This window comes from Miscanthus floridulus, chromosome 8 (genome assembly GCF_019320115.1).
Source record: "Miscanthus floridulus cultivar M001 chromosome 8, ASM1932011v1, whole genome shotgun sequence".
In the NCBI taxonomy this organism is placed as follows: domain Eukaryota; kingdom Viridiplantae; phylum Streptophyta; class Magnoliopsida; order Poales; family Poaceae; genus Miscanthus; species Miscanthus floridulus.
In genome coordinates, this window is record NC_089587.1 from 47837742 (window position 1) to 47909830 (window position 72089).

The following is a 72089-nucleotide window of genomic DNA, read 5'->3' on the forward strand; positions in this document are numbered from 1 at the left end:
TGCATGATTTTGTCTCATGCCCCACTGATATTAGTAATGAGTTAGGGTCATCGAGTCTATTGTTATTTCTATGGCCTGCATGATTCTGCCTCATGCCCCACTGGTCATGGCGATAGATGAGATCTAACATGTTCATTAGATTTATCTTTATTAAATGATTAAGTGATGTTGAATTGTTTCTTTATATAAAATAAGTTTGGTTACTCGTAATCATTGGCTCAGTATGGACCGATCATCATTGATATCTTATTACCATTGATTAATATTTGTTTAAATAATGTTTATCCTGAATGATAACCGATTCTCCTCACACGACCCCATGAGCTCTAACTGACTTATTCTCATGAATATACTGGAATCAGCTATTTAGCCGATTTCCTTTCATATCGGCTCTCACAGCCGTACATTCGGGACTGTCTGGCAACACCAGCAAGTTCTCCCTTAATTACTGATGAACTTTCTCTCCTTGTCAATTACAGGGTCAAATTGACTGACACGCCTCAGGAGGATTGCGCAGGATCGACCACACCTGCGCTGAAGCTAGGCGGATCTGCTCCATCGAGCGGACCCTTTCGGCTTGCTACGTGTGACCTCGACACAGAGACAAAAATTTTGTGTCGACAGTAAGCTATGCTTTGTTTTTCAAAACCATAAAATGTTTCTTCAATTGACTTGACTGAAGGAAGATGGTGATCTGTTTTACGTTGTTCCATTCTTTAATAGCCCAAAGTTCCATGGTAGACGTTGTGAATCCTATAGAGCATGTATGACTAGGAATGGTTTTATGATGATGTCTTGTCCCAAGGTTATGTCTAAAGTAATCCATTGTTTTATCAAGAATGAGTAAAAGCCTAAGTGTGGGGGAGTTTGTTGATGGAAGTTAATGTCAATCATAAACCATCAATATACCTTGCATAAAAGCCTAACATGGATCACCAACATAGACTTAGGGGTTTAAACTAACAATTTCCACGAGTTTTGGTGAACCTGTGTTTTCAACAGGATTTAATTAGAAAACCACCAAGGGGAGCCAATTCATTAAAGGAAATCACGTTTATCCATAGTGGAACTGACATGGGAAGACTCTAAAAGACTCTAGGAGGCTCTCCAATGAAGCAGGTCCTGATCCACTGCCATGTGGGCCCGGTGGGCCCCACCTATAGGTTGGTCGACCTGTGGGCCTCACCTGATAGCCTCTCCTCGTTACATCGGTTCTCCACCACCTCAAGGATCACATCTATGCCTTTTTAAGTTGGTTTGATCCGAGGGTCTAGGATGCTTGAAGGCCCCTATATATACCTACCTGCACCCCCTCCTCTAGGCAGATCCTAAAACCCTAGAAACCAGAGCTACAATTCATATCCTCTCTATCAGGATCAGAGCTAGCAATCAAGAGAAGATTAGTCCTTCATGTATGGATCTAGTCTTGTATTAGAAACAGAGAGAGAGTGTGAGGGAAAATTTGGAGTTTCGGTCTATCGGTGCACTCTCTATGGCTTATACCCTAACGAAATTAAGTTCTTGAGCTTGCTTCTGAGATTTCTCTAGTAATCAACTTCTAATTCAGGTAAGCATCTTGTTCATATTGTTCTTCAGGTTTGCGACTCTTTTGAGTACTTTAATCCTTGTCGCTCCTAGCGTAAAGTAGTATTTGTAGTGTAAGCGTGGTGCTTAGACTCGGTTACTCATGGGTGTACCCTATATTCTGGATCATGGTAGCTCGCGAGGGTGACTCTTATAGCATCGTTAAATCCTTTGTAGTCCACCTCCCGCCTGTAGGCCGAGCAGGACCTTGTTACTATTGGAAACATACTTTGCATATGTTTTCCTTAGTAATATCCCTAGAATTGAACAATAGAAGACATAGCTTACCGAAGTTAGAACTAGAAGACCTTAGCAATCTCCCCTATGCTCCTGTTATCTCAAGTCTTGTTGCTACTCTGGGTTAAGTTAGACTTAGTTATTCTCACACACATTTCCTTATTAGATATTCTAGAATACTTTTCGGTGAAGTGCTACATTGGTATCCGTGCACTTGTGGATTATTCTATGTGCGTTTAAATATACCAACACCTGTAGTAGGTGGGAGCAACCACCTAGGTTGGTGTTCCCTAAAGTACGACGGTAGGCAATGCAGAGCTAACGATATGTCCGTGCTAGGATCGTGCTGCCCCAGCTGTACGCTGCTATGTTCTCCTATGGCTGGCCTAGTATCCTTAGGGAGACCTAGCTGATGGTGTTACCCGACGTGTCAGGGAACAGGAAGGCACCTAAGAAGTGCCATAGCCACACTCTAGCGCACCTCTCGATATCATGCTCCACAGTATTTAGGTGCAGTGGTGACCCAAAGTTTTTTGTTATCCACACTGAACTGACACCTGAGGTTTTCCTAAAATTTTTAGTAGACAATGAGACAGATGGATTGTCAAAATGAACTGGCAATGAGACAGATGGATTGTCCAAATGAACTGACACTAGGTACTTACTTTGCTTTTTTAGCAACGTCATCGTCAGGTGGCCTTCTGCCACAGAACTGCTCGAGACCAAGTCCATCCAGTTATCGTTATCAATGATTCTAGTCACTCGAAGACCCTCCAACCATAGACACAAAATAAGCTTCACGTATGCAATGTGATAGTCATCTCGCCGCAAGGAAGGTGGAAGGTGTGGGTCTTTGGCCTCCGCCTATCCATTTATAATTCAAAAAGAAACATTTTAGTTAAAACAATGAGACAAATTAGTCCAGCAAAGGTCAACAAAATTAAATGAAATGTTACCTATCCACAGCTATAGTGAGAAGTGCAGGATCGAGGATCGGTAGCCCAGTGTTGAAGACCTAGACGAGCTCAAGGAAGCCGGCACACCCTATGTATGGCGTGAATCGCTCATCCCAGCGGTGCGGCTGGTGTGTGCATAGTCTGAGAGGTAACAAGGGCTCCTAAAGGTTCAACAAGTGCCTGGCTCGATAGTCCTTGTTGCAGTGCTGCTCAAGAAGGGGGTACTACGGATGATGATCCCCCATCTTGGTTCATAATGGAAATGGCCGTGTTAGAACAAACATTAGGATGAATACAATATGATGGAACATTAGTGCATAGAAGCAAAGTAAATGTAAAAGGAACCTGATTACAGTATTATGCAAAATGAGAGAACAGATGAATATCAAAATTGGTACTAACATAGCAAAATTAAAAAGCATAGCAAACAAAAACATTAATAGAATATAATGTGTGCTATATGCACCTGCTATCCTTGTCTTCTGTGCCTGCTAGCCTTGTGACCCGGTTCTTTACAAACAGAGCATAGATTCCTACCATGAGTCTCGTTGAAGTCCCCCTCGTACTTGTCTTCGCCATATCCTCTCATAGCGTCCATGTCTCCCTTGAGTCGCTTCTTCTTCCTCCTACCCTTCCCTACCTTCATTAGATCTAGAAGCAGCACGTAGTCGAAACCATGATAAGGGGGCCACCGTGTCTAGTCAAGGTACATCTTGAAGCTCCTCTCCCAAATACTAAAAGTGTTTGAATGGAGATACAAGGGTGACATATATGGCAGACCCTCGAAGTCATATCCGTGGACCCTGTAGGCCATGATCATGTGAGAGCAAGGGGCATGCATGATCTGAGGGATGTTGCAACAGCACTCTACTTTGTCAAGATCACCATAACGTTCACCGTCGAAACTTGTGCCACCCTTCCCTTGCACACTAAAGACATGCCAGGCAGGTCCATACGGCTCTATAGTATGATGCTTGGCCAATTCCTCGGCCTCCTTCAAATGTTCTATTCTTGCCTTTCCAAATCACCCAAGCTTAGCTAGATTCCTCTGCGCAATTTCCCACCTCTTGATAAAATATTCTTTGGACATGTGAAACAAGAACTCAACAATTCCAGACACTGACAATGATCGAACTCCGGTGAATACACGGTTGAAAGACTAACGAGTTGGTGGTCATGATAACATACCTAAAACCACCCTCGTCATATGCTAACGCCCACTTAGCCTTCTGTTCCATCTGCCCCTCTAACCTAGCCTTGCCCACTTGGTTTAGCATCTTATCTAGTTCTCTCTTTATCTCTTTGAACTGGTGCTCTGTACGTACATAACATAGAGCCTTTACCTTGTCATAAACCTCCTTCTTCATCTGACGCCGCCAGAAATTAGCGGCAAAATGTCGCATTCACCATCTGTGCACTAGAGGCGGGAACCCATCGATATGTTCATCTGTAGCATTTAGAAGCCCTGCATGATGATCTGAGATCAAACATATAGTGTGAGATGAACCAAGCACATGTACACATAGATGTCGCATGAACCATGACCATGATTCATTGTTCTCTCCCTCTGCTAAAGCAAAAACCATGGGTACTATCTGGTCCTCTAGATCAATAGCAGCAGCCATCATTAAGGTGCCCCTGTACTTTTTGGTCAGGAAAGTGCCATCAGGAAGTATGACTGGATGATAATACTGGAATGCATATTCCGTCTGCGTGAATGACCAGAACACATGATACAGGACATGCGTCAATGGGTTCTGCAAATACATCCCTCCGGTGTCTATAAACCATTTCAAGCTAGGGTTGTAGTAAGTCACTACACACAATATTCGGGGAACCCTATTGTACGCTTCCTCCTAGCTACCCCAACGAATCGCCAGGGTAATTTACTTAGCACGCCAAGACTTTCCATACTTGACATCATACTTAACAAATCCGAATATGGACTGTTGTAAGGAAGACACCAAAATGTCATTATTGTCATCAACGAGTCCCAATATGCGACGAACAAGGTAACATATAGTGAGCTGCTGCTAATTTTCTTTCCCCTTATTTGATAGGCAAGTGTGGGGTTGGACCACTTTACTTATCCTCCACTTACCATCACTCTGTCTCTTTCATGCATTTAACCTCCACATACCACCATTTTTGTAGATCACGTGATACCTCAACTCCTGGTCCAAATGAGTGACAGTGTACGTCCTATGGTGATGGACAGCATAGTCCTGAAGGAACAGCTTCATCTCTGACATTGTATTGAATATCACCCCCTTGTTAAGGATTACATTCTCATGGTCATACAATGATTTCCTACATATCTATAGACCGGTGTCACAAATTGCCATATCCGTCATGCTGACATCCTTATAGTTCGAAACACCACTGAAAGGTACGTTCATCGACCTCAGTTGCATAAGCTCTATCGCTGTGTAAGGATCTGGTGGAATATATTGCTGTGCTACGCTAATTCTAGCCCATGAATCATAGGGGGTATCATCCTCTGGTGTTGACACAAAATGTGACGCACTGTGCCTCACACACAGCAAGCCGAAAAGCGTGGCTTCAATCGGGTTCCCGGGTGCTTCGTGATCCGGAAGCGTGCCAGTCAGTTTGACCTAAAAACTAACAAGGGATAAAACAATTAAATATCAAACCGGAACATGTCGGGTGAGACCAGACAGTTCCACATATACAGCCCTGAAGCCACTTACAACGACATACGGCTATAGAGAGCCGTCTGCCAACAAGTTCATAAACCATTCAGCTAATCGTAAGATGAATGCACGTAAAGACCTGATTGCCGAATGCACGTGCATGGGAAGACATGTTTGAACAAGTGAAATTAATTATGAGTTAACGCATAACCAAGCTCGGCAGTCCAGCCGAATTGGGGTCCATGAAGAAGGAACGTGCAAATAAACACGATTAAACTAATCTAAAACCTGCATCTGCCGCATGACACCTGGTTTCGTTAAAGCTTAAACGTGATTAACATGCATGAACCCGCGACATGTGACAATCTAGATTGAAATAATTCAGCCATCATGAGCGCATTATCTATTTGCAAAGGTAATATGAAAAGCAATGATCGTTGAAGCATGAATAAAACCATAAGAGAGGGCCGAACATATCAATCTAGATTGGGCAAAAGTGTGTTACAAATATATAAAATATTTAAAACATGCAACACTGGATAACTTAATGAATCTACTTAGATTTGCCGTATCTAATAGAGCCGATAACTATCTTGCTTTCACTAAGCATATTGAGCAAACGCCTGCCGCACGGTGTCTACTCATAAACAAAGCGTAAGCAAAGACTTCTTGATTGTCAAGCAAAGATCCACCGCACGATCATTGAAAACAAACAAGACTACTTGCATCACGTCTAAATCCACCACATGATACTAAACATGATAACAAGGTTGTCGGAACTTACGGAGGTCGACGGATCGATGACTCCTCTCGAAGAACTCGACGACACGACAAAAGGACTCAAAAGTTGGCACGGGGCCGGTTGTATTGATTTGATTGTGTACCCCTATTACAATGGTCGAGGGTCAATATTTATACCCTAGACAAAACACGAGTCCTAGAAGACTACGACTTACAAAGAAACTTTTAAACAAACTTGGAAACTTACGATTCCTTACCCTAAACTCTCAAGTCCTTTATTATTACAACTTTCATCTTTTCGATCAGCTTCGCCTACCATCTTCTGTTTTCCCGAATGGAGTCACCCCCTTCTGGAGTAACCGACCGCACAAGCATTTAGCCAACCGCTTGTTTTGTTTGCCGAATACCCTTCTTCCCGCATGCGGGTCCACCTATCATCCTCTAGAATCGACCAAAATCCAGTGTTAACACATGCCCCTGAATTTCGGGACAAAAGTTGTTTTATTCTGAAATTGACCACAAGCTCCTTCTTCCTCCTAGGTCAGCACCGTTCAACACCGCCTCCGCTGCCCAAAAATTCAAGCTTTCAGCACAACCTCGGACCTACTTCGAATCTTCAATGGCGACCCAGGATGAAATCCCAGAGGTAAACTTTACTTATATTCGGCAATTTTCATTTGATCCTCCCGTTCCTCCTTTGGCTTATTCCTCTTTGATTTCAATCACCTTCTAAAGGAATACAAGAATCAGATTTTGATCCCCTACGCTGCCAACCTCGATTCCTATTTCCTCAGCCCAATGGGAAATCCTGATCCTGCCGAAATTATCGAGAAGGAAACCCAAAGAATCCCTTTCAAATCTGGGATCACCTCGCCAAACCGATGGCCAAACACGTTCAAGAATTGGCCATTTCCCCCAATCGCTGGATGGCGGAACTGGTACAGGAGAATGCTGGAGAAAAGCAGCAGCCACTGGGAAAGCCAAGACATCAGTCATTGTCTGGAATTATCCTTAGCAGAAACACCCAGAAACGACTCCCTTTTGATAGCAGCTTCCCATTTTTGGTCTGACACCATTAATGCCTTCATCTTCGGTCATGGTATGATGATCATTACTCTAGCCGACGTGTTCATGATGACTGGCTTGAACGTGTCACTACCAGTATACCCCTATAAGTACAAGAGCAAAAGCAACCAAAGAGCTGTCAGCTCTGGAGGTGGATGGGTCAAGCACATCCAGAACTACATGAATGCATCTGGCACCATCTCTGACAAAGAGTTAAAAGCCTTCATGAATATGTGGCTATGCAGATTCATCTTCTGTGGAAAATCCAATGAACCAACCCTGAATCATATGGTGATGGCTGAAGACTTAGCTGCAGGCACTCAGATCCCACTAGGCAAATATCTCTTAGGGTCTATTTATCATATGATGCATCAGGTTACTCTTCAGATGTGCCAAGGTGGAGAAATCTCTTGTGTGAATGGTCCCTGGTGGCTAATTCAAATGCGGCTCCAGCTATACATGCATCAGATAACCTCTGTGAGCCTTTTCAATCTGAGTTTTCCTTCGGTCAACTATGCTGAAGGTAGCACAGCAAAGGTTAAGGCTTGTCAGACTTATGGGGAAGCAGCATCATCTATCAGCATTGACATAGATATCGGTTATTTCTTCAAGCTATTTTTTAAAGGATTCGGCAACGTGCTCTGGTTCCCTTACAGAGAAAATGAAAATTTAACTCTACCCTACAAGTTTAGCTATGAAATTGGTTGTTCAGGTCAAGAATCTACGAATATCTTCAACTCCTTTATCAAACCTTGCACTCTACCAGCCAAATTTCATCATGGGAGATTAGTGCAGTCCACCTATGAATTCTACTATCCAAATACCCGCCAGACAATTAGGATGTGGCCAGCTGCCTCCAAGATTCCTCTTCTCAACAATCATAAAGTCAAGGGAAGTAATAACAGAAAGAATGGAAGCCAAGAAAATCTTTGAATTAGGATGGGAATTGCCAACATACGAACCATCTCCATTTGGGCTAATAGATGTTGCTCATCCCTTCTTTGTTTCTTGGTGGCAATATAGTTTTCCAAACCAAATCTCCTTCTGCGAATTGCTTCAGCCTAACCCTTTTGTTATAATATTTGGCAACGCGTATTTTATTTTTCTCAATATTTTCCAACGCTTTGAGACGAATCAAATGTAAATCTTCCAATTCATCCATCATCAGATCCTTATAATCTTCTTCTACCAATTCTTTCTGTAACACAACTCGCCTTGAACCTGACCGTAATTCCCATGGTAATACAGCATGATGCCCATAAACCAGTTCATAGGGAGACGTTCGAGTGGACCCATGACAAGCCATTCGGTAAGCCCACAATGCTTCATTAAGAACCAAGTGCCATCTCCTTGGTCTTTCATCAATCTTCTTATGGATGATTTTAATCATAATTTTATTTGATGCTTCTGCCTGACCATTAGCTTGTGCATAATAAGGAGAAGAATTATACAACCTAATCCCCATATCTTTGACAAAATCACAGAATTCTGAAGAAGTAAACTGAGTTCCTTGATCAGTTGTTATAGTTTGAGGAATCCCGAATCTGTGAATTATATGTTCCTTAACAAAACTGATTATATTTTCTTATGTTACTTTCTTCAAAGGGATAGCTTCAACCCACTTGGTGAAATAATCCATGGCCAAGAGTACAAATTTATGTCCCTTACTAGAAGGAGGATTGATCTGACCAATTAAATCTATACCCCATCCTTTGAACGGCCAAGGTTTGATTATGGGATTCATAGCAGATGCTGGAACTTTTTGAATATTGCCGAATTTTTGACAATTGTGACACCCTTTGTAATATTCAAAACAATCCTCCAACATAGTCGGCCAAAAATAACCAGTTCTCCTAATTATCCACTTCATCCGATAAGCTGACTGGTGTGCACCACACAATCCTTCGTGAACCTCATACATCACTTTCTTGGCCTCTTCTTGACTTAAACATTTTAGCAATACTCCATCGATGGACTTGTAATATAATTGATCATCAAGAAACACAAATTTGAGAGCTTTGTACCTGAGTTTTTGGGAAACTTTTTGAGATAGACCTTTCAGATAATTGGCAATTTCGTGTCTCCAATCACCATCTACTTGATCAATATTTAAAACACCTTCTTCTATAGCAAAAACTTCCCGACTCTCTCGATATCCAGAAGCAGCTTGAGCTAACTTATTTGCTTCTTCATTGCACTCTCTAGGGATATAATGCAAGGTTACTACCAGAAAATTCTTCAAAAGTTCTCTACACTCCTCATAATATTCTCTTAACACATTGTTCTTGCATTCATACTGACCATTCAATTGATTAATCACCAACTCAGAATCCCCAAAGATTTCAATAGCAGCGGCCTTCACTTCTATAAGAAGCCGAAGCCCTCTAAGCAACGCTTCATACTCTGCCTGATTATTAGTAACATGAAATTCAATAGGAACCGCATACTCAAAAGTTTTCCCTTGTGGGGAAATCAAGAGAATACCAGCACCACCACCTTTGTTACAAGATGATCCATCGAAGAACAAGGCCCAAGGCACAATGCTTATCGCCTCAACAGAAAGATCCCAATGTTGGGTAATAAAATCGGCAATAATTTGACCCTTTACCGCCTTTGCCGATTCGTACCTTAAATTAAATTCTAACAATGCTAAAATCCATTTGCCAATTCTTCCATTCAAAATTGGCATCGATAGCATATGTTTGATTACATCAAAACTAGAAACTACCACGCATTCGGCATTCAACAAATAGTGCCGAGATTTGGTACATGAGTAATACACACACAAGCAAAGTTTTTCTGTAGCCGACTACCTTGTTTCCGAGTCTAGCAGCTTTCGGCTAAGATAAGCTATGACTCTTTCTTTTCCTTCAAATTCTTGCATAAGGGCCGACCCTATCGTTAGGCTATCGGCTGCCACATACAACTTAAAAGGCTTGTCAAGTTGTGGAGGTACCAGCACAGGTGGTGCCTTCATATATTGCTTGATCTCATCAAAAGCCCTTTGTTGTATGTCACCCCATACAAATTTTTGATCCTTCTTGAGCTTTAATAAAGGAGAAAAGGGTAAAACTCTCTCTGATAGATTAGATATGAATCTTCTTACAAAGTTGATTTTACCTAACAATGATTGTAATTCTGTGAGATTAGTTGGTGGCACAACTTTGTCTATTGCTTCCATGCTCTTTTTCCCAACTTCAATTCCTCCTTTATGAACTAAAAATCCCAAAAACTCACCAACCGAAACTCCAAAGGCACATTTGTTTGGATTCATCTTCAAGCCATGCTTTCTTGTGCACTCTAGAGTCTTTCTCAAATCGGCTAAATGTCCTTCATGATTTCTAGACTTGACTACTACATCATCGATGTAGATTTCTACAATCTTGCCGATCAGCTCATGAAAAATATAGTTCATAGCTCTTTGATAAGTTGCACCGGCATTCTTTAACCCAAACGTCATGGCTATCCATTCAAACAAACCAATATGACCAGGACATCTGAAAGCTGTTTTTGAAATATCTTCCATTGCCATAAAAATTTGATTATAGCCAGCATTACCATCCATAAAACTAATGACTTCATAACCTGCTGCTGCATCTACTAGTAAATCGGCAATTGGCATTGGGTAACCATCCATGGGAGTTGCCTTATTAAGATTTCTGAAATCTATGCAAACTCTCATTTTTCTATTTTTCTTGTATACCGGTACTATATTTGAAATCCACTCTGCATACTTGCATGGCCGAATGAAGTTTGCTTCTAATAATCTTTCAACCTCCTTCTTCACATCGGCCAATACCTCCTCTTTGTATATCTTCCGTGGAGGTTGTTTGTAAGGACGAAATCCAGGTTTAATGGGTAATCGATGCTCAACAACGGAACGATCCAATCCAGGCATTTCCGTGTAATCCCAAGCAAAACAATCTTTAAACTCTTTCAACAGATTTATCAACTTTGATTTATATTCTGGGTCTAACTTCGCACTAATATACATCGGCCTTGGCTTAGAACCATCACCAACATCAATTTCTTCCAACTTATCAGCCGACATAAAACCACGTCCCAACTTTCCTTTGTTGCCATCGACAGGATTTCCCATTAAAAATTACTATGAGAGCCGACTGCTTGGAACGGCTGTTGGCCCTCGCTGAAAACATTTACAGGACCTTCTTTCCACACTTTTCCGGAGAAACAATCAACGCCTTCATATTCCCAGTAGGTAGACTCTGTGGCAGCAACACTTACCGAATCATCAGCATGTACAATTTCAACATCATCTCCAATCCATTGAATGAGAATTTGATGCATGGTTGAAGGAATGCAGCAATTAGCATGGATCCAATCTCTGCTCAAGAGTAGACTATATGCCCCCTTGCCATCAATGACAAAAAAAGGTAGTAATCAAAGTTTTCGACCCAATAGTCAGCTCGACATGGATAGCACCTCGGGTATTGGAAGGATTGCCAGCAAAGTCCCTAAGCACCATGTCAGTTTTCAACAATTCTTCATTAGCCATCCCAAGCTTTTTGAAGGTAGTATAAGGCATGATATTGATAGCAGCCCCTCCATCAACAAACATCTTGGTTAAAGGCTTGCCATTGACATATCCTTTTAAATAGAGTGGTCTCAAGTGACGATTCTTGATTGGTTTGTCAAAAACAGCCTGCTGCGTTAATACAAGCTGAGCCATCAAATCCTGACATTCACTTTCATCAAAATTAGAGTACACCTCTTCTTGGACATCTTGGCTTTCGGGAGCTATAAACTCTGATGGGAGGAAGAAAGCCATGTAAGCATCAGCCGAAGGACCACATCCATCAGGCTTCTTCTTAGGACGCCATATTTGCTTTGTCTCAGTAACTTCCTGTTCCAACTCCCTATTCCTCAACCGTTGAACTCTTCTTTTTTGACTTTTCTTCAGGCCTGGAGGACACCACTGTTCTTTTTGCCATACGTATCTATAGGAATCAGCTTCTTCATCATGCACCCTATCATATATCCAACCTTGACCTGCAAATCTTTTCCTTTGCTGATTCTCAAAATCATCTATTTTTAGGCGCCGATCATCTTCAGGAACCTTTGTTCCAAGTCTTTCATAGACGGGACGGCGGTTGACTCGAGATTGTCTATATTCGGAGTATTGAGCACTACACTCTAGACAATTATTTCTTGCAGGCAACCTCAAGCCTTCATTCCAATAATGCCTAAAGAACGAACAACCCCAATGAGACTGCTCCTGTTCTGTCATGTATTCTTCTTGCTCCCTTCGGTATACTTCTTCTTCATACCTCCGGCATTCTTCCATAAACCATTGCTTCTTATAGCATTCCTTCTCTTGCTCAATCTGCCACTTGTTTAGCAAAATACATGATGTAACTCTGGGTTTGGAAGTTTGACCTTTCTCGGTTCGGCTATTTTGAAACCGAACTCGTTGCTGCAGCTCTCTACTGGTGACTTGCCGATCCGGGTCAACAGCACCACTTCCCTTTGCTCTATCAGAAGTCAACACCTTCACCTTGCCTTTACCTTTGAGATCATTGGCAGAAACCATATTCACAGAGAAAGAAATCATATTTTGTGGAAATGGCTGATCATCAATTTTCATCTTGCCATCAAACTTCAAATGTCCCTCTTGGATAGCTTTCTGGATTCGTATTCTGAACACCCGACAATCATTGATAGAGTGAGAATTAGTGTTATGGAAGCCACAATACTTTTTGTCTTTCACTCCTTTAGGACGTAGCATAGGATGTCCTTCTGGCAGCTTGATGCGTCCTTCCTTTATCAACAATGCAAAAAGCCTATCTACCTTAGTAACATCAAAATCATAGGTTCCCTTTTGTTGTTTCAACCAACGTTGACTAACTTGAGTAGGCTCCTTTGCCCAATTCAACTCAGCTGCAGCTATCTCATCTTCATCAATATACTCAGTCACTTCATCTAGAAAACCTTGATACACCTCATTAGTGGCATTGTTCTTCTGAAAGCGATTATCTCTCCTGAATCCTTGGGCCTGATTACTCATGGCTGCTAAACGCTGTGCAAGTTGGCCAAGATCATCAAACTCCACACCGAACAACTTCTCCCTGATATTCGGCAACATTCCTGCTATAGCTATTCCAGGTAGTTGATCATCTGGTAAATTCAGAGAATAACACATATTCTTGGTTTCCCTAAACCTACGAAGATATTCCAATGGTGTTTCATTTGTTCTCATCCTCAGATTCATGAGATCGACCAACTTCTTCTCATTAGTACCTGTGTAGAAATATGAATGAAACTTCTGCTCTAGCTCTATCCACGTACCAATGGAATGAGCTGGTAAAGATGTGAACCACGTGAAAGCTGGTCCTGTAAGAGACAAAGGAAAATATCGAATCCTCCAAGCTTCATCTAAAGAAGCTTCTCCAAGCTGCATCAAGTACCGACTGACATGCTCTATGGTACTAGTATCATCTTGACCAGAAAACTTGGTCAAATCTGTTGGAGGCTTCACCCTTGGAGGTAACGCTACTCTGTTGTACCACTCTGGATAAGGAGACTTGTATGAATAGGATTGATTTTTTGGCTTCAAACCGAACTGATTCTGCATCATATCAGCCATCCTGCGCATCAAAACATCAATGTCTGAATCCTGATTTCCTTGTACTTGCACTTCAGAAGGCAATCCTGAAACACTCCTATACCCTGGATTTGGTATAGCATTGATAGCATTGTAATCAGTAAATTCTTGATACCCATCTCCATACATATTCTTCTGGAATCTGTTTGATGCTGGAGAAACTCTATAAGCTGACGGTGGCACTTCTCCTGTGGTACCAAATGTCACCTGGCCATAGGTGGGATGTGATTGCTTTTCAGTGTGGGTCAATCCACCTATATTTGAAGTCGACGCTATTTCTTTTCCAATAGGCTTCTCTTGATGCTTTGGAACATTGAAAAGTGTCGGTCCGCTGAGTGGGCCAACATTTTCTTTAAAGTATTTATCAACCATTGGACCAAAAGTACTGATCATGATTGCCCGAAAGGTATTCAGAAAAGCTGTGTGATGGTTTGTCATGGTTTCTCCCATAGCTTTATAAACCAGGGCTGCCATCTTCTGAGCATCCTCCTCTTCAGTGTAATCAGTCTGATGTGGAAGAAGAACCCTTGACATTGACTACTTTTGAAACACTTTATTGCTCTTGTTTTTGGAAAAAAGACATCAAATACTTCCATTGGTATTGCTCACATGCTTGTAGCACTAAATCCCTGTAATTATCTGGCAATTCTGTCATGCTCACATCTAGAACATGATCATTGTTGATCTCAGACGTCATCTTGAACTAACAGATGGTCCCACCGGACGTGCCAAAAAGTGTGTTGACACAAAATGTGACGCACTGTGCCTCACACACAGCAAGCCGAAAAGCGTGGCTTCAATCAGGTTCCCGGGTGCTTCATGATCCAGAAGCGTGCCAGTCAGTTTGACCTGAAAACTAACAAGGGATAAAACAATTAAATATCAAACCGGAACATGTCGGGTGAGACCAGATAGTTCCACATATACGGCCCTGAAGCCACTTACAACGACATACGGCTATAGAGAGCCGTCTGCCAACAAGTTCATAAACCATTCAGCTAATCGTAAGATGAATGCACGTAAAGACCTGATTGCCGAATGCACGTGCATGGGAAGACATGTTTAAACAAGTGAAATTAATTATGAGTTAACGCATAACCAAGCTCGGCAGTCCAGCCGAATTGGGGTCCATGAAGAAGGAACGTGCAAATAAACACGATTAAACTAATCTAAAACCTGCATCTGCCGCACGACACCTGGTTTCGTTAAAGCTTAAACGTGATTAACATGCATGAACCCGCGACATGTGACAATCTAGATTGAAATAATTCAGCCATCATGAGCGCATTATCTATTTGCAAAGGTAATATGAAAAGCAATGATCGTTGAAGCATGAATAAAACCATAAGAGAGGGCCGAACAATATCAATCTAGATTGGGCAAAAGTATGTTACAAATATATAAAATATTTAAAACATACAACACTGGATAACTTAATGAATCTACTTAGATTTGCCGTATCTAATAGAGCCGATAACTATCTTGCTTTCACTAAGCATATTAAGCAAACGCCTACCGCACGGTGTCTACTCATAAACAAAGTGTAAGCAAAGACTTCTTGATTGTCAAGCAAAGATCCACCGCACGATCATTGAAAACAAACAAGACTACTTGCATCACGTCTAAATCCACCGCATGATACTAAACATGATAACAAGGTTGTCGGAACTTATGGAGGTCGACGGATCGATGACTCCTCTCGAAGAACTCGACGACACGACAAAAGGACTCGAAAGTTGGCACGGGGCCGGTTGTATTGATTTGATTATGTACCCCTATTACAATGGTCGAGGGTCAATATTTATACCCTAGACAAAACACGAGTCCTAGAAGACTACGACTTACAAAGGAACTTTTAAACAAACTTGGAAACTTACGATTCCTTGCCCTAAACTCTTAGAGTCCTTTATTATTACAACTTTCATCTTTTCGATCGGCTTCGCCTACCATCTTCTGTTTTCCCGAATGGAGTCACCCCCTTCTGGAGTAACCGACCGCACAAGCATTTAGCCGACCGCTTGTTTTGTTTGCCGAATACCCTTCTTTCTGCATGCGGGTCCACCTGTCATCCTCCAGAATCGACCAAAATCTAGTGTTAACATCTGGCAAATCTATGACTAGTCTTTCCTGAGCTGGCATAGCATGAAGTACCTCAGTTGGTACTGGTAATGGCATAGCGTGAACCGGTATTGATATAGCATCAACCAGTGTTGGCATAGCATCTCTACCTCCTTGGTCATCGTTCGAATCATCTGAATCACTGCTAACTACATCACTGATCCTATTCTCCTCCTCCTGCTCCTCCTCTTCCCATTCGAACTCGTTCACATCGAAGTCATTGCTTATACAACCTACTGAGAACTGCCTTGAATCATTGACTGCCACTAGAGTTGAATGAAGCTGCTCCTACGTCAACTGACCATCCAAATCCATAGTACTCGTAGTTGGTTCCACATGGACCCCACATTCTTGTTGAGTATCACCGTTGAAGCAAGGCCTGTCCTGGAGACCATGTATCATGTACCCATTCTCCACCACCACCTCAGCCATGGCCACATTGGAACCTTGGATTACCCTATTATAGTAGGATCAGTGAGCATTGTCGCGCAAGGGCATCATCACGTAGTGTACCCTAGTCTTTTCACTATCAAACCTCCCATTTAGTGTGAAATCACCGCCAAACTTTCCCTTCAAACGGACACAAAGGTCGCTAAAGCTAGGAGGTTCATCAAACTATTCCAATTCTTCTTCCATATCCTCAAACATACCATCTTCTTTCCTAACACTTCCTCCGTAAAAAAACTCTGACATAACAATCCATCTACAAAAGCATCTCAGGAAACTTCATCAAGTCATCGAAATCGCCGTACCATGAATTACCTAAACCTTAACTAAGTACCAACACAAAAAAATACTATGTATACTAACTACAATTACTACTACAAATTACCTAAACCTTAACTACCAAACCAAACCCTAAAGCCTAAATCCTAACTAACAAAAACCTAAACCTAATCTACCTAACCAAACACTAAACACTAACTAGAGTACAACATACAACCTAAACCCTAAACCCTAACTAACTAACTAAACTAAATCACTAACCCTAATCAGTTTATTAAAAAAACCAAAATCATGAAATTTAGGGTCTTGGAGAAGGGAAATACCTTGGTTACGATGGGGGACCTTTTGGGGGTCACCCTAGGAGACGGAGAGGCCTCCCGGCGGCCTCGCCAGCCGCCGATCGTGCCCGTACGGACAAACAGGAAGGGAGGGGCGCGGGCGACCAAGGGGGTGTGGCCTCGCCTGAGAAAGGGAATAGGGAGAGAGAGGGAGGGATGGAGGTGCGGTGGAGGGCTCAAGCGCGTGGGCGGGCGCGATGGGAGGGCGGCGGCATGGTCAGGCGGGTGACGGCGGTGTTAGGCGACGGCGGACGAGACAGAGGAGAAAGAGAAAGGAATGGAGAGAAAGGAAAGAGGGGGCCTTGTTGCGGGCCTATGATGGGCCTTACCGTGCCATGCGGCGTGGCGCATCAGTGCTACGCCCTGATCCGCGGCGTGGCAGCCCCGGCCACGTCAGCTGTCAGCGGCCCTAGTCGCTGCCACGTGGCCACCTTCGCCGCACCGCCATGTAGCCGCGCCATGTGTACAGGCGTGACCAAAAGTGTTAGTTTTGAAAAACATTAAACAGTGTTATATTTGAAAATAGTTTAAAAAATATTAAAAATAAAAAAAAATCACGGAAGCAGCCGAACATCAATGCCAGGGGGGAAAATCTCTGGGGGATCGGTTGTCCTAGAATAATCACGAGTATCCGTAGGTTCACAACACACGTCTATATACATAGTCATAGAAGAACTATTGCTTAAGAGGATAATAAATAGTTAAAAATAGAATTTTTAATTCTCTTATGCATCCTTCAGTTCTCGTTTTGGTGTCGCCCATGGCCGCCGCTGCTCCGTGCAGAGGTCGCCCCCTGCTGCTCCCATGCAGAGGTCGCCCCCTGCTGCTGCGCCTGCCAAATCTGCTTCCTTCTCGCCCATGGCCGCCGCTGCTCCCGTGCGGAGGTCGCCCCCTGCTGCTACTGTTCATCCTGCTGGAGCTCGTGACCTGTGCAATCTGCCGGAGCGGCCTCCTGCTCCGGTCCCAAATCTCGACGAGATAATTTTATTTTTTTAATTTGTTTAATAGGTAAAGAACGACGGGCTGCCCCTACCGCCCCCTAGATCGCCGCAATTTTGCGTCTCTCGCAGCTCGTGCTCGTACAATTTTCTGATCGAGGCAGAGGAGGATTCGTGTAGTTTCTTGTTGCAATACAACTCGAGATACCTTGGGTTTACAGCTCGTAGGTATTCTGGTAGCGCGTCCATGGTGGCGTCCTGCAGCACGAGGCTGTCGAGTGCTGCGACACCTTCTAGAACCTCCAGCTTTGGGCAGCGAGCAATCTTAATATTCTGCAACATGGAGAGAACGCTGATCTTCTCTTTAGCTCAGGGCAGCCAAACACGTCAAGTTCCACAACTGAAGGGATGTCCTCCACATGTGTCAGGTTGGTGAGCTTGTACAGGTATAGTTCTCTAAGACCATGCGTCTTGCTGCTGGCGTACACAAAATTAGAAGCTGTTATAAAAAAAAAATCACGTATTCGAGCCTGTCGGCATCTCACCAGCCGATAGATACACGGGCATCTGCACGCCCGAAAAAATCATCCTGTCCGAGGGCCGACGGGACCAGTCAGCCCGTGGACGCCCGACAGGGTAGCAGAGCAAAATAGGCTGCCGCAGGCCGGACCCTATCGTTGTTTGGTTGTCACCTACTACTACTGTAGTGAGATAGCACGGTACAGCTCCACAGTCTTACCTCATCCGCGGGCCTGTGATGGGCCTTGTCGTGCCATGTGGCATGGCGCGTCAGTGCCATGCGGCATAGCAGCTCCGGCCACGTCAGCTGTCAGCGGCCCGGGTCACTGCCACATTGTCACCTTTGCCGCACCACCATGTAGCCGCGCCATGTGTACAGGCACGACAAAAAATATTAGTTTTGAAAAAAAAAATAGTGTTATATTTGAAAATAGTTAACAAAAGTATTAAAAATCACAGAAGCAGACGGACCTCAACGCCAGAGGAAAAAAATCTATGGGGGATCGGTTGTCCTAGAATAATCACGAGTATCCATAGAAGAACTATTGTTTAAGAGGATAATAAATAGTTTAAAAGAGAATTTTTAATTCTCTTATGGGTCGGATGTATGTGTATGGACATGATTATTACGTAAGGGCAACTCCAACCAAGGCCTTATGTCAGCCCTCATCACATTTTGAGGGTCCAAAACATAAAAAACTCTCTCCAACCCATCTCCTATCTCGGCCCCAACGGATGAGGATGCCTCATTCCTCTCTCCTCATCCCCCACATCCGAGGGAGTCCTATCTAAAGCCTCATCCGGCGGAGGGGAGCAATGGCCATCTTCCCGCGCCGCCCTAGAGTTCTCTATGGCGGTATGTCCCCATCCTTCTATTCTCGTTTTGGTGTCGCCCATGGCCGTCGCTGCTCCCGTGCGGAGGTCGCCCCCTGCTGCTCCCATGCAGAGGTCACGCCCCTGCTGCTGCGCCTGCCAAATCTGCTTCCTTCTCGCCCATGGCCGCCGCTGCTCCCGTGCAGAGGTCGCCCCCTGCTGCTCCCATGCGGAGGTCGTCCGCTGCTGCTGCGCCTGCCAAATCTGCTTCCTTCTCGCCCATGGCCGCCGCTGCTCCCGTGCGGAGGTCGCCCCCTGCTGCTACTGTTCATCCTGCTGGAGCTCGTGACCTATGCAATCTGCCGGCCTCCTGCTCGTGTCCCAAATCTCGACGAGACAATTTTATTTTTTTTGAATTTGTTTAATAGGTGAGAGAAATATAGGGAGGCTGAAATGAGGGTTTAGTTGGAGTGCAGAGATAAATGAGGATGTAATCTGGATGAGGGACTCTCATTTCTAGGTGTAGGGGGTTAAATTTTGAGAGATTGGTTGGAGTTGCCTAAGAATGTCTCCGACAGTCAAACCCCTGAAGTGGTGACACTATTCCTCTCTGTGTGCACAGTAGCTAGACCCACGATCCACCTTTTTTTGCCCCTTATTCTATCTCTACTACATAACTGGGCGGTCAAGGTAAGTTCGGTCGACTGTGCGACCTCCAACCCGACCACGTCATCTTGATCAAGAGTTGAGGACGAGGCACTCCCACCCGAAACCTCTTAACCAGCTCTAAGCATTTTTTATATTTTAATAGAAGAAAAGAGAGAAAAACTAGTTTTGATCAAGAGCTAAACTCTTACATATATTTCAAAATTATCTAAGAGTGTCATATAAGGCTATCTATATTATAAACTATGTGATAAAAATTAGTATTATTGGAGAAGTTGTCTTAGAGCTACTAACTAGCTATTGCGGTGGCTTAGAGCCGCTCGTAAACATGAAGTTAAAAAAGAAAAATTTCCTGCCCCAAGTAAACCAGGTTGAGCCCTAAGAACATCTCCAGCAGTTCCCTAATAAACTTTCTCCAATCTACATGTATTGGGGTAACCTAATATTATCTTTTGTCAATATTGGGGGAGTTGCTGCAGCAGTCCCCAATATATCTTCTCGAATACCCATATGGAAGGTGGGTCCCACAGGAGTGTAAGAGAAAATATGGCTGAAAAGTGATAGTTGGGATGATCCATATGGTATTGGGGGAGTTGTATCTCCCCTTATTTTGAGGGGAGACAAGGAAAATATTGATGGCCACCGAAAAAAGAAAGATGTATTGGGGAGCTTTTGGAGCCAGAACAAAATATATCCGTCTCCAATGCGATAGTTTTATGGGGATAGGAGAGGTATTTGGAAACTGTGGCTGCTCTAAGATGTCACATGCCCCTGGTCCACGAGGCAATCGAAAGCTGTCACGTGTCTTGGTGATTTTTTTAATTTTAACACTTTTTGTAACTAATTTTAAATTTAACATTGTTTTTTTTAAACTAACACTTTTTATCGTGCCTATTGCCATGGTGCGGCGAAAAGCCTATGCCGCGTCATACATGGTGGCGCAGCAGGGGACTGACGTGGCGACGACCGGAAAGGCTGACCGTTGACGTGGCAGGGCCTGCCGCGCCACCGATCTTGGCGCGATAGTGCCGCGCCCTGATCTGTGGTACGGCAGAGCCGAATAAAAGCCCTGCAGCTAGTCCTGCCTGCCCGAACAGCAAGCCCGCCTTCCCGTGCCTGGCCGCCGCGCCCACCGCTCGTCCGGCCCTCCGTTGCCGCCTCCCTCCCTCCTCGTCCTCGTTCAAGGTTAAGGTTAATTATTAAGTTAGAAGTATGTTTACCATGTATATTTTTGTTGCTATAAGTGTTGGTTATATTATTTTAGTTGCAATGCAAATGATTATATTTTACATTAATTTGCGTTGTTTTGATTGATGTTTAATTTGAACTGTTTTATTAGATGGAAGACATGTTTCGGGAGCAGTTATGACGAAAACGGGCTCATCCTAGAGAATTGTACCCCGATGAGTCTAGCAAAGATGCTTCCGTCCCTCGTGAACTCCTTGTCCCTAACTGTGACTGTGGTCGTCCGGTCGACGTGTTTCAATCGAGATATCCGGACACAGCGGCTCGTTGCTTCTACATATGCAGTCGTTTTAATGTAAGTAATTATTTCCGTCTATTTTTTTCTTCATTTGTATTACTAGGTTACTAATATTTTGTTCGAATTTTGATTTGTAGGCCCATGAGAGATGCTTTTTCTTTCAGTGGATTGACGGTGCATACAAGTTTGACCCCAGATATCTCCTTTTCGACAATTGGTGGAGAGAGCGACATCCACGAGAGCACTTCGAGCGGTGGGTTCCACCTCCCCCTAACCCCCTCCAATGACGGCTAAGGAGAAGCACTTAGCTACAGTTAGATGACTCGAGGAACCTCCTCTATGCGATTGCGGAGATCGAGCTATGTTAAATCCTGAGAATACGTTGGAGTTTATGTGTCCAAACAAGCATGAAGTAAGTGCAAAATGTATGTGTTGAAATATTGAGCTATATGTGTTCATGTACTAATGTCATGTTATTTAGGTGTATTCAATGGCGAAGTGTCAGTTCAAGGAGTAGTTGTATGGTCCTAAGAACCAATGGCTAGAAGAACCTTTAAAGGCAAAGCAAAAGAAGAAAGAAAAGTTAATTTACAAAGCACCTCCAGTCAAGTGCAAATGTGGTGTTAAATCCAACTATGACCTAGCCCCTTTGGAGCTTGGAATAGGCCATTATTGCGGCCATATGGTTGACTATGATGAGGTTGGTTATTTTTGTGGTAACCATAAAATCGTATTTTATTTTTTTTGCTAAGACATATATGATATAATTTTTCGTTTGAACAGAGCACTAGGAAATGCAGGTCAGAATGTGATGATGGTCAAGCTAAGTTCTTGGATGAACTGAAAGGGAAGCAAGTAATTGCATGAAAGAGGGGATATGGACCTGACTACGTCAACCTTTTCGTTAAACATCACAAAGACAAGATGCGTGAGTTTGCTAGACAGCGTGGTATTTGTAATCCCGATCGATGTTGGGCTTGACAAATGGGGATTGGAGAGATGGATGATGTTAGAGGAGGAGAGGGCAAGGAAGGAGGCAAGGGAGAAGACAAGAGTACAGATGCAGGTCTTAACGAGCATGTTTTTGCATTATGTGTCAATGAGTGTTTGAAAGCCTTTTTTTCGTTGCCTGAATTTTAAATGTAATATAATCACATGTTGCTAACTGATTGCATTTTATACATAAAGGGATTGGATGTAGTGAGGAACATGCTGCAGAGGTGGCTCGTGCAAGGTACAAGGAAAAGAAGTTAGATGAGTACAGATAACTGAGCTGGTCACACAGTTGAATCACCGATTAATATAAAATATAATTATTTACATTGCAACTAAAATAATATAACCAATACTTATAGCAACAAAATTATATATGGTAAACATACTTAACTTAATAATTAACCTTAACCTTGAACGAGGACAAGGAGGGAGGGAGGCGGCCGGGGAATGGAAGGGAAGGGAGGACGGCGGCAACGAAGGGCCGGGCGGGCGGTGGGCGCGGCGGCCAGGCGCGGCAGGCGGACTTGCTGCTCGGGCGGGTGGGACTGGTGAAGGGTCGAGATGGTGACTAGAGGGGGGTGAATAGTCCTTTTTAAAACTTAATCACGTTGGCTAACCGAAACAAGTGCGGAATTAAAAACTATAGGTCTAGTCAAGACTACACCCATCTATCTATGTTCACTAGCACCTTGCAAAGATACTAATCAAGCAACAAAGGTGCCGGGCTAGCTAGAGCTCTCCTAACCAATTCTAGAAGCAAGGCCACACAAACCTATGCCACTAGTACTTTAAGCAACAAGGGAGCTCCTACACATGCTAGTAAGCAAAAGCACAAAGCCACCTAAGCTTACTAGCAATGCTCAATAACAAGGCAACCAATGCCACATTAGAGAGAGCAATTACTTAGCTACACAAACTAAGCAATATGACTAACAAGGTTACACAAACCAAATTAGCCACGCAAGGGAGCTACTTCTATGCTACACAAGCAAGAAGGTAACTAGCAAGCTACACAAGCTAACTGATTACAAAAGCAACAACACAAGCTCAATGTATATGAAAGTAATTGTAAGTTTGTGTAACGGGGATGCAAACCAATGGGAAGAACAAGGTTGACACGATGATTTTTCTCCTAAGGTTCACGTGTTTGCCAACACGCTAGTCCCCATTGTGTTGACCGCTCACTTGGTGGTTCAGCGGCTAATTGGCATCACCCGCCAAGCCCGCACGTCGGGCGCCGCAAGAACCTACCCCGGAAGTGAGGGTAGCTCAATGACATGCTTTACTAAAGTTGCTCTTCACGGCTCCCGCGGGGCGAGCACAATGCCCCTCACAAAGCACTTCTCCAGAGCGCCGCACAAGCTTCTTGCGGGCTTCGACGGAGACCACCACCAAGCCATCTAGGAGGTGGCAACCTCCAAGAGTAACAAGCACCACCGGCTTGCAACTCAATCACCTAGTGCCACTCGATGCAACCTCATGATGTAATCGCACCAGAATCGCTCACTCACACAATCGGATGATCACTATCAAGTATGTGTGAGATGGAGGGCTCCTAAGCACTCTCAAGCATGGACACAAAGTCCCCCAAGGTGCTCAGCACCAGCCATGGCCGAAGGCCACTTCTATTTATAGCCCTAAGGGCTAAACTAGTCATTACCCCTTCACTGGGCAACTGTTGGGTCGACCGGATGCTCTGGTCGTGTTGACCAGACGCTGGACCTCAGCGTTCGGTCGCCCGATGATAGCCATGTGTCACCTATGTTCAACAGCATTCTTCTAATCTCAACGGTCATCTTTAGACCGGACGCAGTAGCTTCAACTGACCGGACGCTGGACCCTCAGCGTCCGGTCATTTATAGTAAGGTACCGACCCTAACGTCCGGTCAGACGTGATCGGACGTAGCCCCAAAGTCTGGTCACTCTCCAGTGACACTGCTTCATCCGACAACAGGACTGGACACTACCTCCAACGTCCGGTCACTGCGTGACTAGAGTCCGGTCCACTCTCTGGGACCACTCTTTTCTGTATAGGGCGCTGGTGGCACCGTCGGACTGTCCGCACTCTATGGGCAGACACTCTACCAGTGGTGTTCCTAACCCTTCTCACCTCCATTCCATCATTGAGTTGATCCACATCAACTCCAACTTCATCTCCTTTGGAAATGTGCCAACACCACCAAGTGTACACCGCAATGTGTATGTGTGTTTGCATTTTCACTATCATTTTTCAAAGGATTAGCCACTCAACATGCCATGCCACTCAATCCTAGCGACGATGCAAAGTTAGATCACTTGAGTGGCACTAGATGACCGATATGCAAACAAGTTTGCCCCTCTTGATAGTACGGCCATCTATCCTAAACCCGGTCATAAACTCCTCTACACACCTATGACCGGTGAAATGAAATGCCCTAGGTTATACCTTTGCCTTGCGCATTCCATTCCATCTCCTTCAATGTCGATGCAACACATGCACCAACACGATCAACAATGATATGATCCACTTCATATCATCACGTGATCATATTGGTTCATCGATCTTGACTTCACTTGCTCTTCACCATTGCCATCGTCCATCAGCGCCAAGTCTTGCTCAAGCTTCACCGCCACGCGGTCCATCACTCTAAAGCCTTCGACTTGCCCTTCATGCTTACAACCAGTCCATCAAGCCAAGTCTTATCTTGATCTTCTCCACCTTTGATCACTTGACTCAATGTCATGTCTCATGTGCAATGAGCTCCTTCATCTTCACATGTGTGAGCTTTGCAACATCTCAAAGCTATTTTCACCTTCATGGCATATGTTGCTCACACACATGTACCTATGGACTAATCACCTATGTATCTCACATAAACACAATTAGTCCACCTAGGTTGTCACTCAATTACCAAAACCACACAAGGACCTTTCAATCTTCCCCTTTTTGGTAATTGATGACAACTCTACAAAGATATGGAAATTAAGCTCTTTTGGATTCATGTTGCTTGCCCAAGCAATTTTACCATGTGAAAATGATTTTGGACAAGTACCACAAACCCGAGATGGTAGTATTAGCTCCCCCTACATATGTGCTAGAATGTTTGATTTGAAGCTCGCACATATGCATAGATTAAAATTGTGGGAGAGTAATTACTACCGGATGATGCTAAGATGTATAGAATAAACCTTTGAAGCGTGTACCAATCGGAGTTGCACCTTTAAGTTCATCCTTAGCACCATGGTTAGCTAGATAACACTTGGAAATAAAAGCACTAGATACCTTGTGAGATCAACATTAAAAGCAAGGTACTAGCATTACTTGAAATACATACCAAATGTCTAGCTATCATCATATGCATGCTAGTTATCAAATCATCATTCAAGTTCTACAACTAGCATACACCACACAAGCATGCATATTGAATTTGAAAGCTTATGCAATGAAAGCAAGCACATGAATATGCACATATAAAATGTAATCAATCAAAGTTCATGAGCTTACTCCCCCTACTTGTGTGCTTCTCTTGTCCAAGAATTTTGAGCCATCTCTTTTCTCCTCCAATGTTGCTCCCTCTTTGTCCATATTTATGTCCAACCTCCTAAGCTTTCATATCTTATCTCTCTCCTTACACAATTTATCTCTCCCCCTTGTAGAGGCTTTCATATTTTTGTACAATCTCTCCCCCTTTGTCATCAATTTCCATAAAAGGTGTGCTTCTCATTGATGCAAAGGTATGCTTTTGGGGTAGATAGTTGAGGCTAGAATCTTGCATTTTTGATGGACATCATTTGATTGTTGGAATGACACCACTTGTAGACACCACTTGTAACTTGTGTAGGGCTTCTTGAAATACCGCATATAGGATCTTTGATCTTGATATCAATTTGTGGTATATCTCTCCCTATGTGATAGCATGGGTCATCCATTTGATACACTTGAGCTCTTGTAGTTGAGGGATGCATTCTTCATTTGATGATCACTTAAAGTTGAGGATCACTTGTGGAACCATTATCTTGCATGATTGATACTATGTATAGATACCATTTGTAGGAAGTGAATACCATTTGAAAGAATCTTCTAGTATGTAACCACTTGTTTGATTTATCAATAAAGACCATTTCTTGAACATTTGCTATCTTCATGAGTACCACTTATAGGATGTCACTTGTGAGTTAATCTAGACATCATTTATTGATTCTTGATAAAATACTTGAGTCTAGATACCATTTGAAATAAACAAACTAGATATCCATTTGCATTATCATCTTGTGCTTGTACTCTTATCACTATCATGAGCTTCTATGGTTGACTTGAGCTAAATTGAATTGTCTAAGCTTCCAAGTCCGGTTTGAACCAATGACAAGCTTCTTCATACCTCTTGCAAGGGTTATCTTGCCAATGTTGTAGTTGTCACTTGTTAGCAATCCAAATTAGATTAAGTACTTGGGATCACTAGCTCATGAACAAATTTATATACTAACCACTAGATCAAGTAATCATTCAAACAATAGTGGTAGGCTATGAATTTAAACATTTCATTTGTTATGCATGATCCTATGAAGCATGTACTATATACACTAATCGCATACTAGTAAGGGATGAAATGATCATGCATATTACAATGATACCTTTGCTATGTTGGAGTAGAGGATGGTCACATAGATTCCAATTAATTACTCCAATAGCAATGTGAAGTCCAATTATTAGCTTGGTGAAGACCAATAGATACCATATTGAGTTTCATTCTTTACCCATATAAAATGAATACCACTTATGATCAAGTGCACTTTCTTATTGTGGTTGACTTGCTTTATCTTTTGATCTTTGCTTGCATGAGAGTATCAATTTGAGAATACCACTTGAAGTATCATGATTAGCTCTCTTTTGGGTGTTACTTGCTTTTCTTGATCAATCCTTTTGATTTGCTTCAACTAAGCATCTCAAATGTTCCTTGGATCACCACTTCCATGTTAGCCTTCCAAGTACCACACTTGGTTCACCTACACATAGGCGGCGAGCCCTACACTAGGGAGAAGTGACCTTTTTCTAAGAATCATTCTTGATACTCACTTGAAATGACTTGATTGATTGATCCAAGTGATGGACTTAACTTGATGAGTAACCTTGATTCCTTCTTTAAGTCCTTTTCCTTTCTTCTTGTTTAAGTTCTTTTCTTTCTACCAAATGATTTTCAATAGTCACTAGAACTTAAACTTCAACTTCATCTTGAGTTTGATCTTGATCTTTCAATTTTAGTACCGAATGTGTGCAAAGTACACTCCTCAATCAAATAGCCTTGTACTCTTTGCTTGTCATGCTTTTAAATCATCTCAAAACCAAACTTAGGTACCTCAAACACTTGTAAACATGTTTTCAACTTGAGGACCTTTCAATCTAAGTGATTCTAGATCAATCCAACATTTTTCACTTTTCTAACAGATTTTGTACCCTTCAAAGAAATAAGCATATCTCCTAAAGTACAAATGCAAATACCACTGAAATTTGGTGGAGATGTTCTTTACCAAGTTATCTAGCAGCTGTAAAAATTTGAGCTTCATTTGACATCTAGATTGCTGTCCATATATCAATTCTTCCACCATTGCTATATGCTGAAAACTGCTGCACTATAGCTGACAAGAACCACATCCAAAATCGAAGCATTTCTTATCCAATTTTCATGAAATTTCTACAGCATCTTATACCATAAGTCTAGAGCATGTATACCAATTTTCATGCCTAATCCTAATATGTTTTGATCACTTAAACATGGACTAAGATCATAGTTAGCTCAGATTTTGCAATATAGGACATATTTCAACAATTGAGCTATACTTCATCAAATATGAATCAAACTTGAAGCTAACTTGTTTGAATACTTCCATAAGACATATATCCATTCAAACCACTTACTAAATGTCATCTTATGAACTTATCTAACACAAATCAATCCAAACTTGACTACTAAACTAATTATCCATTCAATCATCTCATAGCAAGCAACATTGCATATTTATCCAATTCAATCAACTCATATGCACCCAAATGAAATGATCAATAAGAGATATACCTTGGTTGGCTCATGATCATCCAACTAGCAAGCTTCAACTCAATTATTTGTAAGTCATCGAATATATCCAATGAATCACCAACAACTTGAAATTGACACTTAGTATGTTGTAGCACATCTGGACTTCACTCAATTTGTACATGGCATTGGGATAATGATCATTACTTAGTAATACTTGGCTCAACTACATGATCAACAAGATGAATATCATTTGAACCAAGCCTCCAATGCCGATGGTACCTACAAACAATCATCCACTTTTGAATAGTATCCAAACAAGTTTGGGTCCTCTCAAGTTAGGAGCAACATACTTAGGCGTAATCCTTAATATGAATAGCAGGATGTTTTGCAATTGCAACCAATGAGGTACCATTGACATCCTTTCTAAGCACATTATTATCAATAATTGAAATAGGCTTAGAAATGTCACCTAGGGGACATGAATGTGCCATGTGTCCCCTTTCCCGGCATGAGTAGCACTTTCTCTTTGATTGAGCCTTCTCTTCCTTGCTCATGTGGTGCTTCTCATTGCCTTGCCTCTCATGAATTGCTTGAGCCTTCTTCTCAAGCTTGGTAGGACTACTTAGAGGCAAAGTGTCCCGTATTTCCACACTTGAAGCACTTGATGTAAGCATAATCTTTCTTCTCATCTTCATTCTTGCTCATTATCTTGGCATCTTGAGTTTGCATTGGATGCATTACCTTTCCACCCCTTCTTGTTTTCTTCTTCTTTATTATCAAATCACCACCATCTTTATGGTTGATCTTGATTTGAACTTGGGGTGTCTTCTCTTGCTCAACTTGTGGCTTTGATTGAGGCTTCACTTGTTGCTTCACCAATTGCTTGGTTGGGCACATTGAGGTAAGATGACTCCAAGTGCGGCACTTGAAGCACTTCACATGCCTTAGCCTCCCTTCTTCTTTCTTCAACTTGAGCTTTTCTTCATTGGGGCAACTATTTGCAAGATGTCCCACTTCATGGCACTTGAAGCACATGAAATGAGAGAGCTTCTCTTTTTCTTGCTTCTTCATTTCTCTTTCATATCTTCTCTTGCCCCATCTTTTGCCCTTAATCTTGCTCTTATTGAAGCCAATGCCACTTATGTCATTGCGGCTTTCTTGATGATTGACTTTGCTTGTCTTGAAGCCGACTCTATTCTTGTCACCAAAGTTTCTTTGAGTCTTCAACATATGCTCAAAGGTGACTTGAGAGTTGTAGCACCTCTCTAACTTGTTGCTCAATTTATTCACTTCACTTTTAAGCTCAATGTTCTCATTCAAAATGTTAGTCTCACAAGACATGGAAGTAGAACAAGTATCTATATGTGAAGAGCATGGCATATCTAATAAATCGTCACAAGAGGTGGAATACATGCTTCTTGCCTACATCATAAGGGTTAGCAACATTTTATAATTTATCATTTGATCCATGTGATGAGCTCTTATTATTTTTAAGTTTCTTTGTAAACACTTTAATGAGAAAAGCATGTTGTTCTAATAATTCATCATGAGATGCAAGTAGTGTCTCATGATTCAATTTTAGCTCATCAAGTGAAGATTTATAAGCATCAAGTAATTTCTTATGTTCTTCACAAGAGTTCTTTAGAAATGAGTTTTCATTTTCTAATTTTAATGTTTTATCTTTCTCATTTTCTAAAGATATGGTCATGCTAGCAAGTCTACTAACAAGCTCATCATATGAATCAATATGATCAACCACATTATCGTTTGATACCTTAGTGTCACCTTGTGACATGAGACAATGTGGTGAGGTTGGAGAGCATGTAGTAGCATCTTTATCATGGCTTGAGCATGAACTATCATTACCATCAAGTGTGCAATGGGTAGCATCATCACTTGCAACACTTGTGGCATCATCATCAATCTTGTCAAGTGAACTTGTAGTTGATCGATCATCATCATCACTTGACCATGAGGTGGAGCAATCTTCCACAATCACCAAATTATGGTTATGCTCAACACACTCATGTACCTCCTTTTTGGGCTCATCCTTCTTGAATTTGCCATCATCCCATGTGGAGGAATCACCAAAGGTTTCCTTGATGGACTCCCATATCTCATGAGCGGTCCCCTTGTAGTTTACTTGCTTCATCAAATCAAAATGTAAAGCATTCAATAGAAAACAACAAGCATGTGCATCAAATTCATAGAGGACTCTTTGAGCTTTGGTTAGAGTTCTATGATCCAAGACATGGGTGAGACCACTAGTGACAACCCACTAAAATTTAGGTCCCTTTGCACGAAAATGATCAAGCATGTGATTTTTTCAAAGTGTAAAGTTTGTGCCATAAAAAATATGTGCCTCACAAATATCTAGCCCATTAGATGCCATCCTCTCGGGTCGGTGAAGACCGCAAATGAGAGACCGGGCTTTGATACCACTTGAAGGGTCGAGATGGCGACTAGAGAGGGGGTGAATAGTCATTTTTAAAACTTAATCACGTTGGCTAACCGAAACAAGTACAGAATTAAAACTATAGGTCTAGCCAAGACTACACCCCTCTATCTATGTTCACTAGCACTTTGCAAAGATACTAATTAAGCAACAAAGGTGCAGGGCTAGCTAGAGCTCTCCTAACCAATTCTAGAAGCAAGGTCACACAAACCTATGCCACTAGTACTTTAAGCAACAAGGGAGCTCCTACACATCCTAGTAAGCAAAAGCATAAAGCCACCTAAGCTTACTAGCAATGCTCAATAATAAGGCAACCAATGCCAAATTAGAGAGCGTAATTACTTAGCTACACAAACTAAGCAATGTGACTAACAAGGTTACACAAACCAAATTAGCCACGCAAGGGAGCTACTTCTATGCTACATAAGCAAGAAGGTAACTAGCAAGCTACACAAGCTAACTGATTACAAAAGCAACAACACAAGCTCAATGTATATGAAAGTAATTGCAAGCTTGTGTAACGAGGATGCAAACCAATGAGAAGAACTAGGTTGACATGATGATTTTTCTTCCGAGGTTCACGTGTTTGCCAACACGCTAGTCCCCATTGGGTCGACCGCTCACTTGGTGGTTCGGCGGCTAATTGGCATCACCCGCCAAGCCCGCATGTCGGGCGCTGCAAGAACCTACCCCGGAAGTGAGGGTAGCACAATGACACACTTTACTAAAGTTGCTCTTCGCGGCTTCCGCGGAGCGAGCATGATGCCCCTGACAAAGCACTTCTCCGGAGCGCCGCACAAGCTTCTTGCGGGCTTCGACGGAGACCACCACCAAGACATCTAGGAGGTGGCGACCTCCAAGAGTAACAAGCACCACCGGCTTGCAACTCAATCACCTAGTGCCACTCGATGCAACCTCATGATGCAATCGCACTAGAATCGCTCACTCACACAATCGGATGATCACTATCAAGTATGTGTGAGATGGAGGGCTTCTAAGCACTCTCAAGCATGGATACAAAGTCCCTCAAGGTGCTCAGCACCAGCCATGGCCAAAGGACACTTCTATTTATAGCCCCAAGGGCTAAACTAGCCATTACCTCTTTACTGGGCAACTGTCGGGTCGACCGGACGCTCCGGTCGTGTTGACCGGACGCTGGACCTCAGCGTCCGGTCGTTCGATGACAACCATGTGTCACCTACGTTCAATGGCATTCTTCCGATCTCAACGGTCATCTTCAGACCGGACGCAGCAGCTTCAACTGACCGGACGTTGGACCCTCAGTGTCCGGTCATTTACAGTAAGGTACCGACCCTGATCGAACGCGTCCGGTCGGACGTGATTGGATGCAGCCCCAGCGTCTGGTCACTCTCCAATGACACTGCTTCGTCCGATAACAGGACCAAACACTACCTCCAGCGTCCGGTCACTGCGTGACCAGAGCCGATCCACTCTCTAGGACCACTCTTTTCTGTATAGGGCGCCAGTGGCACCGTCGGACTGTCCGCACTCTACGGACGGACACTCTGCCGGTGGAGTTTCTAACCCTTCTCACCTCCGTTCCATCGTCGAGTTGATCCACATCAACTCCAATTTCATCTCCTTTGGAAATATGCCAACAGCGCCAAGTGTACACCGCTATGTGTATGTGTGTTAGCATTTTCACTATCATTTTTCAAAGGATTAGCCACTCAACATGCCACGCCACTCAATCCTAGCGACGATGCAAAATTAGATCACTCGAGTGGCACTAGATGACCGATATGCAAACAAGTTTGCCCCTCTTGATAGTACGGTCATCTATTCTAAACTCGGTCATAAACTCCTCTACACACCTATGACCGGTGAAATGAAATGCCCTAGGTTATACCTTTGCCTTGCGCATTCGATTCTATCTCCTTCAATGTCGATGCAACACATGTACCAACACGATCAACAATGATATGATCCACTTCATATCATCACATGATCATATTGGTTCATCGATCTTGACTTCACTTGCTCTTCACCATTGCCATCGTCCATCGGCGCCAAGTCTTGCTCAAGCTTCACCGCCACGCGGTCCATCACTCCAAAGCCTTCGACTTGCCCTTCACGCTTACAACCGGTCCATCAAGCCAAGTCTTGTCTTGATCTTCTCCACCTTTGATCACATGACTCAATGTCTTGTCTCATGTGCAATGAGCTCCTTCATCTTCACATGTGTGAGCTTTGCAACATCTCAAAGTCATTTTCACCTTCATGGCATATGTTGCTCACAAACATGTACCTGTGGACTAATCACATGTGTATCTCACATAAACACAATTAGTGCACCTAGGTTGTCACTCAATTACCAAAACCACACAAGGACCTTTCAACTGGCCGCGGGGCGTTTATTCGGCTCGGCCGCGCCACAGATCAGAGCGCGACCAAGATTAGTGGCGCAGCAGGCCCTGCCACGTCAACGGACAGCATTTTCGGTCGTCGCCACGTTAGCCCCCTGCCACGCCAATAGGCACGGTCAAAAGTGTTAGTTTAAAAAAAATATTGTTAGATTTAAAATTAGTTAAAAAAAATGTTAAAATTAAAAAAAAAATCCCCCCTGGTCCACGCAGTCAATCGGTAGTCGGGCCCAGCAGCAGCAGTCCCTCTCTCCAAATCAGGTCTCTGTGTCTCTGACCATCCGTGCCACAGACATCACGGCCCCACCTTACCGTTGCCGGCCTGCCCTTCCGAGCCCGGCAGTCCCCACCTCTCCCCCTCGCTATTTCAAATCGCTCTCTTCTCCACCCAATACTACTCGCCGTCGTCAATTCATCATCCATCCATCCCCATCAATTCTCAGATCTCTCCCCTTCTCGCTCTCCTCTCTCTCTCTCTCGCGCGCGCTGCGGCGGATGTCGTTGTCGGCGCGCTTCGATCTCCGGGTAAAACCCTAGCCCCCAGCCGGCTGGCTCCAGATCCGCCGCCCTCCCCTCGCCGCCTCTTACATCCTCCCTCCAATGCAGGCCTCGTTGCAGCAGCTGCAGCCGCCGCCGTCGCACGCCAGCATGAGGTGAGCGCCATCGCGACCTCCCTTCTCTCTCTACCTCCCTCTCGGGTTCGAGGCGGTTTGGTTCTGATGGCGGTGGTGTGCGGCGTGGCTTGTTCGTGCAGCGAAGGGGGCGCGTTCGCAAACGCGGGGAACCTGGAGCACTGCGCCCGGTACCTTAACCAGACGCTCGTCACCTTCGGATTCCCCGCATCTCTCGACCTCTTCGCCACCGATCCGGTACCCTCGTCTTCCCTCTCTCCCCCACTCGGCTCGCCGCTGCTTCACGTTTATGCATTCATTTCGGTTGCAGGGGTTCGTTTGCTTATGATTTCGGGGTTTACGGGATTTATCTTGTCGCCATTTGTATATAAAAAACAAATTTCCGAGGCCAGTTCGTCGATCCTTCTGGTATTTCGCCTCTATCCGTTTTCCTGGATACCTGCTTAATTTTCCTCTATCTATCTCTTTATTCCATCTTCCATTGTCTTTATCTGGGTTACCTTTTGGGTTTTGTCCGTGTCTTTCCAATAATCATACGTTCTTTCTCCCGTAGGAATGCTATGGTGATTGTTACGTTGTTCCCCTCAATTTTTAGTCAGATCTTCTGATATATTTTCACTAATATATTGTGAATTTTTATAACATTGTGAATTTTGTGGTTCCGCGCAGTGGTAGTGTAGCAACTTCTTTTGGAATTTGGAGATCAATCCAAGAAGATGGCTGTTAAGTTTTCTTTCATGTGCTTTTCTCTGTAAACTTACCACACCTCTTTTTGGGTTCTGTTGTGCAGGTCTCGATTGCAAGAACATGTAACTGCATCTATGCACTGCTGCAGCAGCGGCAGAGGGATATTGAGTTCAGGGAGTCCACAAATGACCAGCGGCAGCGGTGAGCCTTGCACTTGCCATTTCTTTCCATTCTGCTTCATGTTGTAATTCGGATGTTCTTAGACAGTGCCAACCTGTTAACTGTGAATTGTCACCAGATCTGGAGGGCAGCACTGATTAGTGATACACTACTAGACATAGTGCTGCATCACTAAACTTAGTACTGATTGGTAGTGATAGATGCTGGTTATTCTTCTCACATGACATTATTGTTGTCATTCATGTTTGTTTTATTGACCTAGGGCATGATGATCGTAGTTGAACCTACCTGTATTAATTAGCAATAAGAGTATGAGTTAGAGGCCCATGTTATGAAACCTGAAATATGCCTGGTCCAAAAGAATTGCATGTTAAGGAATCTTGCCAAACTTCAGTGTCATAGCCTCATAGGGTATAGACTTGTAAAGAGGAAAGCCCTGAGAAATTGAAGTGATAATTTTTTTGTTGGACACTCTGCTAAAGTGCCATGTAATAATACATTTGATTAAATTGTGCCAGTGCAGCTTCATCATATTTTGTACCTGATGTTCTTATTCTTTTCCTACTGAACCAACCCATTATTCTATCTCAGACATAGTGAAATGAGGCTTAATTATATTAATAATTTTGAGTTAATATATCATTAGGTTAGTACATGCCTTTAGTGTTTATTGCTGGTTGAGTCTTGATTTTGCTTGCCTGTGAAGTTTAACTTTCACAGTGCAATTCTGCCTTTCAATCAAAACTATACCAGGCAATTATGGAATACTGTTTTCCTTTACATCACGCTACCATATAGTCTCTTTTCCCTGACAGTACCACTTTGTGCCATGAGCCAACCCTGTCACCACCAACAGGCAACATGGCACCCTTTGTCCTTTTTCATCTACCTTCCTCTTTTGCCCTTTCAACATTTGTGTCTCCTCTACGGTCCTGTTGGTATTGAAATTTTATTGCTCGTGCCTCCTATTTGTCTGATATAACCTGCAGACGTGTGAAATATGTCTATTTTGTAATTAGGTGCACCTAACAACTAAATGCGTTGTTCTATTTGTCATCGTTAGTTGCACCTGCATGGTACTATTTGTCCAGAGCCCATTCCTTCACAGTGCTGATGTGCTGCAGGGCATTGTTTGCTTGCCACGAGTCAGTATTAGATCAACACACCATGATTTTGTTATCAGCTCTTTCCTATGTTCATGCATGTTGTATCAGTTTAGGTGAGGAGGTTAATTCATTTGATTGCAGCATTTGGACAGTTCTGCCAGAATATTGTTGAGTTTTGGTGTAAATGAACAGAAGTCAGTTGTTTGCTTCATTCCAATATGCGTTCATGCCATTCAATTGGGTGGCCACATTAATGCAATTGACTGCAGCATTTCGAGAATTTACTAATGCTGCTTGAGACTGACTAATGGCTGCTTGATTAATGTTATGCAATGTTCAGGATGCAATCTGATATATCACGACTGGAAGCCAAGATTGAGAGAATGGATGCTCAATTAGCAGCGAAAGATCGAGAGCTAGCCACTCTTACTCGAACGGTTTGTCCTTGTATCAACTCCTCTTTGGTTTCTTGACCATTCTTGGGATTCTAAATTCTTTTCAATTATCAGGAGGCCAAAAACACTGCTGCTCTGAAGTCTCAGATTGATAAGCTGCAGCAAGAACGTGATGAATTTCAGAAAATGGTTATAGGAAATCAGGTTAGACTGCCTTATTTTATTCCTTTGAAAATCATCCTAACCCTAGCATGTTTAGTTTATTATTGCATTGATGTTTGCTGATGAGGTAAGTTGAACCTGTCCTGACCTACTTTGGTTCTTCTGCAAGCAAGTACGCACCCAGCAAATTCATGAAATGAAGAAGAAAGAGAAGGAATACATAAAGTTGCAGGCAAGTATTTATACCTTTAATGGGCGACTCTGTAGCAGAAACAGCATTGCAATGCACTGAAAGTACCTATGCCTATTTTGCAGGAGAAGCTAAATCAGGTATTGATGGAGAAGAAAAAAGAATCATCCCGTTCTGGAATGGAGATAATGAACTTGTTGCAGGTGATATACCTGTGAATCTTCCTGAATGTTAATTCTTAATGCTATCTTATCTTATTTTGTTTTTGAATCTTATTTGGCTACTGAACTTAACAGAAAGAAGGACGGCAACGTGGAACATGGAATGGAAAAAAGAATGACAATGATTATTACAAAATGATTGTAAGCAGTAATGCAATTCTGAAATGCAGATCTGATTGAATTTATTCTGATGTACATCGAGCATGTATTCAGGTTGATGCATATGAAGTGAAGAAACAAGAGCTGATGCAAGAGAATGCAGATTTACGGGCACTGTTACGTTCAATGCAGGTAAAAGAAATGTGATGTTTCAAGTTTTATTCCCTGCTTTTGTATGTTATAATGCATGTAACAGAACTGGATTCGTATTCCTTGTATTGGCTGCTTGTTAAACTAGTACTCGTGCTGTTCCAAATTATAGTTCACTTTAGCTTTGTCCTATGTCAAATTTCTCTAACTTAGACCACGTTTATAGAAAAATGCACCAACATCAAATTAGTTTCATTAAATTATTCATGAAATATGTCTTGACAAAGCATTTATTTATTTGAATTTGTAGATGTTAATATATATTATTTTAAAAACTTGGTCAAAGTAAGAAAAGTTTGATTGGGACAAAGCTAAAATAACTACAATTTGAAATGGAAGGAGTAACTGTTTGATAGTTTTTACTTTTTGTACAAAACCTGTAGTTACTGTATTTGATAGACCGAGAAACCACCGTGGTAACATATGTGATCATCAGTGTCATATCTAATCATAAAGTGTCAAACAGTTCGTTGATCCAAATGATAATGTTTTACCTCAGATGGACATGCGTGAGTTCCTCAATGCCCCAAATGGGTCATCACAACCTACTGTTACTGCTAATGGAAGACAGGAGTCAGGGTCTCCTCAGTCTCCACTTGGTGGCAAGACGGTATGAATGCCGGATCTTTACATGTCACACTGCTGGTTTCCTCTGTTTTTCTTCCCTTTGAATTTACATGGTTCTCTGCCATGTATTAAGTCACACTTTCTCTTTATTTATGTTGGCAACTTCTGTATAGTTGGAGTCACATGATCATTTTTTGTTTCCACTTCGGCAGGATGTCTTTGACCTGCCCTTTCATATGGCCAGAGATCATATAGAAGAGAGTTTGCGCACAAAAATGACTTCAATCAAGGTAGGAGCCACTGGATTGAGACACTATCCCCATCTTATAATTGCTGTTTCTCCATACACACTTGTTTTCATTACTTCATGGTAATTATTTGTGATGACAACCAGGCACGAATGACACAACTTCAAGATGCTCAGAAAGGTGCAGAAGTGACTTCAGAGGCAACTGACCGGGAGCTTGAGCTTGAAGCTCAACTGGTTGAAGCAAGAAGCATCATCCAAGAGCAGGTTTGTGCATTTTGTATTTTGTTTATCGTTTCTGAATGAAAGTACTCCCTCCACAAGAAATAGTAAGTTGTTATGGCTTTCTAGAGTTTCTATTATACATCTAGACACAGTGTATATCTAAGTGCATAATAAAAGCTGTGTACCTAGAAAAGTCAAAACAAAACAGATTACAGTTAGGAACAGAGGGAGGAGTTCTCAACATGATGGTAATTGCCAACACTGTACTGTATGGAATCCTGTTTATAGTTGACATGAATAAATTTTGTTGTTGTATATGCTTTGACAGCCAATAGTTTGGTCCTGAGGAACCTTACATTTAAGAACTGAATTTGTTGCAGGCTTCCATCATGTCGAAGCACTTCACCAAGTCTGATAAGCCAAGGTGATCCGACATGTCTTGTTTCCCTTTGCTTCTCTTCAGTCCACTCCAAGTCTCCAACTAGACCTTCAATTCATGTATCCCCTCGCAGTGGCAGGAGGCATAGCGGTCTGGATGGCGAGCGTGAGGCATCTGCCGAGGTGTAAAAACATGTCTGTAGCAAGGATATCTGTTCTGCAAGGCCTCCTGTTTTTATTAAGTACTGAGGTATAGTATGTTTGCAGGATAACATCGTTCTGTGCTGTTGTAGTATGTTGCAGGATAACATCGTCCTGTGCTGTTGTAGCCCGAGTCTAGGCGCTGTCTATGCAGTATGATGTACCGGAGCATCTCCTCCGGCACATGGCTAACCCGATCACTTCTAATAGTAACATGTAGCCTAAATGTAATCATATTCATACTGTATGAAGAATGTCTGTAGCAACCTTTATACCTTTGGAAAAAATGAACCTTTCAGACCTTACATCTTGAAGGAAGTGTTCGCATGCTATTTTTGTTAGTTTATGTTTATGCAATCTTTTTTTTTTGAAACATTATGTTTATGCAATCAGCAGTGACTAGTCTTGACAGCAGGTTGTGACCTGACCCTTTTTGTTCCCTGATGAAAGATGGTCGCCACCTCATCTGCCCCCTGGCACAATCTGGTTTCTGACTGCATGTTCATGGTTGCGGAATCAAGTTTAATACCGCAGCGTTAGGATCGATGTTGAGAAGATGCTTCTCCAATTGTATTGTCACACGGACCCTGAAATCATTTTGTTTTGAAAAGCAACCGCTCGGCATCGTGTAATGCTGTTCTGTTTCCCCCCAAATAAATTTGACTTGTGTGGCTATGAACCGAAAGAAAGACGCGTAAGTTCGAATCGCCCAAACTCTTTGGACCTGGTATACTTAGGAGGTGTTTGGGACTGCTCCACTTCATGTTTTTTAAGCTTCGGTTTACGTTTTTTAGTCAAATGGTTTTAGCTCTATGCACTCTCAAAGAAAAAGGGTGGAGTTGTGAGAGCATCTAAAGATGTGCTCTATAAACTCTAGTTTTTCGGTGGAGTCTGTGGAGCAGTTCCAAACACTCCCTTAGAGGATGTTGGAGTAGTTCCAAACACTCCCTTAGAGGTTGTTTGACATGGCTCCAGAGCCAAACTCCAGGCAGAGCTGGCTGTAGCTAGCCAAACACCCTAACTCCAGAAAGAAGTTGGAGCAGCCGAACTCCATGGAGTTATTGGAGCTCTAGTTCATTCTCTTGGAGCACCTTTTTTCCAGCTCTATAACTATTTGAATTAGACCTAGACATGTGTTCAAGGAAATTACCCGCCATCGCCATTGATTACACACTCCAACCCAGCGAACTGTTATTTCCCTTATGTTTTTGACCCCCCCTCTGACTCAACCCTATCCGCTGGGCGCCCGTACTCGGCCTCGCTCGCCCACTCGACACTGCCGCCCCCGCGACGCCAACCCCGCCAGTCGCCGCCGCCACCACGCTTCCATTCCCCTTCCTCCCTCGCCTCCTTCCCCGCGCCTCCACTCCCCTGGTCCTCCCTTGCGCCTCCACTCCCCCAACCCTAGCCCTCGACGAGAAGAAGGGCGTCCTCATCGACGGCCGCCACCCAACGATCTGCTCCGGCGCCAGACCCCACCGACACGCTCCCCCAACCCTACCTTGAAGATGCGACCAGATCTGCTCGCCGTGCAAGGTATTCCATCCCCATTCCAGGCTCTGTAGTTCATGTTAGCGAAATTTTGGTAGTGAAATAGTTGCTCTGTACCACTAAAATTTTGGTTATGAAATAGTTGCTCTGTAGTTCATGTTAGCGAACTGTGCATGTTCTGAATACTTATGTTGAGTTGGTATAGATGTCGAAAATTGATTGGAACGTAAAGAACACTCGGATCCTATGTGGTTTGATGGCCGAACAAGTTGAGAAAGGAAATCGGCAAAATACATTCTTGAATTCAGTTGGTTATGCTGCGGTTGAAAAAGGATTCAAAGATAGAACGGGTATTGAATTGACCAAGGGACAAATGAACAACAAGTGGGATAAATTGAAGAAAGATTTAAAGGCATGGAAAAAGCTTAAGATGAGGCAAACAGGAACCGGTTGGAACCGTAATAATAGCACTATTGATATGGACGAGGAATGGTGGAAGAAAGCTAGAGCTATAAGTGTTATATATATTTAGGAATGTTACCTTATTTATTAATTAGTTGCTATTATTATTTGTACTAATATGTGTTGCTCTCTTGCATATTTTCAGGACATTCCAGGCTGCAGGAAGTTTAGGAAGCACCACCTTCAAAATGAAGATGAGTTGACGACTTGTTTTCAAAGCATCGTTAATGTTGGTGCTGACTATTGGTTGGACATGATTATCTTGTAATATGTTGGTACTTTAATTTAATTCACATGCTTGTTTTGCTGCTGGACGCATTATTGAAGTACTCATGTTAACGAAGGGCAAATTGGGCAATCCACACTGATAAAACCCGCCCCGCATGCGCACCCTACCCTGTCGCAGCGCCTGTGTGTCCGAATGGCTCGCGTCGCGCGCGCAGCCCACCATGTTCGTCTCGATTCGAGGCTGTTCTCCCTGCCCCGCACGCGCACCCCGCCCCCGTTGCGCCCTGACCGCCGACCCTGAGTGCGCCCCGTCCGTAGGACATCGGCACGCCGCGTGCCCCGTCCGCTACCCCCAGCTTGTCACGCTTCATTCCCTGGTGCCCATGCCATGCCACCATCACTCCCCGCGCCCCTTGACTCTCCGAACAACACGAAACACATGGAACATGGAACACTTGAATGCAACATATGTATGAAACATATGAAACATCTAAAACATACACTTGCAACATATGTGTGAAACATATGCAACATCAAAATAAAACACTTGCAACTTGCAACACGAAAAATACTTACTGGAACATAAGACTAAAACAACTGAAATATTTGGAACATATTTTTGCAACATATGTGTAAAACATATGCAACATCCAGATTAGAACACTTGCAACATATGTTTGGAACAGATGAAACATTTGGAACAAACCTCTGAAAAATTTGCAACATGCCTCTGAAACATATCCAACATGTGCAACATCCATATGAAACAATTGCAACATACCTCTGAAACGTCTGAAAACTTAAAACACACACTTGTAATATGCGCTTTCATATCAACATCTCCTTGCCGAGGTTGCGCGTCGCGGCGGTCACGATGTCGATAGCGGCCACGACCTTCTGGTGGGGAACGACGGCATCGCAACACCCAGCAGCACCTCGGCGCGCGCGGAGGACGGGGCGCGGCGTGCAGCAGTGGGGGCGCGGTGGGGGATGGAACGCGGCGCGGTGATGTAGGGGGCACGACGCGGGATGGAGCGCGACGCTGGATAGGGGAGCCACATGGCACGGGATGGGGTGCGCGGCGGGGAAGACCATAGTGGTGAGCGTATGGCGCAGCAGCACACGATGGGCGATTATGAGAGTGGGAGATATTTGTGAGACAGAGATGAGGAGACGCCGAGAGGAAGCAGGCCCGTGGGCCGATAGTGCTTAGGCTGGAAAGCGGCGTCTGGACCTGCTCCTGAGCATTATCATACGGTTTTCTAAAAAAAAATAAGAATAGAGATTATTCGTTAATTAATTCAGTAGATACTGGAAGACTTTAGGGGCACGGGTCCGTGTGCGTGCTAGAAGTCATGGACCCCCTAGGGCCTAGGCTCGCGTGCGCGCCACAATGCGGCTGAGAGAGGGGCCTTCCCTGTTCTTTTAGTTAGAGATTAGAGAAAAAAATCTGTCTTGAGTTGAAGATCACATCTTAACATAACTGTCTGAAGGTTCTTATAATACATTTTTATCGCAGGCAGCAACAAAATTAGCGCCAAGGCAGTCCCTATCAGGATCGTCCATCAACGAATCTGACCAGGACCAGGGCAAGGCAGGCCAAGAGAAAGGAGTGATCGATGAATCTTGATCAGTCATGTTGATAAGTTGATTGCCAGTCCAGCACCGGTAGCTTACTGGCCAATCAACACAACAACGGACCTGTTGTAAAAAAAAAAAGGTGTGCTTATTTGGGCTTTTGCTTTTCAAGATCTCTATTGTGCGTACGTATGAAACTCTGTTTTCCAGAATATGAATTCACATGAATGTGGGTTTGTTCGGGGGCTGCTCCTACAGTGCTCTATGAGAGGAGAGCTGCTACAGTGTTACTTGAGTGGAGAAAAAAACGGCTGCTGCAGTCTTCTCTCACAAAATTTTACAGCAAATTTTGTTTATATTTTTTCACGAACATATCTTGGCAACATGCATCGGCAAGTACTCCCTCCGTCCCATTATATTTGTACATCTAGGATTATGCACGTATACCAATGTTAGGGCGTCCGTGGACGCCTACAACAGCATCTTCGTCGACCAGCTCAACCTCTCGTATGTTGAGGCAATGCGACAGCTCTTCCTAGACCCACAAGGAGAGCAACCGAGGCGCCGCGCACGCCAGCGCGTCTGATCCGCCGATGATGGCTATGTAGTATGATTAGCAAGTAATAGCCCATGATCTTCTTACGCTAGAGAGGGTAGAGCCGATTGTATAACACCATCCCCCATCCTAGTTTGCCACGTTCGTGGTACGTCGTTGTAACTTTCACTATTTCTGGTTTTAATACAAAGATACGCAAACCCTTTGCGTATTTGAGAAAAACCAATGTTGGGTGTAAAATTACAAAATTGCCCCTGCTTCTGTGCTACAAGTCAGTGCCATCCTGTCGCCTGCGGACCCGCGCCTCTTCGCGCACGCTTGCTGTGCGGTCAGGGAAATGGAGAGGACACGGGGGGCCTCGGTATGACCGAACGAGTGGTCCAAAGGCTTACTTTTCCTTTTTTTTTCTATGTCCATTTTTTTTTCGTTGCTGATCCTTGCAGCCGTTCAACTGGCAGCTTTAGGCTGCTACAGACCCTATATTGACCTTCTATCGCGGGGAAAAATTTGAAACGTAGAAGTGCGTTTAATCCGGAACGGAGGGAGTATTCTATTAAGAGGAAAAAAATTACAAGGCACTGCTACGAGGAGCCCTCATCGCGTAGGTTACAAACCACCAAACCGGTGGCAAGTGAACTGAAGCTGACCAAAGAGAGAAAAAAGGAGAAAGTACAGCGAAGGGGAGGAATCCACAACCCACAAACTCTACTAGCCATAACCTACGAGAAGGAGATACAACAACACAAAAGTTGCCTGCTGAGCAAACCAGGCAACGGTGGCAAAGCAACCACCCAGAGAGATGAAGAACCATCAACAACAGCGGCGAAGCATCCACCCGAGAGGAACAAAGCAACCTTGGCGGCAAAGCATCCGCTAGGTGAGAGGCCCGCACACACTCGGCAACAAAGTATCTGCCAGAGAGAGGACCCATGACAGTAACTGCAACAAATTATCCGCAAGGTGAACTAGCAACAACGAGGACCAATCATCTGCCCGGCAGGATCAAATCAACCTTGGCGGCAAAGCATCCGCAAGGTGAAAGGCCCGCATACACTTGGCAGCTGCCAGAGAGGGGACCAAGGACAGCGACAACAAAGCATCCACCAAAGACCAAACTACGGTGACTAAGCCAAGCACTCGAGTAGGACAGACCTCTGCGAAGAACATGAGGCACACAGGAATAGCAAGGGGCAGATCCAGGAAGAGGAACAAAGGATCGAGTGAAACAATGGAGGTAGGTGCATAACATGGACGCCTTCGAGAAGGAAAATGATATCCACATCGAATTTATATTATAACATAATTTTACATTTGCTGCACGATTTCCTGACCAACCTATTACAAGTCATGCTTTCTTCTTTGGATAAAGTATGGAAACAATTAACGGACTTGGATACAAGGTAGATGCAAGGATAAAAGACTTCATCAATCATCACAACCATTGCAACTCCTGTTGTTATTTCCCAGTAAGTACAACAATAATTTATAAACACACTACACTTTTGTGACAGTTTAAAGCTGTATATGTGACCAAAACGCTGTTAGCAAGGCAGTCTAGGATGAACAAACGTACGTAGAGTGTATTCACTCAGTTCCAAGCTAGCGACGGCCACCTGCTTGGCGTGGCGCCGTCACTGAAAACGCGCGACGAGCCAGAGCAGGAAAGCGGCGGCCGTGCCGTCGAATCCGGTGACGGCGAGCCAGTCATCAGTCATCACACGGTGTAGTGCTGCTGGACGCCTTCCATGTCGAGGCCCTTGAGCTTGACGACGGACTCCATCTGGCCCTTGAGCGTGCTGAGCTCCCTGAGCCTGGCCACCTCGGCGCGGCACTTGGCCACTCGGCGATCTCGGAGAGCTCGCGGTAGCTGGTGCGGTCGCTGAGGATGCTGCCGGCCAGCTCGGGCGTCTGCAGGCCGTGCAGGGTGCGCTGCGCCGTGGCCCACTGCGCCTCCCGCTCCTCCCGTCCGAAGTCCTTCTTGGTGGTGAAGGCGATCTTGTGCTCGAACAGCGTGTCCCACGCCTTGCCGCTCAGCGCGTACCGGATGGCGAACTTGAACACGTCCAGCGGCAGGAAGGTGACGACGCTGTAGAGCCAGATCACGCCCGCCCAACCCCATCCGATGCCCCGGATGTGCGCGAACCCGATGGTGGGAATGACCGCGACAAGGGTGGCAATCTGAACGCACGCACGCATTCGGCAATGATCAGCAGCAGGCTGCAGCATGCCATGGATCGGCTGGCAGCATGCAAGAATAGATAGATTGCAGGACAGGACGGAGATGATCGATGTGGCCGGGCTTACGATCTGGGCGACGACGAAGGCGACGCAGAGGAGGAAGCCGGGGTGCTCCGTGAAGCACAACCCGCGGGAGCGCGTGACGAAGATGAGCGCCTGGCTGATGATGCTCACCTGCAGGTACAGCGCCGACATCATCTCCTCCCGGCTGCCGTGCAGCGACCTCACGCCGAACGTGTTCTGTCGATCGGCCGGAGCAATGCAAACAAAGGTAGGTTCTTATCTTACTGGAAGAGAAGAGAATTTGATGGCCCAGAAATCGGCCGCCGGCCGGAGCAATGCAAACAAAGCTAGTGGCCAGTGCCTAGCTTTTTACCGTGAAGAAGTCGGTGCTGCGCATGGCCCAGAAGAAGATGACGGTCATGACGGCGAGGTAGGTGCCGTAGACGACGCCCGTGACGAAGATCTCGTTCAGCTTCCAGCTGTCTGGATGCGGAGACGGCCTCACCCTGTCCTTGGAGATGATCATGATCGTGCCTGCATTTTTTCATCAAAAGCAAGCAACAAGTGCCATGCTTCAGCTTGCCAACGGAGTATTTAGATGGTTCCGAGTCTGTCGGAGTTTTTCAAACCCACCGTCGTTGAGGATGGCAATGACCAGGATCATGAACGGCGAGAAATCAAACTTCCAGATCAGCGCGATCAGCATGAACCCGAGCTGCATATATATTCCCATCACCAGAGCTTGTGGTTTTCACAGACAAACCCAACAGGGGAGCAAAGTCCATATAAAAAATGGTTGACAAAGTGAACTTACCACAATACGGATTGTTATCGACACTGCGTAAATCTGACAAAAGAAGAAAGTTTCAGTCGAAAAGAAACTGCTGAACTACTGCTGCTGGTTGTCAGATCAGATGGATGTGGCACGTGCTTACGGTATAGTTCTTCATCCTCTGGAAAATGGAACCGCTGGCGAGCACGGCACTGATGATGACGCTGAGCCCGGGTTCAGTGAGCACGATATCAGAGGCACTCCGGGCCGCGTCAGTGGCGTCGGCGACGGCGATCCCGATGTCCGCCTTCTTCAGCGCTGGCGCGCCGTTCACGCCGTCCCCGGTCATCCCGCAGATGTGCTTCCTCTCCTGCAGTTTCTTGACGATCTCGCACTTGTGCTCTGCATCATATCAACAAGATACATGGCAGCCTTGAGATTGGATAATGCCGGAAGATTATTAGATTACGGGGGAACTGAGTGGTGTGCTCTCACCAGGGAAGACGCCGGCAAAGCCATCGGCCTTCTCGATCAGATCGTCCACAGGGATGGAAGCAATGGCTTCATCCTTGCACTGCCCCAGCAACGCCGACGAGGGGTACATGTTGGTGCCCATCCCCAGCCTCCTGCCCGTCTCCTTGGCGATGGCGAGCTGATCACCTGCAGGTTTCAGTTCCGGCAGTTGGATTGGAAATATTGGAGTCAGCCACCCCCAGTCCCCCACCCAACGCCGCTTGTACTCTCAAGTAATCTTTCAAACTGATCTTAGCTTGCAGTGATTTAAACATAAACAGTAGAAATATTTTTGATCAAAAGGTGAAGCTGGTACCCGTGATCATCTTAACATTGACGCCCAGGTTGAGCGCCTTCTTGATGGTTTCTGCACTGTCATGCCTCGGCGGGTCGAAAAGGGGCAGCAGCGCGACGAACTCCCATGGACCGCCGGGACTGTCCTTAGACTTCTCCGGCAGTTTCTGTAACAATGCATCGTGCCAAGTGTCATGTACATACAGGAAAGAAGAAGATGATGGTTTATACATTTATTTAGAAGAAGATGACGGGTGAGAATGTATACCTGTCTGGCGACGGCGAGAGATCTTAGGCCGCGCTCGGCATACTTGTCGATGATGGCCTGCACCTTGTCTTTGACATCCTCCTTGCAGTTGCACAGGGTCATGATCTGCTCAGGAGCGCCCTTGCTGACGCGGTGCCAGCTGCCGTCGGCGAGGTCGATGTAGGTGAGGGCCGTGCGCTTGTCGACGGGATTGAAGGGAAGGAAGTGCACCTCTTTGATGCCTTCCCTAGCCTCCTTGGGGTCACCGAGCATGCCAACCATGGCAGCATCGATGGCGTCCTGGTTCTCGACCCTCGAGGACCTGGCGGCGAGAAGGATGACGACTTCGTTGGCGTTCACTCCCATGACGAAGATCTCAATGAGGCCTCTGTCGACGCTGAGCTTGTTGATAGTGAGCGTGCCCGTCTTGTCGCTGCAGAGCACGGTCATGCCGGCCATCTCCTCGATGGCGGTCATGCGCTTGGTGATGGCACCCTGCGTCACCAGCCAGTGCTAGCCGATGGCCATGGTGACCGAGACGAGAGCACCGTGGGCATGGCGATGGGGATGCCACAGATGAGGAGCACCAGGAGGTTGTCGATGCCGTCACGGTACCTGCGGTGCTGGATGGCGTACATGACGATGACCTCGATGACGACGCCGATGGCGATGGCGGCGATGCAGAAGTTGCCGATGGCCTTGAGCACCTTCTGGAAATGGCCCATCTGGTTGGTGCTGTCGACGAGGTGCGCCGCCTTGCCGAACAAGGTGTGCACGCCGGTGGCGATGACGACGGCCTCGATCTCCCCCTGCTTGCACGTGGAGCCCGAGTAGATGCTGTCGCCGGGGCCCTTGGTCACGGGCAAGGACTCGCCAGTGATGGCCGACTGGTCGATCTTGAGCGGGTCGCCCTCGAGCAGGCGGGCGTCGGCGGGGATAATGTCGCCGAGCTTGATGCTGATGATGTCCCCCGGGGCGAGCACGGCGGCGTCCTGCTCGCTCCAGCGGCCGTCGCGGAGCACCTTGGCCATGGGCGCGAGGTTGGCCATGAGCGCCTCCGCCGCGCTCCTGGCGTTGCTCTCCTCCCATTAGGAGATGGAGGAGTTGAGCAGCACCAGGAACACGATCCCGACGAAGTCCTGCCAGTCCGGCGGCTTGCCGCCCCCGTTGGTGAGAGCGATGGCCATGATCGCCGCCGCCTCCATCACCTACGAGAGCGGGTTCCACATGAACCCGAGGAACTTGAGAATCTTGCTCTCCTGCATTGCACGCGCGCCAAGAAAAAGATCAATGGCTCGATCCGCCATTGTTACACAGCAGAAAAATGATGGAGCAGAATATCACGGCCTTCTTCTCCTCGAGCTTGTTGGGGCCGAAGACGGCGAGGCGCTCCTCGGCCTCCTCCGAGGAGAGGCCTTGCCTGCTGCATTTGAGGCTCTGGAAGACCTCCTCGATGGGGATGTTCTCCTGCCATGCATAGCAAAAACAGAGAGTAGGACAGCATCAAAACTAGCAAATCTATCCAAGCCCTGGAACAGCGACGTCGGTGCGTCTGTCTAATCAATGATTATGATTAGTAGTAGCAGTGATTATTGAGTCCAGCCGAAAAAAGGTGCGGTGGCTGCAGATCACAAGAAGAGGAAAAAAGGATGGAGAAAAGCGAAAAAAAATGGAAGCCGCATGAAGCGGCTTGTCACCCGTGAATCAAGCAATGCTACAGAAAACAAAAAGGAGGCAACTTTAGCGCTAGCTTCACATGAGCAAAAGAAGATTACTAATCACTAATCTACTCTAGCATATGAGCGACGCTGAACAGAGTGACGACTGGAGGCCAGGTATTAGCCAGCTGGTATGATACAAGTCGTACTGTCCACAACGTTTTTTTCCGAGGAAAAAAAAGTGTTTTTGGTGATCTATCTTCATCTTCATCATCTAATTATTCATGGAAAAATCTTGTAGATCTTCTAATACAAAGTAACGGACGGCAGACGTATTAGCTGAGAAGTGAGAAGCAGGCGCGCGGAGAGCAGAAATGTGTTGGTTTTTGAATCGACTGCCAAGAAAGACATGACGACAAACCAAAAGATCTTGAAGAAGCATACCAGATCGATTGCCTCATTCTTGATCTCCTCGAGCCCCGCCATGCCGGCCGCTAGCAGCCGTGCAGCTGCCGACGCAGCCGCCGGAGGGAGAGGGACGACGAAGGCGGGATCAGTTATGGCGCGGCCGGTGAGGAGTGGTGGGAACGAAGCGAGGCCATCCCAGGCAACTCTTATATATCGGGCTCGGTGGGGGCAAGTCTCAACCACATCATCTTTTCCTTTTTTCATTATTATTTATTACTTTATTTTAAAAATTTATTATTTGTTACTATATCGACCGCCATCATCCGATCTTATTGATCACGTATGGGCATCTCAGGCGAGGTACTGAATAGCAGTTGTAGCGGCCGCTCGGTCTCCTACTACTAGGATTTAGTAGGTTGGAATTTTTAGAAAAGGGAATATATTAATATTCCAGCTTCTGCGTCGACTAATACATATGGCTGTTCATTATTACAAGCGAACAAAACAAAGTCTAAGGAATCTCAAACACAAAGTTTTGAGCCATGAATACAACAAAATTCTCAAAAGGAAAAGACTAAAGAGCAATTCTGTTGCTAAATCGCCAGCCATGTCTAGCAAACACCTCCATCGTGGCCGTCTCAATAGTCCTACAGCCCGCCTTCATGAAATGACGATCCTCCTCCTTCTAAAGTATGGTCCAGTACCTGATCCAATATATTCCCTTAAAGATAACCTGTAAATAAGACAGTGCTATGGCCTTGTCAAACACAACATTCCGAGTTAACAAAGAGCCCAGCAAATGGCACTTGCACCCATAAGAATTTGAGACTTTCTTTTCCTATTTAACCCTTCCAACCATCCTGTAAACAAATTGTGTACACTAGTTAAGGGTTTCAGATTAAAGGAAATATGAATAATTCTCCACATAAATTTCGCATAATGACAGTCAAAGAGTAAATGTTGTATGGTCTCATTGGTGGAACAGAAACAACACTTCCTATCTCCTTGCCACTGTCGCCTAGCTAAATTATCCTTGGTCAAGATTGCGCCTTTGTATAAGTACCACATAAAGACTTTAATCTTGAGGGACAGTTTAAGTTTCCTAAATTAAAGTGTTGTAAGGTAAAGTCTGTACACCTAATAATGCTCTGTACATGGAATTAACTGAGAACAACCCTTTCTGATGCAGCCCCTACACAAAGCGATCCCTTTGGTTTCTTAAGTGTGCATCTGCAACCATGGCCACTACATTGTGCCATGCTTGCAAATTAACCCCTATCAGAGATCTCCTGAAAGCTACATTTAATGGTGTCGTAGACAGTACCGTCCTAACAGATGCACTTTTCTTTCTCATAATGTTATATAGTGACGAGAAGAGCGATCTTGAAAGGGCGTGGCGTTATTTAAGTTAGCAGACCATAGTCGGCAATCTTTGCAGCGGCCGCAAAGCATGGTATGGTATGTAATAATAATATAAATGAATAGTCCTAGCCTATTTAAGATACACGCACGTTTAAGTGATCATAGGACTGATGAGGTTGCTACTTTCTGACATAATAACGAATAATGGTCTCATCAACTATTTATGGCTCTCATAATGATCTATGTCTTAATAAACTCTGATATATGATGACTTATATGGAACACCATGTTTTTTCTTAATTTAAGTATGTGAAATATTTGTTCTTTGAGTATAGTTAAATGTTTATTTATACCTGTTATTCCTGATTATGTACTTCAATTTACATGTAATTATAATATGCTAATATTGGAACTTAGCGTCCTAATAGCACTCGCTATCTACAACCCCGACACTGCTCCCCGATGTCTTCACTATCGAGCTTCTAGCCAAAACACTGTGGGCCTTGTTCCCTCCGGTACGTGATGGCGGCCACACCACAAACGCGGTTGATGTTGTCTCGCACGAGTACAAGACCCGCCGAGTACAAACACGATGTGCACAAGCACCTAAGATCATGAGGTATGCAAACCTCACTAAACACTAGGCCCAACACCTAGAGCAAGCGCATAAGCATGGTCTAACTAACCTAAGCACTTCGCAAAGCACCTACGCTAATCACTGAGTGATTCCTTAAGCACTGATGTGGACAAGAGCACTAGAATGGAGTATCACCTCCCATGGTATGTTTCTCAGCTCCTACACCTCTCATTTGGCCGGTTTGGGCACATATTTATAGCCCCAAGCAATGACATAGCCGTTGGGGGTTTGGCGCCTTTTTTCTGGTGACCGCTGGACCGGACTGGACCGAGGCAAACCATCAGACCAATAAACGTCAGGGTCCGACGCTTTTTGTAGGTGATCGTTGAGGTAGGCGTTGGAAGTGTGCCGACCGTTGTGCTATTGACCACTGGGCCCCGACCGTCAAACGGTCCTACGTTACTTGGTCGGACTAAGTCCTATGCCAATTTCCCTTTCTAGAACTCTCTATAAACCGTCGGATGCTGACATATAGTTTGACGCTTGCACTGTTGCAAGGGTCCGATCGTTGATTCTTTTCTTCGTCAGGTGAATAGTGTGACCATACGGTCCGACGCCTGTTTCACCCCGAGTCCGATGCCCTCTACGATGCTGCCTTGGCTAGGGTTTAGCACCCATCGGTCTATACCCAAATGGTCTGACGGCCTGTAGGAACCCTTTCTTCACTTGTTTCTTTACGATCTTCGCATCGCGCTTGGTTCCATCTTCATGGATGCCTTTGACTTTACTTGTCTGTTAGGTCTTCAATAAAGCTTCTAATGTCTTGCTTGAGGTGTTGATCATCTGGATCATCATGTCGCCTAAGTCCAAGTCACTTTTGCACCCTATTAGACTACAAAACAAACATTTACAAATTCATTAGTGCAACTTGTTCATGTTGATCATCAAACACGAAAAAACCCAACTAAATGGGCCAATGGTCCATTTTCCTTACACACTTGAAATCCCATCACGGCTAGGGTGAGTGCTGTTCTTCATTTCCTTTAAAGCCCTATCCAGTTCCTCAAAATTGAAAGGTTGTACTAGCTCTGCGTTCTGTATCCCATATATCTTCTCCTCTTGTGTCCATAGATCATCATTAATATAGATATTAGCTCGCCCTGGGCGTTCGGTCTGACCGAACCCAACCGATCTGTTCTTCGGTCTTTTGGAAAGTTCAGTCATCTAAAAACGGAGACCGATCGGTTAGTTTTAGGACTCAGGATAGAGCAAGTTTGGTCTCGGTTAGTTCGGTTCGGTCTCGGTCATGACCAAACTAACCGGACTAGACAAAACAACTACTAAATAGTATAATTTGTAGCAAATTTTAGCAATATTTTTTTCTATTTAAGGCAAAAACAACAATAGAAAATAGAGATTAAACTAAGTGGTAAGAGTCATGGTTGATATAAACCAACTAGAATAAATATTATATCACTAATAATAGTCTGAAGTACACATTATGTCAACAAAATCCAAATGTTCGGTTACCCGAGCCATATAACCAAACTAACCATAAAAAGTTCGGGTAGTATGGTCTTAGGACAGAACTAGTGACCGAAAACTTCGGTCTCGGTCATGGTTAGTTCGGTTCGGTCTTCGGTCTTCGGTCAATTATGCCCAGGGTTAATATTAACTACCTCCTCTTTTACAAATAGCTATTTGTAAAAATCTGTAATGTTCTTTATCAAAGAATCACCCTCAACTATCATACCATGAGCATCCTCCAATGAAACAATTCTGCATTTTGGTTTTCTACTAGTAGCATGCCTATGGGAAAAAACTTGTGTTAGAATCCCCTTGTAACAACCACTTCTCTTCCCTCTCCATTGCTAATACATTTCTTCCTCACGTAGAATCACATCCAGCTGATTATCTAGTTCATACCTCATCTTCCATTCCTGGCCTGACAGATCCACGGATTCACTCTTTAGATCTTGTTCCTCCATCTTCCTTAGAATTTCCTCCTTCTTAGCTCTCTTCTAACTCCCATGATTCAGCCACAACCCTTTATATCTCTTCTAAGCTTGTTGGAAACAACATGCCAATGGTCTAGAACTCTTTCTTTGTATCTTACATGCCATTTCAAAGCTAACCAATCAACAAAGCCCTCTAGATGCAAGTAGCTAGAATTAAATTTGAAGTAGAAGTGCTTCCTCTGGATGTCTCCTCCAATATCCAAAATGAGTGGATTGTGATCAGAGCCAATTCTGGAAAATTAAATTTATCTTCCTAGTCATTGCTACACATTTACTAACGTTACTCGATATAGATGTAGAGATAGTACCTTTATCATAGAGCTTTTCTTCCTTTCTCAGCATCGCCTTCTTCATCATATCTTCCCCACCTCTACCACCTCTTGCGCTCTGCCTTGTAGCCAGTGGTGGAACCTTGCTGACAAGAGTCAAACATAGGGGTATGCTAAGTCCTTGGGAGAAAGACTCCCAACCGAGAGACCCTCCGACCGACCCCTCCTAGGATTGCTCAGGAGCTATACCCACTACTATAGATTGATATATCGCTGTCGCCACTTTCACTGCCATAGCGATAGAAGCGATGGTGTGATACTTTCACCATCGGTTGGAACGATAGCGAGGCCTCCTGGGAATGAATACGACAGTTCAGACTTCTACCACCAGCGGGTTAATGATAGATGCGACAGTGATTTTGTGGTTGCATTTGCTCCGTTGCTTGAAAAAACCGGGCTGACTGGGATACTCATTTTGCCCGTCGGCCCTGAACTAGGGTTTGGTCAACTGACGGTAAATTCAGCGTGAGTATTGAATTGCCTCAACTTCTAAGGCCGTCAAATTACCATTACTTCCGCTGCCTGAAGCCTAAGAGTCAGTGTACCCACTGCTCTACATATACTTCAAGCCTGGTGCCCTATGAAATGACCCCTCTTCTTCATCCATCATCCCCTTCTCTTTCGATCTACAAAGAAAATGTTAGACAACTCCATCAAGTTTCCAAGCAGCCCGTCGTCCAACGAGGACGAATTGCCTTCCCACCATTCCTCTAAGGAGAACGTCTCCTCCGACGACTACATGTAGTCTGATTATAGTCCTCCATGGAGCTCTAAGAAGGAGGAACCCAGAGGAGGAGGACAAGGATGAGGATGACGTCGACGCCGACGTCAATGACTATGACAACTCTGACTTTGACTCCGACTGACTCCAACTCCGACTTCGACTTCGCCTCCTCCCCAGTGAGCGAGGCGAGGAACATATTTAGATTAAGTAGTTTATAGTTAGGTTAGTTATTATGCTTCTGGACGAGTACAATCATATACTCGTCCAAATTGTATCTAAATGTTAGATATATATAATGAATCAATGAAAAAAATTCTATTCAGCGCAGATTTGATCTCTTGAATGCCACCTTTTTTATATGAAATGCAAAGCAAGTTCTTTCCAATACTACTTCCAAAATGTGCACGGATTTGATCTTTCGACGAATGATTTTTGGTTTTTATGTATATATATGAATGAATGAATGAAAAGGAAAAAAACTATCTTGTATGGTTGTGGTTGTTTCTAGGAGAATCTAAAAGCAGTTTAACTGCTAATAATCGCCATATTATAGCGTTGGATTAACGTGGCGATGGTCGACTTAATACAAACACTGTCTAACTTATCCCATGCTGTCCGTTCTCGCTGTTGGTCAATCTGGACTGTCTATTTGGGAACAAACCTAGAAGCGCCTGGCCCAGTTCCCAACTCCCCTCGGGCCCTGTCGGTGCCTTGGTGGCAGTTCGACCAACTAAAAAATCCCAATACGAATCCATTAGTCTCTCCACCCATTCTTGCTTCATCTTCATTCTCCCCACCCATTGCTTCATCTTCATTTTGACCCATCGCCTGTACTTTTGCCCTGCCTCGAGAACCTTGCATTGTCGTCATGGACAACGCCCCATGAAGTTAGATGGATTCGATCACCCCCCTATTTGCATTTGGTTCCAATTAGTTTTGGGTTCGGTATCAGTTTTGTTCATATTAGGAATTTCTTGATTGCAACAGATGTCTTACATCGGAAGAAGCCATTTCAATGCTAGCAGCCTTGCATTTTGGTGGCTAGGGGTGGCACTAGGACCCTAGATGATGTTGTTTGCTACTTGGAGATGGAGCATTCACCCAGACCAACTATTGATTGTTGAAGTCCGCTGTTTGTCACCTTCTCGGACCACAAAATTTGACAAGAATCAGTTCAAGACCCTGTTTGTGGAGAGATTTTTGTGCTTTGCAGGACTGGACAGGAAGTAGACATACTTTATAGATACAATGTGTCCGTGGACAGAGATGTTGTCATCTTCACTATGGTTCACTACCTCTGGCTTTCGGGACTGCATCAACCTAGTACCTTAGTAACTGCCTACCCATCCGATATTAAGTCTTAGAATTTGTGAAACTTTTATGTTAATGAAGTTTATATGTACTAATGAAGCTCTCTGGATTAGTATGTATGAGTACTGCATAATCAGTTGAACTATTACTTTGGTTGAAATGTTAATTGAATCAGTTGGTCTTGATTGTGATCCTCATGTACACCTCTATGTAAGCACAAATGATCCAAAATAGGCCTTCTTCTATAGTCCGGATAGTACCCTGAACCGCCGGTGACACAACATTTTATCTTGGCAGGAGTGCAAGGGTTTTCAAGGACATTTTGGCGCCTTGGCGGAAGGCAAAAGCGTAGACAAAAGACCTAGGCTGACCTCTTCACTCAGAGTGTGCAACACTTTGAGCCCTGACTGCTCCATGGTTGCATCTAGCTCCAACTCCTCCCAGTGGTCGCACCATCCTAGGGCACTGTCACGAGAAGAACACTAGCTTCTAGCGGTGGAGGCTACAATAGGAGGGGGCCGCCCATCCCATGCCGTGTCAAGAACCACCCCTACGCATACCAGCCACCACTTTTGTGTCACTATGGCTTGAAGACGTCTAAGTGGATTTCGTGGAGTGATGGAAACCCAGGACATCTGTACCACAGATGCTGCAGGGCAAATAATGTAACTCTATTTCTTTCTTGTTCATTCTATTTTTGCAATGCAAATGCTGAAATCCTGTTGTACTTATGGTAATTTGGTTTTTCGTAGTCTGACTTAGATTGCGGGTTTTATGAGTGGTATGATCCCCCATATGGAAAATATCTAAAGACTTCGATTTTGGATTTACGTAACAAGATTTGGGAGCTAAAGGCGGAGGCCAATGTTATAACAAATGAAGAACAACTGCAGGAGGTGGAAGAGATTATGCCACTAGATTGAAGAAATGGTCAGGGTTTCAACGAAGATGATGGAAGATTTTGTACCTTTGAGAAAGAAATGTGCTTCCTGTTCTTCTTTTACCTATTTTGTACTTACCTTAGTTCTTGGCATATTGATTGGCAAGTTGCTTAGTTCATCACCAGCAATAGATTCAACTATCAATTTATGTATGGGACTGAAATATGTCACTTTTGTACAACTATTGTTGAACTAAATGCAAGGTGATTAACTAGGTGTTCAATTTATTGAACTATAAATGCTAGTACATCCAAGTATCAATTGATGTGTTGGAGGCATCCTACTTCCCTAGACACTGGGCCCTGGTACAGGGGCAACCAATTTATTGAACTATATATACACTCTCCTACGGTCCTACCACACCTTCCTCCCATCCATTCCCCACTCTGCTCCCTTGCTCTGCTTCATCCTGCTAGCATCAAACGAAAGGCAACCTCTCTCCTGCTCACTGCTCCTTCACCTCCAACCTCGCTAGCGCACAAATCTTCAGCGCGCCGTCCCTGATTCTCTGCTCCCTCAGGATCTAAGGTAACTGCACTAGATCTGCTCCTTCACCGAATTATATATTCCTTTGTATTGCTCTCTCGTGCTCTCTGCTCCTTCACCTCCAACCTAGCTATAGTAATTTCTCTTGTATCTATAGATGGAAATGCATCTTCTCGTTCTAGAGTTTGTGGCCTTTTATGTCCGTGGAGTGCAGCTTGTGAGCCTTATTGTCCTCGGTATTGGTTCACCGAATCAGTGCTTTGTGAACAAAGTCGATGAGCTAAATGAAAATGTACCAATGGATGTGGATAGAGTTGTAGTGGTCAAGGCTCGGGATGACATGGAGATTGACAACAATCTCATGGGGGTCAACAATGATATGTAGGATCTTATGGAGATTCAAAACGATCCCATGGAGGTCGACTAGGATCTGCATGGAGAATGATTAATTATGCGACCAATGATGTACATATAAAGGCCTTTTAACTTTTGCATTGTGTCGGCCTAATTAGTATTTGTATGTTAGCTTTCAGGCATGCTTGTTAGCTTGGTAGTGTCGACCAACTTATTCAATATGAGTGTATGGAACTCAAGTTAGATTCCTTTCAATCCGAGAGTACTGACATTGTGCTTTCCTTAAGTTTTCTAAGTGCGTAGTTTGGCTATCTTTCAATATAAATATGTGTGCCTTATTATTCACCATCAAACTCAAGTTGGCATCCTTTCAATCTGAGTACTGGAATTGTGCTTTTCTTAGTTTTATAAGTGCACAGTTTAGCTTTGTTTGAATGCCAAAATTGTGTGCCTTACTATTCATCACCATATCATACGGAGGTCTCCGGGTGGTACTAAGAACCATCTGCCGATGATAGTACTGTGCATTCACCGCCACTTAGTTGCAAAATTTCCAATCCCATGTTTGAACCCTCCCGCACGGAACTGATGAAAGTTTGATTCCTACGTATCGTAAAAGTTATGCAGAGAGCAAGCAACCCCTACCCCAACATCCCCCACCCCCGCTGCCCCTCCCTCCCCCCCACACACATAGCTGTTCTTATCCTCATTGCTGCTAGTTCATCATCGCCACTCCTGCTCATCACCACTGCTTAGCTCTTGCTCCACGCCGGTGCACATCACCGGCTTGCCCGCACAGATCCACCGGTGAACGAGCTGCTGCTGTCACCAGCGTTGCCACTTGTGCCCACCTGCCGCTAGATCCAAAGGCAAGTGTAATAAGGTCTTACTTGCATTGCCTGTCCCTTCTCCTCGAAACTCATCTATTTACTAATGTTTATTGATGTAATTCCATGGTAGGGCGGCCTCATCTCTTTGGCTGGTGGTGTCCTTCTAGATGAAGGAGGCCCCCAATATGAGGAACATAGTGGATAGGCTCTCAGACGATGTGCTTGCCGACATCTTCCCTTACCTCCCTGCTCGGTCCTTGTGCTGCTGCAAGTGTGTCTGTCACTCCTGGAAGCACGTCATCTCTGACTCCTATCACCGTAAGAAGCTTTCATAGACTGTCGTTGGCTTTTTCTATGGCAGCTGGTGGAAGGGTAATTGCCACTTCACCAGCATCACCTATGAACAACCCTCCTTGTCCTTCTTGCCTTTCCCCCCTTTAAAAAGTCCTAGTCTCAAATTGTTGCAGCAGCCCCGTCCTTTACTAGTGTGCTAGGCCTGATGGATTACGGCGCTATGTAGTCTACAATATGGCGACCCACAAATGGCATGTACTGCCGTGTAGCATCCGTTCTATTGGTCAGGCTCGCTTAGGTTTCATCCCAACATCCTCGCACTTCCATGTGATTGAATTTGTTGAGGTGGAGGGTGCGTGCGTAGGTGTGGAGATCTACTCATCTAAAACTACAGCATGGATCTTTAAGGAAGCTGAATGGGGCAAGGGTATTGTTCTACGTTCAAAATCAAGAAGTGTTTTTCTTAATGGTTTTATGCACTTGCTTGAGTACTCCGCGATAGTTGCTGTGGATATGGAGGGAAATACATGGAGGACAATTCATAAACCACGTGGTGCAGAAATGTCCACCCATCAAGCTTAGGGTCACCTATGTGTGTGCTGTGCTGATTTTCACAATATGTGTTGGCTTTTAGTATGGATACTTGAAGACTATGGTATAGATAACTGGATATTGAAGAATGCTGTGGACACAGAGGAACTATTTGGATACATGAATATTAAAGTTGGTTCAGAGCTTTGTGTGAGGAGTACAGAGTGATTACAGTTCACCCAGAATGGAATTTCATTTTCTTGTTGGGAAGGATAGAACACTGATTACATGTGACATGGACTGCAGAAAGGTTCGTGTCAACCATGCTCGTGTCATCTGCTTTTGCAGATCAAGAGGACGTTTCTATATGAACAAGCCTTACTATTTTCCTTATGTTTCTTTGTTCATGAAGTCATTAGCAGAGTAGTAAAGGTGCATTTGCTATATTTCATCGTCACGACAGTCTTTGTTTAGGTAGGGAGTTGTTTTCATTCTATGTATCTATAGGCCAATTTTGGCTTGTGAACTAAAGGAATGGTTTGTTCAATATTATTAATTCTGATGCTTTGTTCAAGTTGTGGATTAGAGATGAAGAAGAGGGGTTCCATGGTGCATTGGCTACCAATCTGAAGGATGCACTAATTATATTCATTTTGCCTTGCAAGCAGGAGTGCCACATAAAAGAAGCATAGCTACGTCGTTTCATTATGTAAGTCTGTATAGATCAGTACCTTTAGTATATATGCTCTATGTACCGCTTATGTTAGGACATTAGTTGAAAAAGATGTTATGGTAGCGTCCATTGTTATTGTAAAAAGTACTCTTGTTTGTGAACTTGATTTCTAGATGCAATGATTATATATCTGTATGCTTTATGGTTCATGAAGCTATTAAGGGCCTAGCCGAATTAGTAACTATTGTGAAATCGTATGAAATTCTAACACCGTTGGATGTAAGCGTCGTTCATTGTTTTCTTATCACCACCGTCGGTGGTGGTGCAAACGTCCAACACCATCGCTATACGTATGATGCGGCAGGGATCAAAAGGATATCACCACCGAATTGTTTAGTACCCCAACACCGACTAAATGATCATCAGAGGCAGATCGTGGTGCAAGGCGACGATGACCATGATTTTTGTACTAGCGGTTCATACGCTAGTAGCGACGGTGGTGTTAACCTCTACATAGATGTCTCGACCGTCGAAGGGACAACGAACCTACACCGCAAGTAGTTCAGGTCGAAGTACAAGGTAACAGTGCTGGTGACCACTACACAGGTGGTTGATGTGCCCACATGACGGTTTTGATAGCCTCGACATAGGTGAATAATTTTTCAATGCGGCGGTGTTAGTGTATACCCACAGCCTGGGTCGTGCTCCAATGCAACAGAAGTAAGGACCTTATCACAGATGGATGATAAGCCAATACGGCGGTGTAGTGTACACCATAGTCGGTCTCAGATGACAACGGTGATGGCTATGACTATCACTGTCGATAGCTTACTACCGAGGCTGAAATGCAGCTACGATGGGGGTTACGATGTGGCTGTGAAAGGTGTGAGTGTAGTAGTGACCCATCAGGTATGCTCATGCGTACCCTTTGATTGAGGATCAGGCAGAGCCCAAGCACACCCTTGGCCTCTGCTCATAGCTTAGGGGCTCGCTAGAACCTCGGGCTCCCGACCGACGGTAGCCTGAGCCTGATCCCTGACTCAATTGTAGCCTGAGCCAGTGCCTAGGTAGGAATTCTATGCCTTGAGCATCAACCAGCCCACAGAGCGTCCAAAGCTCAGGGGCTCCTTAGTGTTGCCCCGATCGACGGGCATGTGGCGCTGTCACCCGCTCCTCTGATAGAGTCACGCAAGCAGCGTGACACAAATGAACAAATCTATCCACTAGCTCTAGGTGCACGGGGGATCCCGAGCCCACTCGTTAGCTCCCCGAGCTAGGTGCCTTCACCACCAAGGAAGCCTTGAGAAGTCTCACCCGGTGGAGGCTGGTCAAAGCAAACAGCCCTTGACAGTCAGAGCGTCAGGGCCAGAAGGGCTAGAAGAGCCAGGCGGTGCCCGAGGCTCCCCTGAATCCATGACAACGCTAGGGTCCATCCACACCGCAACAACGCTATCCCAGACTCTAGTGCACGTAGACTACTATAGGATTGAGATGGTGGACTAGAGGGGTGGGTGAATAGTCCTTTCTAAAATTAATCGTGTTGGCTAACCGAAACAAGTGTAGAATTAAAACTATCGGTCTAGCCAAGACTACACCCCTCTATTTATGTTCTCTAGCACCTTCCAAAGATACTAATTAAGCAACAAAGGTGTCGGGCTAGCTAGAGCTCACCTAACCAATTCTAGAAGCAAGGTCACATAAACCTATGCCACTAGTACTTTAAGCAACAAGGGAGCTCCTACACAAACTAGTAAGCAAAAGCACAAAGCTACCTAAGCTCACTAGCAATGCTCAACAACAAGGCAACCAATGCCAAATTAGAGAGCGCAATTACTTAGCTACACAAACTAAGCAATGTGACTAACAAGTTTACACAAACCAAATTAGACACGCAAGGGAGCTACTTCTATGCTACACAAGCAAGAAGGTAACTAGTAAGCTATACAAGCTAACTAATTACAAGAGCAACTACACAAGCACAATGTATATGAAATATAAATACAAGCTTGTGAAAGGGGATTGCAAACCAATGAGAAGAACAAGGTTGACACGGTGATTTTTCTCCCGAGATTCACATGCTTGCCAACACGCAAGTCCCTGTTGTGTCGACCGCTCACTTGGTGGTTCGGCGGCTAATTGGCATCACCCGCCAAGTCCGCACATCGAGCACCGCAAGAACCTACCCCAAAAGAGAGGGTAGCTCAATGACACGCTTTACTAGAGTTGCTCTTCATGGCTCCCACAGGGCGGGCACAATGCCCCTCACAAAGCTCTTCTCCAGAGCACCGCACAAGCTTCTTGCAGGGCTTCGACGGAGACCACCACCAAGCCATCTAGGAGGTGTCAACCTCCAAGAGTAACAAGCACCACTAGCTTGCAACTCGATCACCTAGTGCCACTCGATGCAACCTCATGATGCAATCGTACTAGAATTGCTCTCTCATATAATCGAATGATCACTATCAAGAATATGTGAGATGGAGGGCTCCTAAGCACTCTCAAGCATGGAAACAAAGTCCCTCAAGGTGCTCAGCACCGGCCATGGCCGAGACCACCTTCTATTTATGGCCCCATGGGCTAAAATAGCTGTTACCCCTTCACTAGGCGTTTTTTGGGTTGACCAGATGCACACCTTGCCAGCGTTCGGTCACTCTACGTCATCCACGTGTCGCTCTACGTTCAACCGAAGCCACCTGATCTCAACGGTTAAGTTGCAACCAGACGCTACATGGTGAATGACCAGACGTTGCTGCGCCTGAGTTCGGTCATTTCCAGAGAGCTCCCTGAGCCTTTGTTTTACTGATCGTACGTGTCTGGTCCATCATGACCGGACGTAGACCAGCGTCCAATCAGTTCTGTGCCCGCGCGCCTAACTCTAGTGCCACCTACATCACCATACGTTAGCACTGACCGGACGCAGACCCCGAGCGTCCGATCACTCTTCGCGCTAGTGTCTGGTCATGAGATCGAGACCATGTGGTAACTGTTGCCACTGACTGGACGCGCCGGTCCTACCGAGGCCAACGTCTGATCAGTTCTACAAAACCCTATTTTTCTATATAGGGCATCGGTGGCACCATCAGACTGTCTGCACTCTACAGGCGGACACTCCGCCGGTGGAGTTTCGAACCTTTCTCGCTTCTGTTCCATCGCCGAGTTGATCCACATCAACTCCAACTTCATCTCTTTTATAAATGTGCCAACACCACCATGTGTATGTGTGTTAGCATTTTCATAATCATTTCCCAAAGTATTAGCCACTCAACTTACCACACCACTCAATTCTAGCGACTGATGTAAAGTTAGATCACTCGAGTGGCACTAGATGACCGATATACAAACAAGTTTGCCTCTCTTGATAGTACGGCCATCTATCCTAAACCTAGTCATAAACTTCTCTACACACCTATGACCGGTGAAATGAAATGCCCTAAGTTATACCTTTGCCTTGCGCATTCCATTCCATCTCCTCTAATATCGATGCAACACATGCACCAACACGATCAACAATGATATGATTCACTTCATATCATCACGTGATCATATTGGTTCATCGATCTTGACTTCACTTGCTTTTCACCAATGCCTTCGTCCATCAGCGCCAAGTCTTGCTTAAGCTTCACCGCCATGTGGTCCATCGCTCCAAAGCCTCCAACTTGCCCTTCACGCTTGCAACTGGTCCATCAAGCCATGTCTTGATCTTCTCCACCTTGATCATATGACTCAATGTCATGTCTCATGTGCAATGAGCTCCTTCATCATCACATGTATGAGCTTTGCAACATCCTTCGAGCCATTTCAACCTTCATGGCATATGTTGCTCATACACATGTACCTATAGACTAATCATATGTGTATCTCACATAAACACAATTAGTCCACCTAGGTTGTCACTCAATTACCAAAACTACACAAGGACCTTTCAATCTACCCCTTTTTGGTAATTGATGACAACTCTATAAAGATATGGAAATTAAGCTCTTTTGGATTCATGTTGCTTGCCCAAGCAATTTTACCATGTGTAAATGATTTTGGACAAGTACCACAAACCCTGAAATGGTAGTATTAGCTCCCCCTACATATAAGCTAGAGTATTTGGTTTGAAGCTCGCACATATGCATAGATTGAAATTGTGAGAGAGTAATTACTACTAAATGATGCTAAGGTGTGTAAAGTAAACCTTTGAAGCGTGATACCAATTGGAGTTGCACCTTTAAGTTCAGCCTTAGCACCATGGTTAGCTAGATATCACTTGGAAATAAAATCACTAGATACCTCATGAGATCAACATTAAAACCAAGGTACTAGCATTACTTGAAAAGCATACCAAGTGTCTAGCTATCATCCTATGCATGCTAGTTTTCATTTCATCAATCAAATTCTACAACTAGCATACCTCACACAAGCATGCATATTGAATTTAAGAACTTATGCAATGCAAGCAAGCACATGAATATGCACATATCAAATGCAATCAATTAAAGTTCATGAGCTTGCTCCCCCTATTTGTGTGGTTCTCTTGTCCAAGAATTTTGATCCATCTCTTTTCTTCAATGTTGCTCCCTCTTTGTCCATGTCCATGTCCAACCTCTACTTCTTTGTTTCAATCTCTCCCAAAGCTTTCATATCTTACCTCTCCCCCTTGTACAATCTCAATCTTAAAGCTTTTATATCTTTGTACAATCTCTCCCCCTTTGTCATCAATTTTCATAAAAGGTGTGCTTCTCATTGATGCAAAGGTATGCATTTGGGGTAGATGGTTGAAACTTGAATCTTGCATTTTTATGGACATCACTTGATTATTGGAATGACACCACTTATAGATATCACTTGTAACTTGTACCACTTGTATCTTGTGTAGGGCTTCTTGAGATACCACACATAGGATCTTTGATCTTGATATCAATTTGTGTGACACCTCCCCCATTGTGATAGCATGGGTCATCCATTTGATACACTTGAGCTCTTGTAGGTGAGGGATGCATTCTTCATTTGATGATCACTTAAAGTTGAGGATCACTTATGGAACCATCGTCTTGCATGATTGATACCATGTGTAGATGTGATACCACTTGAAAGAATCTTCTAGTATGGAACCACTTGTTGGATTTATCAATAAAAACTATTTCTTGAACATTTGCTATCTTCATAAGTACCACTTATAGGATATCACTTGCGAGTTGATCTAGACATCACTTGTAGATTCTTGATGAAATACTTGAGTCTAGATACCACTTGTAATAAACAAACTAGATATCCATTTGCATTGTTGTCTTGTGCTTGTACTCTTATCACTATCATGAGCTTCTATGGTTGACTTGAACTAAATTGATTTGCTTAAGCTTCCAAGTCCTGATTTGAAACCAATGACAAGCTTCTTCACACCTCTTGCAAGGGTTATCTTGCCAATGTTGTACTTGCCACTTGTTAGCAATCCAAATTAAGTCAAGTAATTGGGTTTACTAGCTCATGAACAAATTCATATACTAACCACTAGATCAATTTATCATTCAAGCAATAGTGGTAGGCTATGAATGTAAAACTTTTGTTTGTTATGCATGGTCCTATGAGGCATGTACTATGTGCACTAACCGTATACTAGTAAGGGATGAAATGATCATGCACATTACAATGATACCTTTGCTATGTTGGAGTAGAGGATAGTCACATATATTCTAATTCTAATCCAATAGCAATGTAAAGTCCAATTATAAGCTTGGTGAAGACTAATAGATACCTATTTTGAATTTCATTCTTCACCCATATGAAATGAATACCACTTATGATTAAGTGCACTTTCTTGTTGTGGTTAGCTTGCTTCATCCTTTGATCAATGCTTTGCATGAGAGCATCAACGTGAGAATACCACTTGAAATATTATGATTAGCTCTCTTTTGGGATGTTGTTTGCTTTTCTTGGTCAACCCTTTTGATTGCTTCAACTAAGCATCTTAAATATTTCTCGGATCACCACTTCTATGTTAGCCTTCCAAGTATCCACACTTGGTTTACCTACTCATAGGCAGCAAGCCCCTACACTAGGGAGAAGTGACCTCTCTCCAAGAACCATTCTTGATACTCACTTGAAATAACTTGATTGATTGATCAAGTGATGGACTTAACTTGATGAGTAACCTTGATTCCTTCTTTAAGTCCTTTTATTTCTACTTGTTTAAGTCCTTTTCTTTCTACCAAATGATTTCTAATAGTCACTAGAACTTAAACTTCATCTTCATCTTGAGTTTGATCTTGATCTTCTAATTTGAATATCGAATGTGTGCAAAGTACACTCCACAATCAAATGGCCTTGTACTCTTTACTTGTCATGCTTAAAGATCATCTTAATACCAAACTTAGGTGCCTCAATTACTTATAAACATGTTTCCAACCTGATGATCTTTCAATTAAAGTGACTCTAGATCAATCTAACATTTGTCACTTTTCTGGCAGATTTTGTACTCTTCAAAGAAAAATGCATATCTCCCAAAGTACAAATCTAAAATCCACAAAAAATGGTGGAGATGTGCTTAACTAAGTTATCTAGCAGCTGTAAAAATTTGAGCTTCATTTGACTTCTCTATTGCTACCAGATTTTAATTTTTCCACCACTGCTACATGCTGAAAACTGTTGCACTATAGCTGACAAGATTCACTCCAAAACTGAAGCATCTCTTATCCAATTCTCATGAAATTTGTACAGAATCTTATACCATAAGTGTAGAGAATGTACACCTAATTTTTATGCCAATCCAATAAGTTTTTATCACTCAAACATGGCTAAGATCATAGCTAGCTCAGATTTTGCAATATAGGACATATTTCAATCACTTGAGCTATACTTCATCAATGTGAATCAATTTTGAAACTCACTTGTTTGAATACTTTCACATGACATAAATTCATTCAATCCACTTACTAAATATCATCTTATGAACTTATCCAACACAAATCAATCCAAACTTGATTACTAAGCTATTTATCCATTCAAACATCTCATAGCAAGCAACATTGCATATTTATCCAATTCGATCAACTCATATGCACCCAAATGAAATGATCAACAAGAGATATACCTTGGTTAACTCATGATCATCCAACTAGCAAGCTTCAACTCAATTATTTGCAAGCCATCAAATATATGCAATGAATCACCAATAACTTGAATTATAGCACTTGTATGTTGTAGCACTTTTAGACTTCACTAAATTATCATGGCATTGGGTTTGGATGTGCACTAGGCTTCATATCTTGACTTAACATATGATGATCAATATGAAATCAATTGAATCAAGTTTTCAATGCCGATGGTATCTACAATCAATCATCCACTTGTTGATGGTACCCAAACAAGTTTGGGTCCTCTCAAGTTAGGAGCAACATACTTAGGCATAGCCTTAGTATGAGTAGCGGGATGTTTTGCAATTGCAACCAATGAGGATACCATTGCATCCTTTCTGAAGCACATCATGATCATCAATTGAAACAGGGCTTAGAAATTTTATCCTAGGGGACATGAATGTGCCATGTGTCCCATTTCTCGGCATGAGTAGCACTTTCTCTTTGATAGAGCCTTCTCTTCCTTGCTCATATGGTGCTTCCCATTGCCTTGCCTCTCATGGATTGCTTAAGCCTTCTTCTCAAGCTTGGTAGGACACTTAGAGGCAAAGTGTCCTGTATTTCCACACTTAAAGCACTTGATGTGAGCATAATCTTTCTTCTCATCTTCATTCTTGCTCATCATCTTGGCATCTTGAATTTGCATTGGATGCCTTGCCTTTCCACCCCTTCTTGTTTTCTTCTTCTTCGTCATCAAGTCACCACCATCATGGTTGATCTTGATTTTCTCTTAGGGGTGTCTTCTCTTGCTCAACTTGTGGCTTTGGTTGAGGCTCTTCTAGTTGCTTCACCAATTTCTTGGTTGGGCACATTGAGGTAAGATGACCCCAAGTATGGCACTTGAAGTACTTCACATGCTTGAGCCTCTCTTCTTCTTTTATCTTTTTGAGCTTCTCAATATTAGGGCAACCATTTGCAAGGTGTCCCGCTTCATTACACCGGTAGCACATGGTATGAGAGAGCTTTCTTTGTTGTAGCTTCTTCATCTTTCTTTCTCTCTTTCTTTCGCCCTTTGTCATCTTCTTATTGAAGCCAAGGCCACACTTATCACCATAGTTTCTTTGAGTCTTCAACATGTGCTCAAAGGTGACTTTTGAGTTGTAGTACCTCTCTAAATTTTTTCTTAATTTCTTCCACTTGTTCATTGAGCTCATTGTTCTCCTTCAAAAGGTTAGTCTCACAAGACATAGAGGTAGAACAAGCATCTATATGTGAAGGGCATGGCATTTCTAATAAATCATCACAAGAGGTGGATACATGCTTCTTGCCTACATCACAAGGGTTAGCAACAACATATGATTTATCATTTGATCCATATGATGAGCTCTCATTATTTTTAAGTTTCTTTGTAAACATTTTAATGAGATAAGCATGTTGTTCTAATAATTCATTATGAGATGTAAGAAGTGTCTCATGATTCAATTTTAGCTCATCATGTGAAGATTTAAAAGCATCAAGTAATTTCTTATATTCTTCACAAGAGTTCTTTAGAAACGAGTTTTCATTTTCTAATTTTTAATGTTTTAGCTTTCTCATTTTCTAAAGATATGGTTATGCTAGCAAGTCTACTAACAAGCTCATCATATGAATCAACATGATCAACCACATTAGCATTTGATACCTTGGTGTCACCTTGTGACATGAAGCAATGTGGTGTAGTGGATGGGCTTGTAGTAGCATCACAATCATGGCGTGAGTATGAGCCATCATCACCATCAGTGTGCATGGGGTAGGATCATCATGTGCATCACTTGAGACATCATCAATCTTGTCAAGTGAACTTGTAGTAGATTGATTATCATCATCACTTGACCATGAGGTGGAGCACTCTTCCACAATCACGAAGTTGTGGTCATGCTCAACATCCTCATGCGTCTCCTTCTTGAACTTGCCATCATCCCATGTGGAGGAATCACCGAAGGTGTGCTTGATGGACTCCCATATCTCACGAGCGGTTCCCGTGATGTTTACTTGTTTCATCAAATCAAAACTCAAAGCATCCATTAGAAAACAACAAGCATGTGCATCAAGTTCATAGAGAACTCTTTGAGCTTTGGTGAGATTTCTATGATCCAAGACATGGGTGAGACCACTAGTGATAATCCAACAAAACTTAGGTCCTTTTGCACGAAATTGATCAAGCATGTGATTTTCCAAAGTGCAAAGTTTGTGCCATAAAAATGTGTCTCATAAACATCTAGCTCACTAGACGCCATCCTCTCGGGTCGGTGAAGACCACAAATGAGAGACTTAGCTCTGATACCACTTGTAGGGTCGAGATGGCAGACTAGAGGGGGGGTGAATAGTTCTTTCTAAAATTAATCGCGTCGGCTAACCGAAACAAGTGCGGAATTAAAACTATCGGTCTAGCCAAGACTACACCCCTCTATTTATGTTCTCTAGCACATTCCAAAGATACTAATTAAGCAACAAAGGTGCCGGGCTAGCTAGAGCTCACCTAACCAATTCTAGAAGCAAGGTCACATAAACCTATGCCACTAGTACTTTAAGCAACAAGGGAGCTCCTACATAAACTAGTAAGTAAAAGCATAAAGCTACCTAAGCTCACTAGCAATGCTCAATAATAAGGCAATCAATGCCAAATTAGAGTGCACAATTACTTAGCTACACAAACTAAGCAATGTGACTAACAAGGTTACACAAAGCAAATTAGCCACGCAAGGGAGCTACTTCTATGCTACACAAGCAAGAAGGTAACTAGTAAGCTACACAAGCTAACTAATTACAAGAGCAACTACACAAGCCCAATGTATATGAAATGTAAATACAAGCTTGTGAAAGGGGATTGCAAACCAACGGGAAGAACAAGGTTGACACGGTGATTTTTCTCCCGAGGTTCACGTGCTTGCCAACACGCTAGTCCCCTGTTGTGTCGACCGCTCACTTGGTGGTTCAGCGGCTAATTGGCATCATCCTGCCAAGCCCGCACGTCGAGCACCGCAAGAACCTACCCCAAAAGTGAGGGTAGCTCAATGACACGCTTTACTAGAGTTGCTCTTCGCGGCTCTCGTGGGGTGAGCACAATGCCCCTCACAAAGCTCTTCTCCAGAGCACCGCACAAGCTTCTTGCGGGCTTCAATGGAGACTACCACCAAGCCATCTAGGAGGTGGCAACCTCCAAGAGTAACAAGCACCACTGGCTTACAACTCAATCACCTAGTGCCACTCGATGCAACCTCATGATGCAATCGCACTAGAATTGCTCTCTCACACAATCGAATGATCACTATCAAGCATATGTGAGATGGAGGGCTCCTAAGCACTCTTAAGCATGGACACTAGAGTCCCCCGAGGTGCTCAGCATCGGCCATGGTCGAGACCACCTTCTATTTATAGCCCCATGGGCTAAAATAGCCGTTACCCCTTCACTAGGACGTTTTTTGGGTTGACCGAACGCACCCTGCCAGCGTCTAGTCGCTCTACACCGTCCACGTGTCACTCTGTGTTTAACCTAGAGCCGCTTGATCTCAACGGTTAAGTTGTGACCGAACATTGCACAGTGAATGACCGGACGCTTCTACATCTGAGTCTGGTCGTTTCTAGAGAGCTCCCTGAGCCTCTGTTTTGCGACCGTACGCATCCGGTCCACCATGACCGGACGCATACCAAGTGTCCTGATCAGTTCTGTGTCTGCACGCCTAACTCCTAGCGCCACCTACATCACCATATGTCAGCACTGACCGGACATAGACCCTGAGCGTCCGATCACTCTTTGCGCCAGCATCCGGTCACTAGACCGAGACCACACGGTAACTGCTGCCACTGACCGGACACGCCAATCCTGCCGAGGCCAGTGTCTGATCCGTTATGCAAAACCCTATCTTTTCTGTATAGGGCGTCGGTGGCACCGTTGGACTATCCTGCACTCTACTGGTCGGACACTCCGCCGGTGGAGTTTCGAACCTTTCTCGCTTTTGTTCCATCGCCGAGTTGATCCACATCAACTCTAACTTCATCTTCTTTATAAATGCGCCAACACCAAGTGTACACAACCATGTGTATGTGTGTTAGCATTTTCACAATCATTTCCCAAAGGATTAGCCACTCAACTTGCCACACCACTCAATCCTAGCGATGATGTAAAGTTAGATCACTCGAGTAGCACTAGATGACCAATATATAAACAAGTTTGCCCCTCTCGATAGTACAGGCCATCTATCCTAAACCCGGTCATAAACTTCTCTACACACCAATGACCGGTGAAATGAAATACCCTAGGTTATACCTTTGCCTTGCGCATTCCATTCCATCTCCTCCAATGTCGATGCAACACATGCACCAACACGATCAACAATGATATGATCCACTTCATATCATCACGTGATCATATTGGTTCATCGATCTTGACTTCACTTGCTTTTCACCATTGCCTTCATCCATCTGCGCCAAGTCTTGCTTAAGCTTCACCGCCACGTGGTCCATCGCTCCAAAGCCTCCAACTTGCCCTTCACGCTTGCAACTGATCCATCAAGCCATGTCTTGATCTTCTCCACCTTGATCACATGACTCAATGTCATGTCTCATGTGTAATGAGCTCCTTCATCATCACATGTATGAGCTTTGCAACATCTTCGAGCCATTTAACCTTCATGGCATATGTTGCTCATACATATGTATCTGTGGACTAATCACCTGTGTATCTCACATAAACACAATTAGTCCACCTAGGTTGTCACTCAATTACCAAAACTACACAAGGACCTTTCAATCTCCTCTTTTGGTAATTGATGACAACTCTACAAAGATATGGAAATTAAGCTCTTTTGGATTCATGTTGCTTGCCTAAGCAATTTTACCATGTGTAAATGATTTTGGACAAGTACCACAAACCTAAAATGGTAGTATTAGCTCCGCCTACATATATGCTAGAGTATTTGGTTTGAAGCACTGCACATATGCATAGATTGAAATTGTGGGAGAGTAATTACTACTAAATGATGCTAAGGTGTATAAAGTAAACCTTTGAAGCGTGATACCAATCGGAGTTGCACCTTTAAGTTCATCCTTAGCACCATAGTTAGCTAGATATCGGTTAAAAATAAAATCACTAGATACCTCGTGAGATCAACATTAAAACCAAGGTACTAGCATTACTTGAAAAGCATACCAAGTGTCTAGCTATCATCCTATGCATGCTAGTTTTTATTTCATCAATCAAATTCTACAACTAGCATACCTCACACAAGCATGCATATTGAATTTAAGAACTTATGCAATGCAAGCAAGCACATGAATATGCATATATCAAATGCAATCAATCAAAGTTCAT

At 44.0% G+C, this 72089-nt stretch overlaps 1 protein-coding gene and 1 pseudogene across 1 annotated transcript; one reads left to right on the forward strand and one right to left on the reverse strand.

Annotated features, from left to right (window-relative positions):
- Positions 1-33673: 33673 nt before the first annotated feature.
- On the forward strand, positions 33674-39111 carry LOC136471903 (uncharacterized). Its single transcript, XM_066469651.1, has 15 exons — positions 33674-33831; positions 33913-33959; positions 34061-34175; positions 34729-34826; positions 36252-36348; positions 36421-36510; positions 36638-36700; positions 36784-36861; positions 36955-37020; positions 37093-37170; positions 37688-37798; positions 37968-38045; positions 38150-38269; positions 38608-38651; positions 38740-39111. Exons 1-15 carry the CDS (start codon positions 33802-33804, stop codon positions 38792-38794), a joined length of 1170 nt encoding a protein of 389 aa, XP_066325748.1. The 5' UTR covers positions 33674-33801; the 3' UTR covers positions 38795-39111.
- Positions 39112-44546: 5435 nt separating this feature from the next.
- LOC136476315 (plasma membrane ATPase-like) lies at positions 44547-49341 on the reverse strand (annotated as a pseudogene).
- Positions 49342-72089: the final 22748 nt, after the last annotated feature.

Coding starts and splice junctions, on each gene's coding strand:
- LOC136471903 (XM_066469651.1), top strand. CDS start 33,802: ATGTCGTTGTCGGCGCGCTTCGATCTCCGG. Junction 36,511..36,637: donor AAATGGTTATAGGAAATCAG/GTTAGACTGCCT, acceptor TTCTTCTGCAAG/CAAGTACGCACCCAGCAAAT. Junction 36,862..36,954: donor AGATAATGAACTTGTTGCAG/GTGATATACCTG, acceptor TGAACTTAACAG/AAAGAAGGACGGCAACGTGG.